A 62,556-nucleotide genomic window follows, 5' to 3' on the forward strand; every position below is an offset into this window, starting at 1 on the left:
GTTTGATTATATTTTTCCTGTAAATTTTACAGTAATGTTAATATTATGTACAAATTTCATAATTTTTCGTCCGTAAACTTCGGCGATAAGTGGGGGAACGGTACTATTTTTTCACATTTTCCTTCATAAATCAATTTTTTTCTAAAAAAAAGTTTTTGAATGTACAATTTGAGCTCATTCAAATGATACCCTATTTGACCTAGTCACTAGACTTTGAAATTTTGCCCCCTCTTTATATTGGGCATTTTCCATAATTAATAAATAAAAAAATATACTTTTAATGTGTCTGGGTTAGCGTTGTTCATAACTATTCCAAATTTCAAATCGACAGCTTCTCGTCATCTCGAGAACCACTTAGGTTCTCGAGATATTTATGTGACACACACGGCGGACAGAGTCGCACCATTGGAAGGAAGGGTTCCTTTTGTACCTTTTTGGTACGGAACCCTAAAAAGTAAAGATAATTTCAATTTGAATATAAACATACATTAAACGATTTCAGACTAAAATTCATTCATTGGTCATTTAAAATTGAAAACCGGGAACGAGTTAATCCGATAAGATAGCAATTGTACCGGAATATTAGGAACTCATTAAGATTAATTAATTGGAACCACTTATTAAATATGTTAAAACGGTATCCCTACTGTAAATTCATTCTATAGAGAGACGTGATGTACGCGTTTGCGTTAAGTCTCATTTTGTATGGAATTTTGAGTTTCCGAAACTTCCCGCTTGGCGCGCTATTTCTAAATCCCATACAAAATGAGACTTAACGCAAACGCGTACGTCATGTCACGCTATCGAATAAATTTACACATTTAATTTCGGGTCACTCTGACTCACGTATTTTAACTCGAAAACGCTTGACATGTTAGGACAGAGAGGAGGAGGGAGGTCATATTTAATGTCTGTGTCTCACGAAAGTTTTGCTAAAATGTACCACGTTTTAATATAAGTCATAAACATACATTCAACCGAAAACTCCGCTATAGATTATTTTAATCAAAGTTGGGCAATATCGTTGAAGTTTTATCGGCGCATAGCAACCCTCAGCTACATATCCATACAAATTGCTGGCCCCGCGCCAACTGGTGGCCAACAATTGCCTTTAGGAATGCTGGCTGAAGGGGGATTACATTTTCAGTTTCGGTGGATAAGTAATCGGTTTCCATTTCCAGTATATTCGTGAGTAAACCACTGAAATCAAATTATGTTCTTAAAATTGATATCAATCCCGACTTTTTTTTTATCAGACAGAAAACGAAGAGATGGATATATTTCGTTTGACGATCTATCTAGCCTACTGGGTAGTGATAGTGACCCTGTCTATGAAGCCGAAGGTCCCAGGTTCAAATCCCGGTAAAGGCATTTAATCGTAAATATTTGTTCCTGAGTCATGGTTGTTTTCTATGTACGAGTAATTAAGTATTTATAAATATTTAAATATTATAATATATATATGGGTGAATCAACTTTTAAATATCCACATGATGAAATTATGGACTTATATTTTTTTTTCTTATATTCCATATTTCATTATTTTATTTAAAAGATAATTTTCTATAATTTATGATTATGTATAGAGCAGAGCACTTTTTTTGCGAATTTAATGAATTTTACTAAAAAAAGTTCACCACCCTAAATCTGCTGTCCCCTGGACAACTATTTAAAATTATTTTTTTAACAAACCAGACATCGATTATTGTGAAAACAGTTATTTTACCTACATTGATTAAATAGTATAGTTTCATGTTTTATCTATAAATATGGCAATATCGCCCTGAATTTCACAATATTTCCCCTTATCATGTCCCCAGGACAACTGTGGCTTCACAGGATCGGAACTTTTCAATTAAAACGCTATATAGTAATAGTAATGTAACAAAATTCCTCCTGCTACTTGGTTTTGTATTGTGCTATTGTATTTTTAAAACAATATGAATTATTCTGGATGTTAAAACGAAAAAAATAACAATAAGTGGTTTTCAATTCAGGGACAACGTAGTTGTCCCAAGGACATATCTGGTTGTCCAAAGGACATTTTAGAGCGCAAAGGAGAGTCCAAAGGATATTTCAGCACACCGAACAACAGAAATATTATCACAATTCTTAATAATCAACAACTTTATACAAAATATAAGATTTGCTTCATAAATCAACTAGTTAACATTTTTTATACTTAGTGCAGTCTTTGACAATCTCTTTCTTATAATTAAAGATCACAATACGAGTCATATTCAGAGACTAATCTTTAAAAATTTTTAGACTAATGGAGACCAACAGTTGTTGTTAAACCCCTAAAATAAAAATCGTTTTATACAGACAGTTTTATTTACATGAAATACGTGTAAGCAAGTTATTTAATTAAGGTAAAGATCCCCGTGATTGAAAAAAAAATGTAATTGTTGATATCTTAAAATTAACCTTATGTCAAAGCGAAAGGTCAAAGACTGGGTATTTACCCTATTTAACATCTTGTCACATGTATTTACCCTATTAAAAATCTTATCACATCGTTTTTGTCTAACGGACAACCAAAATGTCCCAAGGACAACCAAATCAGTTGTCCGAGTGACTAGTTGTCCGAGGGACTTTTCTAAAACTTTGAACCGTACAATAAAAATTAATGATTTGTTGTGTTTTATTTCACCCTTACCGTAACATATACATATAACAGAATCTAGTACGACATAATTTATTCAAATATATTAAGTACTTACGAATTTGTGCCGGTGGTCCGATGGACAGACAATAAAACCACCCCGCACTCACCAACAGTACCCGACCGACTGACGCCGCGAGTGTTGTGTATTCAAAATGGTGGCTAGACCTATCAGATTACCAGGAAATTAAACTTGTTGTCAAGTGCCTTACTGCGCCATCTACATTTAGATTCCGTAACTAATTTATGGTTGTCCGATGGACCTGCATGACGCGGATAATTTCAAGGGACAAAATTAAAACGCAAGAAATTCATAAACGGTTTAGTACAAATATTAGAAATCGGTGTTTTATTGATGATACTTATCCATAAAAATGATTATGTGTATGTATATCAATCCCACAATAGTATTTTTTTTCATGATTCGAAGTTTTATGGTGCACCGTCGCAAAGGGACAATTTGACGTACTATGAAAACCACCTTTTGGTCTTTCGGACAACCATTAAAAACCGGGTAAATTGTAAAAAACAATTCAATGTTTGGTGATGAAATGTTACGTAATATTACTGGGAACAGAATGGAATGCAAATAAAGCTCATTACCTTTATATAAATTTGTAATATCGATCAGGGACTCTGTACGTTTGATGTTGAACATTAAAAGTTGATTCACCCATATATGTCGTTGTCTAAATACCCGCAACACAAGCATTATTGAGTTGACTGTAGTCCGGGGACTTAGGTAGTCAATTTGTGTAATAATGTTCTATATTTTTTTTTTTATAAAGGTAAGTATGTACATATATATGCAGATGCATGTACAGTCAACATCAAAAGTAACGGATCAAACAAGGTGTCATAAGTACTGTAACAGTTGCATAAAGAGTGATGGTTCTATATTTAGAACAATTAAGACTACAAGATATATACCTTTGAACGTGAATATCCATCAAGATTTATCTATATTTGGAAAAGATATCAGGAATATCAGACTCTTTTGCCGCGTTGTTTCGTCCGTTACTATGGATGCTGACTGTACTGACGTCGATATAGTTAATGTACCGTAAAACCACCTAAGTATATTCTAAGAGTAACTGGAGTGTCTTAGTTTAAGAGAGATTATTATTTAAATGAAGCAATCCTAAGGTAAAATATTTTCGCGTCAAACACATTTTAGACAAAGGTCGCTTCTGTGGAAAATGCAATAAAAATTAACGATTCTGGTACATATCCGTATCGAATCTCAATAATAAAATTGAGGTTAAGAGGAGCAAATACAAGTGAATATTAAGAAATGAAAATGCACTTAAAAGCTAGGTAACAACAGGCGGTCTTATCGCTAAGAAGCGATCCCCTCCAAACAGACAACCTTTGGGTAGCAGAAAACTATGAACTTACAACATTGATCGGGTAGTGCCGATTTGTGACATATATATAAACAAATTTTATTCTGAACAATAATTCTACCGATTCGTATCGTAAAATAGCGGGGTATAAAGGCTCCTTTTAAATATGCAGATTTTAAAAAAATAGCGGGGTTTTTATTTTATTTTTAGTTGGATCGATTCCTGGGTGAGCCAAGCGAATTTTAGTAGATCTTTGAATGCAGTTTTGTTTTTTTCGAAAATAAAGGAAAGTAGTTCCCTTCCAGGGCCCATATTTTTTTCCATTCTGTATACCGGCTATGTCAATAATAGCAAAACTAGTCAAAAGAACATTGTTGACATGAATCTACATTACCAAAATTCCGCATTCCGCTCTGAATTAGTAATTCTTTAATTAAATAACCTTATATGAGCACGAGGATCGTTGACAATTCTCAAAGGCCTGTCGCACGTCTGTTCAGAGGTAATGAAATAAAGGCACCGTAACACGTGTCATGTGGTTGCTTCAATTATAATTATAAAGGCTGGTTTTAACTTTCAACCTTGCCTTGGTGGGTATGAAATGCTTAATATAATTATATAAAAACTATCATATATTTGTAATAATGCCATTTGATAGGTATATGCAGATGTTATAATGTCATTTTTATGATACGTTTCTTTTGTTATATTGTGATTTCATTTAAACTATCATTGATACAATGCCTATTGTAATATAATTTTCAAGTAGTATATTTTTTTTTTAATTCCGCTACCTGAAGGTTGTCTGGAAGAGATCGCTTTTTAGCGATAAGACCGCCTATTGTTTACCTCTTCTTTATGTGTTGTATTATTTGTACTGTTTCTGTATTGAGGTGTGCAATAAAGAGTATTTGTATTGTATTGTATTGTATTGTATTGTATAGACATGTTTTATAATTTCTTTTGTTATATTATATTTTTGTATAAGGTAATACTTTATACATATATGTGATGTTCCACGGTAAAATGTACCTTATGACGGTTGATGCCTACGCTATTATAAACGACGCTTCAATACTAAGGCGCAACGTAAGCGCCGACCGCCATAAGGTACCTTTACACGTGGACTAACGACACTTATATATTATCAATGTTAATAGACAGTTAGAACAAATGATTTTAATGAAAAGTTGCTAATATGGAATAACATAACACATTATGGCAAAAAAAAATAGGGAATGCAGAAATAGGGAGAAAAAATATCCATATCTACGCACAAAGTACCTCATCACCGAGCTCATAAATAATATAATAATATGTATACATTTCTTCACCTCAATGAAATAATATATATATAATTATGAACGCGAGGTAAGTACTCACTACTCTATATTCGCATTTCATCAAAATGTTTTTCATAAATGAATCAGACCGTTAAAAAAAACCAACGCGGAAAATTTCAATCGCGCAACCAATATCGACATTATCGTATTACACGGCGCCCTAGAATGTAAAAAATATCGCTCAATTTTATTCTCATATACATTTGGAACCCGTATTACGTCCCAGGGGACATAACAAATTCTTTCTATCGATATATGGCTATTGTCGTGCCGAATTCGACCTTTTACCATCGATTTCGTGAACATTTATCTTTTGTCTGCTATTTATTCCCTGATCACGCTATTGTGAGAATGTTTAGGGAAATTCAACAGGAGTTTTAGGAATAGAAAAGACTGGCAGATACCTAAATTACCTAATCCCCTAATCAATTATTTTTTGTTCGTGACTTACATGTATTTTTACACACTGTTATTTAGTGTCACTGCGTATATCTTTTTCTATATACTCATTCATTGTATACCGAGTATATTGATTTGAACCACTTCCTGGTGTCTGATTTAGTTGAAATTTGGTGTACATATAAGCAAATATCCATATAAATATGCTGAACGAATATTGCAAAACGGAACTCCTCGATGAACAAAACACAAAATCATCGAGTTTAGGTTCATTAGAGAAGTACTCGATAGGCATGCAAATGAGATGAAGTACACTCAGCAATAAAAGAGTGTTAATTTTTTGACAGCAACTTCTTACAACCTTTTATTTGACTTGCCCTGTTAGTATGTTAGTGAGGGTCAATTCTTGGAAGCTAAATTTAATCCACTTCCCGATTTCCGATTTGGCTGAGATAACAATGCAATATTATGATGATATGAAGCTAATCTGATGATGGAGATAGGTGGCCATGGGAACTCTGTCTGAACAACGCAAACTATTTATGTTTGGGGTTTTTAGAATTGTCTAAATGAGTATTAGTTGCCTGTGGAAAGAAAAGTACAGTAAAGCGATAAAAGATTGTACCAAAAATGACTTTTTTGCCAAAAATCTATTTGGTATTCTATATGCGTGACCTGCATGTTTTTTCTTTTATTATTGTGGCATGCTGCTACTGTAGAATACTTAAAGGATTTGTTTTGTCCTTTGTTCCAGGAAATGAGGCATAATATTTATCCGAAGAACATTTTTACATTGTAAGATTTATACGTATACTTGTGTTTGGTTCAGGTATAAGAGCGCAAATACTTATTTATTCTCTAAGAGGTACTTTTCAATGGCAATTGTTTGCAGACGCGATATTTGGCGCAGAATAACAAAATAATAAGACAGTAAATTCGGAGACGGTAACATGACAACAAGCCCTAAAAATCTTACTTTATTTTTCTCTGAATCTGCCCGACTGGCGTTGAGTATTTTAGACACTTTGCACAGTAACTGTAGATATGTGTAACTCCAGCTAGCTTATGAATCTCTTGGCTTTGCGATGTCTGCAGAAGAGATGCGAACGAGTTAAGCATACAATAAAATGTGTACGACCCATATACAAGATGTAACGAAAAAAGTGGGGATCCGTTTAAGGCCATATTCAATATCGTATTCTGATAAAGAAAGAGTTGTTTTTTTTTTTTGACGCAAACAATTTTTGACTATTGTATGGAGAGTTGTCCGACTTGAACGACCTTGTATTGAATATGGATCGTATCGTCAATCGTCGTCGTCGTCGCAAGAAAGTGCTATATGGCCTATATGAAATACAAGCTCACCTGCACCCCCAAACCAATCACAAAAACCTGCGACATACCAGAAAACTGACAGCTAATTACATTTTTTCGTCCAAACTAAATCCGGACAATAACTCACGGCGCAGATTCAATTAGCAGCGGACATGAGCAGGTGCGATTTAATCCATCGCCTCTAATCCGGATCCAATTAACGTTTTTAATAATTATTTACGGGGACCCAAGGCAGAAGCGGTATGGACACGCAATTTTGCCGTTATAAATTGGTAGATTTTCCCATCCTCATAAATTCATACTAACTACTATTCCTACTATATTTAATATTGTAAATACGAAAGTATCTCTGTCTGTCTATTACCTCTTCACGCTTAAACCGCTGAACCGATTTAGATGACATTTTTTTAGAGATATTAGATAACATTTTTTAATACCACGACGGTGATAAACAAATACCTAACACAGACTACAATTCTACATACAGGGACACGTTTCTGTTAATAGGAAACATTAGTGTTCATTTTTTTTCTATTTTAGCCCAAGATGAATATTTTTAGGGTTCCGTATCAAAGAGGTACCAAAGAAATCCTTGTGGCCGACTCTGTGCGTTTTTATACGAGTTCAATATTACTTAACTATTACCTGTGTCTGTACGTTTTCAGGCGTAGTCTAATCCGCTACTTTTGATGCTGACTGTACCTAATATCAGCAGCAGCAGTCGTCAAAAATATAAACACAAGTTAAGAATTAAGCGAATACGAGTATAAACACAATGTTAAATATTTGAACAAATAGATTCTAGCAATAAAGGTAACATTCTTACTACCGGTTACGTTAAACGTCTTACAAATTACACGAATAATGAATAATACAATCAAATATCGACACGGACTGAGCGTCAAAAATATGTATACACGAAGTTATAGACATTACTATAAGCAAGGATATGTGACCGCGGCCGGCAAAACGTTCCACTTTGTTGCTTACCATATGGACGAGATTTGCTTGTATCTTTATACGTATTACCTCTGTCAAGGCGTCCTTATGGCAAGCGAAGTTTTGGCGGCTGCGGTCACACATTAATAGTGTCGATATCTTTGATTTTGACAATACGTATAGTTATGAAAAAATAAAATAGCCAACTTCTAATTTTTCTCACGCAAAAATATGAAAACCTCGCATAATGTCCGATCCAAGGGCTCGACAAACAGCGGAGCACTTTTCTTTGAAGTTGCCATTCAGTGGAAATTCTTTCATCGAGTTTGAGCGGGAATTTCATCACTCGATGGGAGAAAAAGCCGCGAGCGGTTTTCCGAGTATTTTGAGTGGCGGATAGATATTCAGAAAGTTGAGTGAAGCAACAGGCAAGATTCAACTTGCTGTATTATCGTTAACTAAGCTTCCCGCGCGGCTTCACTTTACCATTAAATATAAAAGGACTTAGAAAATAAATGTTTAAATGTTAAAAAGGAACTTTGTACTACAGGTATTTAAAAAGTCAACAACATAGGCATTTTCGCAAAGTCGACAAAATTATTTAAGATGTGATAATTTATCAAATCATATAATTTGTTATTAGGATTACTTAAGTAGTAATTTTAACAATCGAAATAATCACTTGCGACTCAATTCGAATAATGCTTATAAGAAGTCACAGCGGTAAAGTCACGGACTTAAATTGGTGAGCCATTTAGGGTCCAATGTAAAGGACATTTATATTCATATTCATATTTTATTGCGATCATGTTAATTACAGAAGATGGTATAATACATTCTTCAATAGGTACATGATACCCTGTTAAGGCTTTGCAATCATCTTAATACTAATATTACTAGTGTTAACTATTTAAAAATAATAAACTACTAAATTATAAATTGACAAATACATTATAATAATATGCAAAAATCTTAAATTTTTTTTTATGGTTGAGGAGGCACACGAGCAGACGGATCACCTGATGGTAAGCGATTACCACCGCCCATGGACACTTGCAACACCAGAGGGGTTGTAAGTGCGTTGCCGGGCTTTAAGATGGGAGTACGCTCTTTTCTTGAAGGTTTGAAGGTTGTATCGGTCCGGAAATACCGCAGGCGACAGTTAATTAAATATATTATATTATTTATTTGTAATTGCATTACATATTCATAATTGTATGTTTAATTCATCATGATAAACGCTCACCAATAATAAAATGAAATGAAAATAATTAATTATTCGGACTAGTATTTATTTACTCACTATCTGATAAAAATTCCTCGATTGTATAATATGCTCGATTGTATAGTATTTCGTATTAAAATTGATTTGAGTTTGTTAATAAATTATTGTGTTTTTGTTCACTTGTTACGTCTTGGTAAGTGGTTGTAAATTATCACAGATCTATAATGAATGTTTATTGAAATAGCCCTATTTCGAAACATTTGTAGATTTGGTTTTGCTGGCAACAATAGTTTCTCTTGTCTTCGGGCACTTTTAACATTTAATACCGTTAGTATTGACAAACGAATTAGCTTGAACCCTAAATGGATCATCAATTAAAGTCCGCAACAGATCGGTATCGTACTTCCTATACTTAAGCATTGTTCAAATCGGGCCGTTATACAGAGTAGTTATTTCAATCGTTCAAATCTTAAGGAATGATTAATTTATCGTTATTAATTAATCTTGATTCAAGCAGAACTGCTTTCATTTGATGAAATTGTAGCATAAAGTTGGAAATAAGTAGAAGTTTCAGCGATAGTTAATAAATTGAACTAATCAATTACTTCATCTTAATTGAGTGCAGTACTCCATCCATCTTTGCTTATAATGTATTTATTGCATTAGAGCTTGGCTTTCTTTGTTCATGTTCAGTATAAAATAAAACACAGCCGATTGCATGCCAAATCACGCACAATGGGGTAGTTTCCGTGTGTACTGTCAAACAATAGTATATACATACGTATGGACATAAAAGCAAATACAAAAGCGCACCTATTGTTATAGAATATTTGCGTTGAGCTAATCCACCCGTTTCTGTTTTCATTTTATTACAATATAATTTAAAATATAACGCTTTATGAAGTCAAATAAAGATAAATAAAGTGAAATAAAGATAGATTGTCAAAGAAAACTTTGTAGCTGCAATAATTTTACTGTCATCTTTCGATTTCGACACGCTTTTTGATATTTTATTTAACAAATTTGACACATATCAGAGAAAGGATAAAGATCAAAGTCAAATGGCTTTCTGAAAGTTTTAATCATGTGTCGAAAGATGGCAGTAAATTTACTGTAGCTACAAAATTTTCTTTAACCACCTCTATTTCAAATTCTCTTTGATGAAGTGTACATTTATTTAATGTAAATTATATGTATCTCGGCAACAACGGTACGAGTAAATGCATACATTTGACCGTGAATCCCAAATCGAGTCGCAAAGGAAACAAAAGCGATTCAGCCAGAATCTAGTTAAGTCAGCACTCGTGTCCATTAGTGGACATCCGTGCACGGATGACGTCCAGATTGACAATCATAGATTCATTTCCGCACGCCGAGGGAAATGTGCCTTGAGACTGAACGGCAAAAGGAAACCTTTATCAGTTCATGTTAGTTTGAATATTACTTGATATTAGCTGGAATTATAAGAGATACTAGCTTCTGTCTGCGACTTCGGACGCATAGAATTAAGTAGTATTTCCATATTGGTATATAGAAGTGGTCTTCCATAGCAAATTCCATACCCTTAAGATATGATTTCCGGGATAAAAACTCTCCTATGTCCTTCCTCGGACCTATCTCCATACCAAATATCATCTAAATCGGTTCAGCTGATTAAGTATGGAAGCAGACAGAGGTTACTTTCTCATTTATTATATTAGTAGTTACTCTTTTACAATGATATATTTCTACACCTTATCCATAATTATAATTTAAAGTGGGCATTATAGTGTGCCCAAAGTGTCTACAATCAGTACAGTCACCGGTGAAAGAAAACATGAAGGTACCCAACACTAGACTAATCCCAATATGGACTAATAGTTTTTTCATTGAGTAGGTCACATGGCAGTCGCTTTCATAAAATAACAGTGCCTACGTCAATTCTTTTAAATTCAGTTAGGACAAAGCGGACTCTTGCCTCCTTTCCTCCTCCGTTCCTCCTTTCCTCTCCTCCTAAAGGACCCCGCTTGGTAATATTGGAAGTGCGTGTCTTCATCTGAACGAGTCTTTTGTTACCTGTATTGCATAAAAACCTCTCCCACTCTCGATGTCCCTATTTTATTAAATATGCTGTCTAACCACCTTTACTTTTCACTTTTACACATCATTATTTTAAACACAATCTTAAGGCCTTTTACAGCAACAGCTCACATAGTCCATAAGACTCCGACGTTCAACATTACGGCAATAAAGTATGCACCGGGTGGCCCGTATTACAGCCATCTCAATAAAAAACCGCCGACGTCTAGGAGGCCAATTCTGCTTCTGAGATCTTTTTTAGCTTTCGTTTCAATTTATATACAATGATGTCAATGATACGAGTATAAGGGGTAACAAAATAAATACAAGCGCCGAATTTTTGAAACGTAACAAATATAAGAGCCTCGGTAGAGAGTACCATTTTGTACCATTTGGCGTTGAAACTCTAGGTCCATGGGGTCCCAGCCCGCACTAGTTTTTTGCAGAAATAGCGACGCGTCTGGGTAACTGATGACCGAGGAGCTGGCGGCTTCCTCACACAACGTATCAGTATTGCGATATAACGATGAAATGCTGCCAGTATCCTTAGTGCAATGTCTCAAGGGCCTATTTTAGATTTAAGCTAGCTATAGTAATTCTGTGTATATATCCATGTAAATAAGTTCCCAGAAAAATACAAATTAAAACTAAACCTAAACTATAGGTACGGTACCTATCTGAAACTATAAGGTCTAAATTATATTTAAATTTTTCTCATGTGCAGCTTCCCCTTATTGGTAATGTACCCATGAGACTAGCAGCGTTACCTCGCTGAATGGCAATACCAATGCGCTGAGCAAGGACCGAGCCAGCCCTGCGGTCACCAGTGGAGTGGATGAGCAGATATTTTAACATTTTAAACTTTTGAAAAAGCTTTACGGCCCGATTTGAACTTATGGATGCATCAAATTTAAGAACAGTATGGTTCGACCTTCTAACTGAATCAACTCAAGTGATTCCGTGATTCCGGAACATATGTACTGCTGCATCAATCAATCTAATTCGCTGACGCTGATTGTTCTCCACGAAATGCAATCAAGAGTCGTCTCATAATGCATCTCCCTCGCACTTATTGGTGCGTGTGGAATGCTTGATGACGTAAGTCAAGGTCGTATCAACATAAGATCAAAACCTTATCAAATTTTTAAAGCGGTATCAGCCTCTAGGCGTTGTTTAAAGCGCCGGGCACGTACGGCCTCAGTGTGCCACGCCGCGTAGAACATCATGTAACCATTAATTCTTGAACTTACAGTTATGACTTGAAGTAGATGGCAGGTAAAATAATATAATACCTAGGCCGTTTACCTGCAAATTTTAAATAGTAAATGGAAATTTTGGGAGATTAAGATATAGTACATAAACATGCGTAGGTAAATATGATGTTGTAGCCTATTTCAGTGTCATGTTAAACAGTTGAACATCTTCAATGATATCTTCAAGAAATATCTTGACAGACCGAACGGACTTGACAGATTTTTTAACGCTCATACTTTATGAATACTTCTAAATAGTCAAAGCAAAATAAAAAATAAAATAGGCAAAAGATTTTGTTAGGGACCTGGGTAAATGCTTGCGGGATACGGGTTGCGATCCTAGATCTGGTTTGTACCTGGTCCAACGTACCTATATCGTTGGCTATTCAACGAGGGAACGCCGCTGGTATTTTGGGGACGATTTAGGATATGGGTTTATTTTTTATTATGTTTTTATTATTATTTTGTAATCACTTATTTGCTTTAAATTTTGACGATGACATATGTCTAAATGCACGTTTTGTTTTGACGAAACCTAAGGTGGATGAGCTTTCTGTAAGATGACAAAGCCTGCGATGTGGATCTGAAAGTATGTTTTTTTTATTCAATATATACATATATATATACAGTTTACTAGGTTAGTAGAACTCCCGTTTCTCAGTAAATTTTATATATAACAATACATTTCATCAATACTTATCATAGCGTCAATACTTTCCCTATTACATATGTTTATTATAAAAAATACTTCTTAAAATTATTATTTTTAAAATGTCCAATAGCATTTTTTAATTCCTGATGCCCCAATTATTTTGGACAAAAGTAAAGGCCGTGAATATAATATTCGGGGATTCGAGAGGTAGAGCCTTGACCCAGCTCAAGCAACAGGTCAGGGTTAGCTGTGGGATATCTGTTTACTTAAACTACCTCGTATCAGGCCCATATTCAACAATAGAATTGGAACTTTATATTAAAAACAATAAAGTGGTTCATACACTGACACTGCCATAATGAGATTCGTCGCTAGTGAAGGGAGAAGCCGCATTATGATAAACCTATGACAGCATCTTTGGTTCCTTAGGAACCATCGTATCAAACTGATCTGTTTCTACCGAATGTAAACCCTATTACGAACATGACATGGTTATTTTTTCAACGTTGCTATGCATTAGAATTTTGGCGAAGGGAGAAGTAACTAGGTAGAGTACCTAGAAACCTTTAAGAGTGTGTTTGGGTTTGGCGTAATTAGACTAATTAAAGAGCTGTAGTACAAGGATTAATCAACAAGGATTGCTGTTGATATGGGTACGCTAAATGACAAAATACTTACAGATATATATTTTCAACAGTAACAGATAATATACTTGTTGTGTTAATATGTAAGATGCTGTTTTGGTTTGGTTTAAATTGTGTGTGTCTTAAATGGGAATTGAATTTTAAATGAAGTGACAATATGATTTAAACCAGTAGTTCAGAAAAAGTATAGAAATAAATATTTTTTCATATTCATTATTTTTTTTCAGATTTTTTTATCTGCCTCACAAAGGACCACGGGCAACTTTGTATGGAGCCTGGTTCAAAAACCAACAGAAATGAGAGCTCGGTCATTAGATAGGTACCTGTCCTAATTTTACGTATTTTATTTAGTTCTATGGGCACCAAGCGGAATCGCATTGCAGAACTGAGTCGTTGGTATTTTAGTCAAAATCTCGTCACCCTTATTACCTAGCCAGTAGAGGCCAAGTATGTAAATGAATTGCTGCAGGGTATATGTTAGCGCACCGCTGGGCGAGCGCGGCAAATGGTTTGCCGCGCTCGCCAGCTCGCTTGCAGTGGTGGACTTTATTGCCTAGGTAATAAGTGTGATGACATTTTGACTAAAATATCAATATTTCAGTTCTGCAATGAAATTCCGCTTGGTGCCCATATGAAATACATAGAAATACCTATCAAATGACCTAATTTTCAACTTTGTTGGTTTTTGGACCATTTTGACGCGTAGTCATTTAGACTGGTACTAATGGTTCACTGGGAGAGAATGCCTTCTGGCATTAAGTTTGCCTTTTGAACAATTTAGTTTAAATAAAATACATGCATACCTATAATTGACGACCGGTCTGGCCTAGTGAGTAGTGACCCTGCCTATGAAGACGATGGTGCCAGGTTCAAATCCTGGTAAGGGCATTTATGTGTGTGATGAGCACGGATATTTGTTCCTGAGTCATGTGTGTTTTCTATTTATTTATTTATTATATATGTATATCGTTCATATCGTTGTCTAAATACCCTCAACACAAGCCTTATTGAGCTTACTGTGGTACTTAGTCGATTTGTGTAATAATGTCCTATAATTATTATTTATTTAGACAATTAAGTTTTAATAAATAAATAATTAATTTTTAAGCACCGCGGCTATCAGAATTTAATTAATAAAATCTGATTCCAACAAAGGTTGGAAGGTTTGGAAGGGAAGAGTTGTGTGTGTGGTTATTGTCGTTCGTATAGGTATAACAACAGTGATCGAAAAATATCGGAAATACTAATTTTTAAACCAAAAATAAACAAAATTGTGGCTTTCCATGTGAGTGACTTAGTACAAACCACTGAGATTCTCATTTTTATACAACTTGGACCATTGTTGCAAAACTCATTTCCGAAGCACTACATTTAATATCTCTAACGCCTGAGCCCGTTCAAGTGAGCGACGACAATCTTAGCCGTTCCGTACATAAAGGACGTAAGAGCACTTTTGTATTTTTCAATACGATATCTAAGTATATAATGTTACCTACTATCAAAGAGTAATTGATTTTAATAGAGATGTTTACCTCTACACTTAAGTGTAAGAAAACATGTAACCCTACTTTGACAGGCAACACAGATGGCGCTGTATTGCGCCATTTGTTTTGTGGTCACTTTACTTAATTGTCAAATGTCTATTTTTTATTTTTTTATTTTATTTTATTTATTAAGGTCTACCAACAGTTATTACATCCAATACGTTTACATAACTCAAAAAAAGAAACATTCAGTGATGTATAACTAATTATAGGTAAACACAGCATGCAAAAGAAAAAACAATTTCTTACTTAACATAAAGTGAAAGTTACAGGTTAAATAACAAAAATAAATTAAACTTGTTTATACTATAGATCATGTCAACTAACGCTTCTGAAAATCAAATTTACTGCATACTGGTATTTCGTGTAGCTGCCTACTTTAGGTTAGACTTTCCACATTTTACACAATCAATGAATATTTCCTACTACCGTTTCAAGTAAAAACGGGGTTTACCTAATTAGAACTTATTTCCCCAAATGCCTTGCTTTTAAGGTACCTAACTACCAAATTAGTCTATCTATGCTCTTATGCAATATAGACATATTAATTGCTCTGACTACGAAAATACGTTTTAAGTAAAAGCGAATTTTAGGATAACATACTTGTAGCCCTAAGACGAGTAGGGTTATGAAGGATACGACAGCTCATAAAAGCCACTAAATACATTAAGTTTGACCTTATGTAGTAAAACTAAAAACCTCACTTAGTAAGGGGTCACATTACAATATATGATGGAGACTTAGATTTATAGGTAAATAGTGTTTATGGAAGTCAAATTCTTGCAGATATCAGAAACGAATTATGTATATAATGATTGTAGCCATCTGACGAAACAAATACCCGAGTTGTTTCCAATATGTTATACAAAAACGCTGGCATATTCACTTTACAGTTTTTAATAATAAATAAAAACAATACTTACCTTTTTCCTTTCAAAATATACCATTCGCTCACTGAATATACCGCATCGATTTTTGCCGCAAAAGCTGGCTTTCAAATCAATTCGCATCAACAGGTGAGTAGAGATCACAGGCGTAGCGACGTGACTGCAAGGGCAGTATTCGAATTTATTTATAGACTACTTGTCACATTGAGTTTTTTTTTTTTCATTTTGTTTCTTAGGAAAACTTACAGCTAAAGTAACAAAATAGGTTGCGGAATATAGACACTAAGCCAATGACAAGTTTCCACAGGTAGAGGATTTTGCCGACTTTCTTTGAAAGCTTTCTTTCAAATCAGCCCGCGTAGCCAACGTGCCTATTTTTCACGCTCCGTGGCGAACGAAACGCAACTGTCGCAGTCGCACTAATGAGGAAGAGTGATAAAGAGAGATGAATACGCTACGCTACGATTGTAACGTTGGCTACGCGGCCAGTTTGCATTAACAGGTGAGACAGGTGAGTAGCGAGCGATCACGAGGGTAGCAGTGACGATGTGAAAGGGCAGTATTCGACTTTATTTATAGACTTCTCGTCACACTGAGACTTTGCCGTAAAAGCCTTCTTTCAAACTTTTGGTGACTATGCATCTCTAAATTAAAATAATGGATGATTATTATTCGACCCTTTCAACTTTTTACTATAATTATGGCAAAATATCCGCACATATACATTTCACATTATATATATAGGAGTAAATTTAGTTAATGTTTTATTGAGCGATAGCCAATAATTGTCGATATGAATAAAAAATTTTTTCGGATCGTCAAGGTAATCTTATTGTTACATAAACATATACACAACCCCCTTAAATTCAATCGGTTCTAATAAACCTCAACTCATCTACCTCCCACATTTCTCCATTTCGGAGTTTGTCAATGAAGTTTCACATAATCTAGTTTAAAATTTAAATTAAGCTTCGCATCTCTGTCGCTGGTGTAAACCACCACTCTATGTGATTTTACTCTGTGGATTGCTTCAGATCTAACAACAGCGACTCCAACCTAGAGACCGAATTAGAACTAACAAATTGATGTATTAACATTATTTTGACATCATTTACTCTTGCGCTGAACATTAATATGAGTGAGATGGCCTTCAAGGAACCCATCTTCTTTTTTAGTGAAGTTGCAAATAATTAAGCCTATATTTAACAGTCGTTACCATATGTTTCACTTGTTATGTAATGTAATGATATTAAAGGAATTATAATAATATAATACAATTCGCAGGGTAGCTTGTGAAGAGCTGTTGGGGAGTAACGACCCCACGGACCCGAGTACTCCCGAGAGTCTCCGTCTCCAGCGTGTCTTCGTCGGTCGGAGTGGACCCCGGGTCCCCAGGACTCTCAGCTCTGGCTTGCCTTCATTGACGCTCCAAAGAGGAGTCGTTAGAGCTAAATGCTCCAGGGGTGGAAGTGAAAAATTGCTTAAGACGCGAGTTGGCACAGTGGCTGTTACCAGCCACTGGGTAGAAAGCGGCATACACCTCTCGACACCCCTGAGCTGCTCACACCGGTGTTGCTCCTGGTCGACTTCACGACGGCATTTTCAGGGGCCCATCTAGTGGGCGGCGAGTCACCGCCTGCCTCGATAACTAGTGAAAACATTGTTATGGCATGCTGTGTCCGGACATCTTTGCAATAACCCAGTCTCATTGTCCACCCAAACTTCAATCCATAGACCGTTATACTGTTCTTTTTTTCTACAACAGTCCCAATGCCGGTTCATGGGTGTCTATTGTTGCGCCTGTGAACGGGTTCCAGCAAGCGTTCTACATGACATTAAAGCTCTCCACGGGGCCTCTACGTATTGGATCTATATCCCCACGCAAGCCTATCAAACGACTGGGATTCATCGGCCCGTGAAATCCGAGAAGAGAACATAATAATAATAAAAAATAAATATTATAGCACATTATTACACAAATTGACTAAGTCCCACAGTAAGCTAAATAAGGCTTGTGTTGCCCTCAACACACCTTGTACTTAGACAACGATATATATAATATAGAAATATTTATAAATACTTAAATACATAGAAAACACCCATGACTCAGGAACAAATATCCATGCTCATCACACGAACAAATGCCCTTACCAGGATTTGAACCAGGGACCATCAGCTTCGTAGGCAGGGTCACTACCCACTAGGCCAAACCGGTCGTCAAATGTATGACTAAGCCTTAGGCGTCTTAGGTTATTGATAAATACGATGATCTTTATCGTAAAAAAATAATAATTTTTAACGTTTAATTATGCCGCTCTTAATGAGGATATCGAAGTTGAACCTGTCCACTTCAGCTCATCTGTAGAGCGCGTTTCGAGAATACAAAGAGATAGAGCTAAAGACAGACGATCTTCATATTTAGATGATGGCGGTGGAATATCTGGATAATTATCATCGCGTACAATGCTGACTTTTGGTAAAAGATTGTCGTGTGTTAGTAAAAGGAAAGTCCGTACATAAGGAGTAAGTAACCTTCCCTCATCGGGTAGCAAGCGGCATATAGGTATAGGCACCTTAACTCAGGCGGTTGCCTACTGTTACTAAATATATTCGGTGGGGTTTCTTGTAGACTCCTCGTAGTTTATTAAACCGCTTAACTAGTGCAGACTACGTGAAATATTTTAAGATAACTTCAATTAAAGTTGAATTGAATGTAAAAATAAGTGATCGTAAATACTGCAAAATTGAGGTTGTCCTAATACTGACAATCTTCAATCATTATTACTTTACGCACGCTCTCTATCATGCCCCATTTCACAGACAAACTTACACCACTCGGTTTGCGAGTTCAAAAGTAACACGAGAGACAGTTTTCATAATGTACAAAGTTAAATTAACCTCTATGATGTCCAATTAGAGCGAGTGCTTCAACACTGCCAATCTTGTAAATTGGCAATCTCACTCAACAGCCCGGATTTTAGAACTATTAACCAGACTGAGACTTAATTCCTTTTTCAAAAGATCTTGAGCAAAATTATGCCCAGCGTTGGACCGCTGGGGTTCGAATTCTAATGACGGGCCGGCCCTTAGGTCCATTAAGAGCGGTTTATACTTGGATTATTCACTATTCAGTGAATAATTATAGGCTAGATAAACTTGGTATTGGTAAATGTATTTGGGGACTTTGTTCCCAATTCGTGTGAAATGTATATAACTTACCTATTTAGATTAATAACCGACTTGGTTTATTTATTTTGATGTAAATACCTGAATACAATCATTAATATAATTATTGCTGCTGCTGATTTACATGCTGCTGTATCTACATTACATACTTGCAATGAAGATTATATATGTGCAACAACTAAGCTGCGAGTCCCGAGCAAGGGAATGATTCTAATTCAGAATCTTACCCATACGGCCCGATTCGAAGAACAAGATACGATAACGATACGTTCTCGTTGAGATAAGTTCTCATTTAGATATCGTTTGTATGTCATATAATTGACAGAAGCAGCTCGATTCGGGGAACCAATGTCACTTTGACGTTAGAAATATCGTAGATAGATCTAACTGGGATCACAGCGGAATGGAAATAAACGTCAATTTTGACATGTCGTTTAGTTATCGATCTTTTAAAGAGCTTTCTAAGATCTTAAACGTGTCTTAATCATTCTTCGCATCGGGCCGATAGTGAATGACACAAAGTGCCCGAGGTGATATAAATTACGTATAAGATGAGTTTCACTAATTTAAATCCAACTGTAATCATTCCACGGTTACATAGTTTATAATTTACCTAGCACAAGTCACGTATGTCGACGTCTATTAACCTGACGAGGGAGCGACACATGTAACCTTTCCATTTACAAAGCGACGTAACCGCCGTGATATTTACCGTAACATGCACCCTTATGTGTACTTAGGACCTTGTGACATCCCTTGAGAATGATAAGTTTCCGGAAAAACTTACCCGATTTGCCCCGGGACCAAAATTACTTGCTAAAGGTCTGAGTAATTCTGCAAATTGGTTGGACTTTGATAATGTCTCATATTGCTGATTGCATAAAGAAAAGATCTACTTGAGCGGAAGGAAAAAAAAGAGAAATGAACAACTTACAAAATAATTAACCACACAAAAAATAGCAAGCATGGGCTAGCCAGAGCTACTTTGTTCTATCACGTTGATGTTCGATTTTCTTTGACATCAACTTCATTTTATATGCATATTTTAGATTTTAAATAATAAATTTAGCGCTAAAACAATAAATCTACGAATCAAACCTCAGTTAGAAAATTTAAAACTGTTTCAAGAACTCTGAGTGCAAGTTTGGTTTAATATTCCGTACGTTTTTTCGTCCAAGAACCTGCAGGCGTACCTATTTCCCGATAAATTCTTCTTCGTGACGTAATTTAAACTCCTTTTGTAGAAACTTTTGTCGCTTGATAGCCTATTGTTTGGCCACTTTCAGTCCATTTTTTCTTCAGAAATTCGATGCTTTTGATATAAAGAAAGGTAAACGAAAAGCAACTTGTCTATTTAGGTATATTTATGAAGGTGTACTTACACAAAATAAGCTGCCAGTTAATCATCTTTTTCCCAAAAGACAAAGAAAAGCTGTTTGCTTTTCTCCCAAAACTACCCGCTGAGAGCCTAAATTTGCAATTGCAAAATATAATACCAATAAGGAATGCCTTTCTCCCGCGATTTCGCTATGTATAAACGGCAATAAGACCAACAAACCAAATAAATTCTTCGTCGGTTGCTCGAAGTCATGCTGGTTAGTAGTTCAATTGATATAAATAAATCCTTCTCTGTAAATTCATTACCTCAGGAGACATTGACCAATGTCCTTATAACTATTTTATATGAGAAACACCCTAGGAAACTTTTGAGTATACTGGAGATTTTCAGGTCGAGCTATGGAACATCATCTGACTAAAAACTGTCTTTCGAGCATTGTCAGAAGATTATTTTTTAAGTGCTTAATCGACACTGGTGGAATTTTCATCCCTCTGATCATCATCACATCCAATCTAACCATGATAACTTGACAAGCTTCTGAAATTACATGAAACCGGGCTGAGGCAAAACATGATGGAGAATTGACGTAAGCTACCAGCAGCAGCAACGAATACCAATTTCTGTTTAATCTCAATAAATCAGTTAACGTGTTCCTGAACAGAGTCCCTGATCAAAAAGCACACCCGATCAAATGAAACCTGACGCAGCCTTTGTTCCGTGTTCTATAGAAACCAGGGCTAGTATTCTTACTACCTACGGAACACTCGCTGAATATCGACCAGTATAAGTTTGAGCTTTTACTAGGTACGACCTCCTGCGTCGTTAAAGGACGCACGCAACTCCTGAGGCCCTACCGCGAAAATCGAAATTTCGTGATCTGCCTCTATATCACTCTTGCATATTTAACCGATGGAGAAGCAAATTGACAAACGAACGAAGTAGTTGGCTTCTGTTATCGACGGTTATAGTACCTAATTATAGTTGTACGATTAGGTACCTACTCACCGTGTTTACAGCTTAAAGGTTAAGGCATTGCCTTGCAGCAGGTAAAACTTTGGAGGATTTGATAACTTTTATACACCATCAGGAACACATGACCTACAGAGTGGATACCTAGTAGTGTTATTATAACTGCGGAAGATTGAGTTGCTTCGGACAAATGAACATAGGTACATATATACAATTACTCCTATAAATAATTTAGTTCCATAAAAAAATAATGCGCAAATGAAGATCTTTCTGATGTACACTTCTATATATTCGGAATAACAACCCAGGCCCCGCCTTATTAGGATTCCCTTTTATAATTCAAAATACCGTTAAGAGTTTCCTTATTTAAGAGGAAGGGATTATATGGCATTCCAATTATAAAATAGTTAAGACTTTTTGAAATTAACAACAATGACAGAACTTTTTAGGTAACGGAAATTAATCGTCCGGGAAATTTACGGACTGTCGTTATTAATTAGATTATATTAATTAGGTTGTCAGGAAAAATCAGAGCGTTTTAATTTGTGAGTTGAGATAATTAGTTTTCAAGTCTTAGAATTGTCACTAACTTCTTTAGTAAGTAATTAGTTTCGCGCATTTTTTTTCCTTTTATCTTTATAGCTCTCAATAGTAATAAGGAACATGTTTATAAAATTTACAATATTAACCATTTAAATATATTGACGGCCGGTCTGGCCTAGTGGGTAAAGACTGCGTATGAAGCCGATGGTCCCGGGTTCGAATCCCGATAAGGGCATGTATGTGATGAACACAGATATTTCGGGCTGGCAGTTCCTTTGCCCAGCTTCTGTCCAATGGGAGGGGATGCGGGTTCCGGTGGTGCGCGTCCCGCACGAAGGCGTAGGCACCTACTGGCAAGTCCTGTGACGCGTACCTACTGTACGTGCTGCGAGTGCGCCCTCCGCCCGGGCCATCCAACTAATAAATAATCTGTTGATGCAAGTCCCGGATGCCGACATCTTTGCTAAACAGTTAGGCAATTTCCCTAAAGCTGTCATACCTGTTCTTAATTCTGTGTAAATATACTGTTATTAATTACTTATTTTTTATTGACTTATTTTCTTAATAATTTTTCTAATGACTTATTGATAATCACATTCATCTGTGTAATTTGTGTAATTTGTATATGTTATTTATTAACTTAACAATATTAATATTTTGTGGTTAAAGACATTTATTTACTCAAAAGAAATTTACATTTCACTTAATGAGTAGGTTGTTTACAATATTAGACACAATAAATAGTTATGACGATTCGTGAGCGTACATAGCGTAGGTATATAGTTGCAGCAGGAAAAGCAATAAAATAAAACAAAGTTAACTAAGAACTTAAATTAAAAGTACCTATTGAGTGATAGTTAGTTAAGTATTTTGTTGACATTTTTCTCTTTTCAATTCTATATTAAATTAGTCTGTGTTATGCATTTTATGTACAACTGATTGTTTTTAAGTTTTTTATTGTATACCATGTAAGCGTGTTGGTGAAATACTGTAAGCTTATATGTGGGAAATAAATGAAATGAAATTTGTTCCTGAGCTATGGGTGTTTTCTATGTATATAAGTACTCATGTATTTATCTATATACGTATGTATATTATCGTCGCCTAGTATCCATAGTACAAGCTTTGCTTATAAACTGAAATAAATGTCATATACTAAGAAAAAAAGAAGCTCGGTATCACCTGAGTTGATCCAGTTAGAAGGTCCGAACCATACTGTTCTACCTTAGAGATGGCTAGGGGGCGCCGTAAGCCTTCAGTAAGAGATGTATATACTTGGGAAAATTCGATTTTTCAGTTTATAATTTATACAGTAGTGTCTTTACTTGAAATAAAAAACAAATTAAAATATTTTCTCAAAATAATTTAATTTGTTCTAATACTTCTAATAGTAGTGATCAGTGTATGTTCGAATTGGCCTGTTCGATGGTCTGGCGGCGGCTAGGTTCGTGTGACTTAACTGGTAATAGAGGGCGTAACGCCATCTATCAATAAACCCGGGAACTAGATTACGTTAGGCTGGCTCATACACAATGGTTACGTGCGAAGTGCATGGTGGCAATAATTGGCACTAACAAAGGTTAGCGTCTTCACAATTTCGTACAAATTATATACACGAAAGGAATTTTTAATTTACGATAACTCCTAAGATATTCACTTAAATTGTATGGTGTAAGGTACCATTGTAATCTGTATGAAATGCTTAATATAATTACAGTATTTAACTTGATAACGCAAATACCACTTTTTCTTCTTCTTTTTCATCTTTTTCTAGATATTAAGAATGGGTATAGTAAGTTTTTCATAAAATATAGACGACCGGTTTGGCCTAGTGGGTAGTGACCCTGCCTACGAAGCTGATGGTCCCGGGTTCAAATCCCGGTAAGGGCATTTTATTCGTGTGATGAGCATGGATATTTGTTCCTGAGTCATGGGTGTGTTCTGTATTTAAGTATTTATAAATATTTATATATTATATATATCGTTGCCTAAGTACCCTCAACACAAGCCTTATTGAGCTTACTGTGGGACTTAATCAATTTGTGTAATAATATTATGTCCTATTATGTCCTATAATATTTATTTATTATAGACATACACCATCGCAGACTTTTTTGTAGACCAATGACAGAGAGTCAACCATACCATACATTGTGTTGTTATAGCTCAAACGGATTAGACAGCGTTTTCGATTAAAGCTCCTAGACAGCGAGATTTTTTCCGGCGTCGTTAGCAAACATCGTCTTATTTCATCCAATTTTACGAAAAAACTTTAACAAATTATGCATTTAAACCTTTCTCAAGAATCGTTCTATCGATAGATGAAAACCGTATGAAAATCTATTCAGTAGTTTTTGAGTTTGGGGGACGTTTTATAAGATGTAGTTATTTGACGGTTTCCGCTATATTTGAGGATGCTAGGTGGCACGACAGTCGTGCATGTAGCGAATTATGGTAGCTCGAACTGGTTGAAGACTTGATTGCATGAAGCTGATTTCTATTACCTACGACAAGTAAAAATGTAATATACATATAAACGTGTTTTACTTCCAAAACTCAGCCACCTTTAACTAGAAAATCACTGCGCAACTTATTTACTAACCGATGTAAGTGTCAGAGTAAATTTATTCGATTTAGAAGTTAAAAATAAATTAAATCTCATTTATTATGGGATTTATTATTTAGACACAGTGCGCCAAGCGGAACGTATTAGAAACTCAAAATCCCATGCAAAATGAGACTTAACGGAAACGCATACGTCACGTTACGCCATCGAATAAGTGTACACTAGGGGTACAGAGCCCCTAGTGTAAATTTATTCGATAGTGTGACGTGACGTACGCGTTTGCGTTAAGTCTCATTTTATATGGGATTTCGAAACAGCGCGCCAAGCGGAACGTATTGGAAACTCAAAATCCCACACAAAATGAGACTTATACATATTGCCGATTGGTATCCAACAAGTTTTGTGCCGAATCCGACACACTATTTTTTTAATAGATAAATAAATTACTACGATTTCATTTTATGGTTTACTGTCACGTCTATCACTTTCAATACTTATTCCAGGTGCACATAGTACTTAATATCATCGAAAAATGTATCTATAATTCATAGGAGAAGCGTAGGCTACATTATTTTCAATAATACAGTAAGGTTAATCGAATCGTAAGACTAAATCAATCAAATGAACACGAAAACTCATTTGTTTCAAGTCTTAACAGAAAAAGTGCTCGGAGCTTCCTTAGTTTCGAATTCAATTACGTTAGAATCGGAGAAATATACTTAAATGACTGTAAATCTCCTTACAAAGTCATGTACTTCAATAATATATCTGACCCGAGGGCCACAGAACGCACGCTCCGAGTTTGCACGCTCGACACTGTCGCCAACTACAATACATTTGTACCATACCTAGCAAAGCTGTTCTCTACCCTGAGTTGGCGGTGGGTAAGCGGAAGCACGGTGGTCAGCACCTGCGCTACAAGGACGTGCTTAAACGGCATCTGAGCGCTTGCGCCATCGACCCTAAGCGTTGGTAGGAGCTTGCTGGAAGGAGGTCTTCTTGGCGTTCTGCCATCTATACCGGTGTCGAAATATTTGAAGATAACCGCCTCACGCCTAGACATAAAACGCCAGTTACAGAAAGAGAGATCAAGCCCTTCCTCCGTGTACACGTTCAACGCAGCTGGCCAACTTTATTGTCATGCGTGCAATAGAGTATTTAAGAGCAAGTTCGACCTGGCCAGCCACATTAAGGCTCAAGCTAGGCAACGTCCATAATGTTAGGGTCGCCGTCATCGAAAACGATGAGGATGACTATACTATACCTATGTATGGCCGTCGGCGTCAACATCGAACGTGCACGCTCGAACGTACGGGTCGTGAGAGAGTGAATACAGGGGGCCTAGCCAAGATGAAAATCGTACATTGACAAACGCCAAACTTAAAGAAAAAATGTATCTGGATGACAGATATTAATAAAATAACGGATCACTCACGTATATTAAGCTGAAAAACAATACATCACACAATAATGCTGTAAAGTGAGGTAGTTTCTCGCCTCCCCTGCCGCCACCGGCGCCCGCGCCCAATCATCGGCTGCGGATCGCAGTCTTCGCGGGTCCGTCAATGCAAGGTCCTGATGACACTCCTCGGTACGGAGTGAAACACATGGAGCGTTTTTCGACTTAAAATACGTAATATATTTAATATGGATGACAGATGGTACGAAAAGTTATGTGGCCTTTTCTGTCACCGATTGTCATCTTTGCCCTAAGATGCCTCTATTAGTTTCATTACCTACAGTAATTATTAAAAACGTATCATTGAATAAAAGTTAACAGTCTTTATGACATTACTCGTCTCTGATTAGGAGCTAGAAAAACAACCTTTCTTCTTTATCGAATTCTTGTTTACTTCAAAGAGACAAAGCGTCCTTTTACTAACTTCTATTTTGTGGTAACATGTAATTAGGTGTGTGTTTGTAGGTATTGTCGAGGAAGAATAGAGTGTAGGGACATTTTTATCTTGGTTACTTCGCCCATTAGTTGGGACAAATCTTGCAAATGAAAATTTATATAGGTTGTCATTCTTCACCACACCGACTATTAGTCTCTTGATAATTCAAAAACTGACGAGAAAGTTGCTTTTTATCCACAAGCGTGGCAAAGTAATTATATGCAAATTTTAGTTGTATCCTCATTTTGGCCGGTGAAATTGACTTTTTAGTGATGATTTTGATCGATAAATATTTAATCGTGTTCAATCGGATTTAATTAGTAATGTTTACAACTTTACAGTTAATATACCTCGTGTTGGTGTGGTGAAAAATTTTGTGTTTCACTAGGTCAGTTTGTTTAAGTGCCTTGAAGTCCTCGCGGCGGTCAAGATTCCATTTTCGAATAACATATCTCGGAATCTGTCGTATGCTCGGGTTGATCAATATTAGCACGAGTTAAACAACACCTCTCCCCGCTGTAAAACAAATACGAGTAATTATTATCAGTTTATTTATTTATTTAAACCATATTGCACAAATATGTACAATTATGTACAAATGGCGGACTTACCTAATGCCAAAAGGCATTCTTTAACAGTCAACCATAGGGCCAAAGAGAAACACTAAAAGTTTGTCACTTTGAGCAGTTTATGTTGTGAAATCGTTATATGTTTTACAAGGGGACAAAGTTGTTGTTTAACCGCTCGTGCTAATATTGATACTCGAGCAAGCGAAAGATTCCAAAATTGAACCACGAGCGTAGCGAGGGGTTCGAGAAGTGGAATCTTGAGCGATGCGAGGGTTTCAAGGCACGATCGAGGGTTAATCAAACTTTGCCTCCAAGTGAAACACAACATTTTTCACCACACCAACGCAAAGAAAATACTAACTAGGAGATATCAAAACAATCAAACCAAATCAAATCCAAATGAACGTAATATAAAATATATCATTCAAAATCATCATTTAAAAATCAATTCCACCAGCTAACATAAGGAAACAACTAAAAATTTGCATCTGATTACTTTGCTCCACATGTGGATAAAATGCAACTTTCTCATTAGTTTTTGAACAATCAAGAGGGCCTTTACCAGTTGGTGTGCTGAAAACTACTTTGTGAATTTATGTAGATAAAAATGATGTATCAGTCAATTAATTTTTATGGCTTGGATGAAATAAGCAGAAAGAAAGAGGCCCTATACAAACCCAATTAGTTATCAAAATATTTTACCATGTGTAAATCTTAAAATTATATAACGCAGCCGCGTTATAAATAAGTAAAACTATGTATAGAAAACATACAGCCAAAACCATTGAAAGTATAACTTTAAAATAAGAAATATAGGTTTCATTTAGTCTTGAACCAAGATAAGATAAGATTATACTCGTTAGCGAAACGTGACGTACGCGTTTGCGTTAAGTCTCATTTTGTATGGGATTTAGAAACAGCGCGCCAAGCGGGACGTTTTGGAAACTCAAAATCCCATACAAAATGACACTTAACGCAAACGCGTACGTCACGTTTCGCTATCGAATAAATTTACACTAGGGGCTCAGATGTATACATTGTGGCGTTATCAACTACGATACATAAATAAAGAGATCATTCACCTTAAAACAATTGACTCAATTTGGCAAACGTATCGCGTTGATTTAAATTGGTTCTTAAATAGAAGTTCTAGAAGTTTCTACGAGTAAACTTTTAGTAACAGCATGGCTACCGTGAGGTGATGTTTGTCATTTACGTTAGCGTCTGTGAACTCGATCGCATTCGCTCTCTATCACACCAATCCATCAGTGCGAACGAGATGGTTTGGATGCGTAGACAAGATGCCAATCGTTCACGCTCCGTAGCGTAGCGTAGTCTATTGCTATTCCATATTAGTATTAGTACCTGGGCGACCGAGCTTTGCTCGGTTATAACTATTTATTGTAATATGGTGGTCTATAGGTGATAATCTTAACTACATTTTTTTACTAAATTAAACTTGTCTAAAACAATAAAAATTAAAAAATTATATATAAACTTGAACATATAAAAAAAACAAAAGTTAGTCACCGGGCGAGATTCGAACCCGTAACACTCGTTTAGCAGTCCGCGTGTTAACCCGCTGGACCAGACGGACAGTGGCCAGCTATACGAAATTAGCAACCATATTCTGCGTCGAAAGAAAAACGCATGAAAACTCGAAAACACGCGTTTTCCCAAACATAAGACTAATCTAGATAGATTGTATACCCCCAAAAACCCCCATATACCAAATTTCAGCGAAATCGTTAGAGCCGTTTCCGAGATCACAGAAATATATATACATATATATATATATATATGTATATATACAAGAATTGCTCGTTTAAAGGTATAAGATTAGTGCGTCAGAGTTAATTGCGTTTCGTTGGCTACGGATTGGCATCTTGTCTGCGCACCCTGGCCGCGTAGCGAACATGCAAATCGCTTACGCTCCGTAGCGATCGAAACGCAACTGTCACTGTCGCACTAATATGGAACAGTGATAGAGAGACATAAAGCGTTTCGTTGTCGTAGCGATAGCGATTGTCACCTTGGCTAGGCCGGCTGAGATCGAGTTAGACCAAGTCGCTTTTTTTTATACTACGCCCGTGGCAAACAAACATACGGCCTGATGGTAAGCAGTCTCCGTAGCCTATATACGCCTGCAACTCCAGAGGAGATACATGCGCGTTGCTGACCCTAAATCCGCCGCCCCCTCGTTGAGCTCTGGCAACCTTACTCACTAGCAGGAACACAACACTATGAGTAGGGTCTAGTGTTATTTGGCTGCTGTTTTCTGTAAGGTGGAGGTACTTCCCCAGTTGGGCTCTGCTCTAGATCTAGAATGACAGCCACTGGCTGTGCCCTACCACACAAAGCGAGATGACATTCACAATGCCCATACCTCTCTTTTGGACGTAGTTTAAGGACGTACCCGGGTCCAAAACGTAACGCAATCGTCAATTATGAACTCGTGGTACGACTACATATTCAAAAGTAGCGTTTGATTAAATAAATAATGAGTGAGAATTGTTAACGTTTAAACAAATGAATTGTTTTATATGTTTCTGCACAAATTTATTCATAAGCCAAGCATAGTTCATTGTACCTACATGTAAATTCTGATAACATTAAACCAATGAAAAAAGTCCACGTGTTTTGATTTGCGCGTAAGTTATCGTATAAATATGAATTTCCAAGTAACCTTATCATCCACTGCATTGATCACATGATGCCATTCTGATCTTTTTAACCTTTCCTGTTTATAGCAGTGGCAAATCGTTTAAGTATATATCGACAACTATGTACGGTCGAGGAAATTGATTTTTTATCAATTTGCGGTTCAAGTAAATTTGGTTGTACAGTCAGCATCAAAAGTCGCGGATCAAATAACGTTTCATAAGTATCTACCATTCTGTAACAGCTTAACAAAAAGTGATGTCTTTAATATAGAACAATTAAGACTGTAAAATATATACTTTTGAGCGCGAATTTTAGAAATGTATCTATATTTGTAAAAGTTATTCGGAGTATCAGATACTTTTGGCGCGTTATTTCATCCGCTACTTTTGATGCTGACTGTACATACTTATGACACAAACAAATGTTAGACTCTAAATAACTATAGTTCTGTTCTAATGTTTAATCCTTTGAATTTTATTATATTTAGAACTTTCCTTATATTATAGAACTTAATTAATTTTTACTACCTATTACATAAGTAGGTATGTTGTCTGTAACTGTTTTTTATTGTTTTAGACAATCCAGTATATAGGATGAATTCAAATTGTTAATACATAATTCTTGATTTTCATTTCATTTTATTTGATTTATTTATTTTCCATTCAATCAGCACTTAACAGCCAATGATTTTTTTTATGATTTTGGCTCAGTTAATGTGTGTTAATTGGGGAATATAATTAGTTATTTTATTTAAAAAAATAACTATAATTAAAGAAGGCTAGTTTTAACAAATGAGTCAAGGTACCTTATATCCACATATGTGCCCGCGGCCCACTTTGTCGCTTGCGATAAGGACGAGATTTGCTTGTATCTTTATACGAATAACCTTACAAGGCGTCCTTATGCCAAGCGACAATGTGGGACGTTATGCAGGGCGCGGTCACATATGACCTAATTAGTAGCATCTTAGTAGAATGTGGAGAAGTTGTTGTTAATCAAAACTGTCAATAAGTAAATGTCAAATTTCCCATATTTTAGGATTCCGTACTCAACTAGGAACGTCCGTGTGTCTGTCCGTCCGTGGCCTTGCTTCGTTATCGTTAGTGCTAGAACGCTGTAATTTGGTATGGATACATCAATCATGCATGGCAACCATGCAGAACGGTCAAATAAATATATACTACAAAAAAATTTTTTAGGGTACCGCCTCTACAAAATGTATTTTTTACCTTTTTTTGCTTTAAAACAAGGTCAAGGTCTTTCAAAACAAATACGGATTTTCAACAACCATTTTTTAGGGTTCCGTAGCCAAATGGCAAAAAACGGAACCCTTATAGATTCGTCATGTCCGTCTGTCTGTCCGATTATGTCACCGCCACTTTTTTTAAATTGTAAGTGAAGGTTTTCGGAAATATCTGCCCTATAACTTTTGAACCATGGGTCCAAAAAATACGAAATAAAACGCAAAGCTAAAGCTTAATAATACTTTCAATGAAAAGTATAGCGAACATGAACAATCCAGCAAGTTTTATCATTTTTCAAACTAAAAGACTTAGCTTCACATATTAAGTTTTTCGCAATATCGAGTCTTTGCTTTGCATTAAACGCTAAAAAGCCGTCAACGGGGCTTGTTTTGCAGCCCGAAAAATCTGTGAATTCCCGCCCCATGGATTACAGGAATTTACATACATATATGCATAAACATTAACAGAGACAGAATAACAGGCCCTTGTAAAATAGTACCCCTAAAATATGAACGAATTGTCGTCGATTCGTGTAAAAAAACTTTTACAGTACATATGGGGCTACTTTATAGCACTAGTGCGAGAAGTAGCATATTATGTTACTGTGTCGAACATTTAAAGGGCCATATGTACTGTAAAACGTTGTACGATACATGTGCGAATAGGTAATTCGCAACTCGTGTCGATTTAAAACACTCCCTTCGGTCGTGTTTTAATTTATCGCCACTCGTTTCGAATTTCCTATTTTTCGCACTTGTATCGTAATGTACTATTATGTAGCAGTTGGCGATGACAAGCTGAAGATATGTAGCTTGCCATCAGAGAAGGGTCCTTATGCTTCATGTGCGTAAGGACCTTTTCATCAGAAAAGACGGAAAGGCACATATGTTGACCGGTCTGGCCTAGTTGGTACTGACCCTGCCTATGAAGCCGATGGTCCCGGGTTCAAATCTTGGTAAGGGCATTTATTTGTGTGATGAACGCAAATATTTGTTCCTGGGTCATGGGTGTTTTCTATGTATTTAAGTACTTATAAATATTTATATATTATATATCGTTGTCTAAGTACCAACAACACAAACCTTAATGAGCTTACTTAGTCATTTTGTGTAATAATGTCCTATAAGTAATATAAAAAAAAATTGTGCGTGTAGTCCCTCCGCGCGGAAGAAGTAAAACTTAGTAATGTGGAGATGAAAATAATGCTGTAAAATACATATGGTTTATATTAAGAGGTATTTAAGTGATACGAAGTTCACCGGGTCATCTAGTAATGAATATTATAAATTAAAATAGAACAACAACTTGAACAATAGATTTAATAATACATATATTTAAATGTATATATATTCTAAAATTCCTAAATAATAGAAAATATAAAAAGAAAAAATACAAAAAGTCAGGTTCCACCGAGATTTGAACTTGAACTCGGATCGCTGGATTCAAAGTCCGGAGTGCTAACCATGGAACCGGCTGAGCTAATCGACGAATTTACTCATCACAAACTCTTACTACTTTATGTTACCGGTTATAGCGTTAAACGTTTAACGCAACCTTGTGGGAAGTCGCATAAAAGTTCCACTTCAAAATATTATTTAAAAAAAATATGATAACATAGGTCGACACCAACCTCTTTGTTATACATAGGTCATACTGAATTTTGCATTGTTTTTTAATCTCGTAATTACTTTTCTTAACTCTTTATGACAGTGTGCACAAATTTACTTTACAGTACATATCGTAAATAACTATTATGATAACATTGCCCATTTTTCCTCAGGCTCTTGTTGTATAAAAATGTGGGCTCTCAGTGATTTTGTATGGCGTTTATGGGGTACCTATATAGATTCATGTTTTCTGACGTATACGTGGTAATTTTAAATATAACTATAAGGAAACCAAATATATATAAACTTACATACATTCGAACAGGTTAAATTGAATGAAATGTTAAAAATGAATATTTATAAGATGTTTGAGTTACAGAGCGAGACAGAAGACCTGCACACGAAAACATATCCTCTTGTGCTCATTTCTCGATTCTAACAAAGATGCTTATTCTGATTGTAACAACAGATTATGAATTTTATCTGAATTTGTTCTAAATATGATCTGCCAATGTGAAAACAAAAAGAGACGGTTCCGTTGTCACTTTTGACACTGACAGCTGATATCCATAACAAATTTATAACCTGTTATTTCAATCAGAATAAGCCTCAACGTTTCTAACTAATTGCAAATCTTATCTTGCATCGCGGCCAGCGTGTTGAGAACCCACAGGGTAAGAAAGAGATCGCCGGAACTGAGATAAGCACGAACCCGTGTGATCGGTTTTCTAAGGAATATCACTTAGCAGAGTACAACACACATGTAAGAACAAGCACATAGAGCTACCTATACACTTTTTTTTCATAAGTGGCTTTTACTCCTCGCTAATTTAGCAAGCTGGATTATGCGAATGTCTAGGTAAAAGACTTTTGACTTATGAGAGAAATGAGAATGTCCGCTTAAATTTTGATATTAGGGGAAGGATAGGCTATACACATTTTATTTTAATAGGGTTGTTTCCATCTACAAATCTTAGGGCAGAATTGTATCCCAATAAATTCTTTTAGATTATAAGAACATGTTAAACTACTTTTAGGTCCCCTGTAATGACCATATTTTTGTAAATATTGAATTTAAAATATCTTTTGGCACGCGTCACGTGACCAATCTCGAAACGTCTTTGAAGATTCTGATGACGTCATAAATCTCGGATTGACACTGTTGACAGTTAGGCGATAAACAACAAATGACAAATGTCAGTTGACAGCTCGTATCTTCTACGTGTGTATGTAGTTATGTGTCAAACCGTAAACTGTGACGTCACACAATTTTCAAAGAGCGTTTTGGGCGCGAAAGCATCCGTCAAATTATATTTTGTTTATTTAACATATTTAAAGCCGTTTTTAGTATAAAAGTCGAATTTTAGGGCAACTTTTAGTTAATATATAACGTAATACAAGCGTTTCAAAAAATTGGAAACAACCCTATTGTAATGCGATAGATATACTACACATTGACAATTAGAAAACCAACTAGTTCATTAGAACTTTTAAAAGTAAATACCTAACTCAAATTCCGATAATTGCCAGTTCAGCATATTGTAAAAAGGGCGATTACCTATGTAACTTTTTGCAAGTTTCTATTTTTTATCTTTTTATCCAATACATTAGTATTTTTTGGAAATTGGTATATTTTTAATGAGTACCTAATGTAAGGTTTTCGTTACCTACAATACAACAATAATAATAGTAATACACCGGTGTTGCTCCTGGTCGTGTTTACGACGGCATTTTCAGGGGCCCATCTAGTGGGCGGCGAGTCACCGCCTGCCTCGATAACTAGTGAAAACATTGTTATGGCAGGTCCGGACGTCTTTGCAATAGCCCAGTCTCATTGTCCTCCCAAACTTCAATCCATAGACCGTTATACTGTTCACTTTTACTACAATAGTCCCAATGCCTGTTGCGACCGGTTCATGGATGTCTATTGTTGCGCCTGTGAACGGTTTCCAGCAGGCGTTCTACATGACATTAAAGCTTTCCAAGGGGCCTCTACGTGTTGGATCTATATCCCCACGCAAGCCTATCAAAAGACCGGGATTTATAGGCCCGTGAAATCCAAAGAGATACTGGGCCCGATTCGAACAATGATTTAGAGATGCGTTAGTTCTTGGAAAGAGATTGAAAAGATCGATAACTAAACGATATGTCAAAATTGACGTTAACTTTGATTCCGGTCTTATTTCAATAAGACATCAATAAGAGATGGTTTAGAGATCTAAGCAAGATCTAAGTGACTTCTCGAAAGCTCATAAACGTGATTGGTCGTGGAGCATACTTGTCAATTTTGACAGATAATTTGATACGTCAAATTATGAAAACCTGTCTTAAAAATGGCGAAGTCGGGTCAAGAATGTTTGTTTTTGTTATTTTGCTCGATGATAATATTTAAAATGTAATACTGTTAGCTTATACTGCAATAAACTAACGTGGAAGTGTGCAGCTAATGAAGAATTAGTCTTGAAACCATTCTTTAGTCAACAGTCAACACCCGGCACTCCATCCATTGTGGCTATTTGTTAATAAAAACCAGCGATCACTTTACTAAAAGCAACTACGGGACAACTTTATCCCCTATGAGAACGGTTCCTGGCGAAATCGTCATTAACTAGGTAAATGGAAAACATAAATATATATATCGTGCCCTCACGAAACAAAGGTTCTCCGAAGCAGATTCATCCCCTGTTCAAGCTAAAAGATGATTCGTTCGTGCTAAGTATGGACTAGCAGACTTAGAATCCTAGAGGAAGGCAGCCTGGGGTCGCAAGTGTCACGACAAACTTTTGAAGTGTTGACGACGTGGTTGTTCGCGCCGCCTGGTTCCAGCTAGTTACTCATTTAGGTACACGTGGACTGTCAAGATAATAATTTTATTTGTGGTGATTTAAGATAAAGTGATAGTGCCTCTTTTGTTTGTGTTACCTCAATTACAGGTTTGCTATATGTAAGATTATCTAAAATTATTTTAATTCAGAAAATCCGTACACTGTCTTGTGGTGACCCATTTAAATATAGGCCCTTACCCATCAGTTAGTAACAAACTAAAAACAATGTTGCCTTGTATGACACAAAATTGCTTCTTTCCACTATCTGATTAGTTGTTGGTACATACATAATATTGTACACTAACTTGTCTGCTTATGAGTTACAAATTGTTTCATAATAACTCATTACCCTTATAGTATATACGAAAGTGATCACTATAGTAAGTTATAATGTTTAAATATTAGGCAAAATAATATTTTACTGAATAAACTCCAAATCAGATGAGCGGCCCAAACGGGTCAATATTCTAAGTTATAGATAGACTAGCTAAAGAATGGGTTTTCTCATCTTTCTTCTAATAATGATCTGTAGTACCATTAACTTACTTTGGTGGGTCCTAGTGGGAATGATTATTCTCAGTTGTTACCAGTAAAATATTTTAATGTTCAATATTCATAAAAATACATAACACATAAATATAGAGTGAGTTATTTTTTCCTTTCAAAGCCGTTTCAGTAAACGGCTCCAGAACTAAAAAAACATTTTAAAACAAAAAGGTATGAAATTAATAGTTCTTCAAAAAACATTCTAACAATACAGCTACTTCATAATTAAGTTTCTAGTATGTTAATACTGATAATTAAACATTTCAAATTTGTTTCTGTAGTTACCTCCTTCTCCTACTCCTCTGGAGTTTCAGGCGTACATAGGCTATGGAGACTGCTTATCATCAGGCGGGCCGTATGCTTGTTTGCCACCGACTTAGTATAAAAACCTGTAGTAAAATAAGAACAAACCAGCGGTGCCACTATGGTTCTATTTTTATCACTTGTCACTATGCCCATCACTTTCGCACTTACATACATACTTGTTAGAATGTGACAGGCGTGGTGACAAATGATAAAGAGTTGACCTTAGCCCTACAGAGAAAGTTAAACTACAATTATTAGTCTTATCAGCGGTGGCATCATGGTTCCATTTTTATCACTTGTCACTATGCCTGTCACTTTCGCGCTTACATATTTGTTAGAACGTGACAGACATGGTGACAAATGATAAAGAGTCGACCATCTTAGACCTACAGGTCTTATCCATTAAATAAGTGCGAGAAAATTTACTTATCTTAGATGAGTTTTCTGTTTATTTTTTTTCTTTGATGACTCATTCTTTGATAATTTATTTTGACATTTATTAGTGATCTCATGTGTAATATAAGAATTGCTTCATTGTTAATAATAATATAATATGTTATGAGTTATGATTATGAATAATAAGATATTATAAGCTGTGCCCTTGCAGGGTCCATGTGAGACATTGTATATCATGTATAACATCTATACTGTACCATGGTTGCAATAAAGAATGATTATGATTTAGTATATTATGTGTAGTCCATACTAATATTTACTGTTGAAAACAACACATTTGTTATTATTTATGATTGGATTTTATATTATTTATTTACTGGGTTAGATGTGTTTGACTGCTTTTTATCTGAACCAAAAACCCAATAATTGGTATAAAATAATAACTTGTTATGTTTATTTAAGCAAGGCCTGTACTTTCAAGGTAGTAAATAAAAAATTAAAAAAGAAATATTTTTTATTTCTATACTTCATAAATAATGCTCCTTTTGTGACCGATCAGAAAGACACTTTACCCCCAATTTTAAATTCTACATTGTAGTGTAGAGATTGTTAGCAGAAGTTGCTAACTTGCTACCTAGGTTTATGGTTGAAACATTCAAAATATTTTAGAGGATAGTGGACGACCACTTCCCCCATTTTCCTCCCTCAATATTGACATTATGAATAATATTTTTAAACAATTTCATGTATATTAACCATAGCTATGCCCCTTTGTTTTCCTCTTTTCGATTTATTATTATTAGGTATAAGATAGGAGCAAAATGAGAAGGTACTTAGCATCGCACGTTTACCCAGTATCACAGCAGTCTTGAAACAGAGACGCTTACGGTGGTTGGGGCACGTGCACAGGATGGAGCCCTCTCGTTTGCCACGTAAGACTATCCTAAGCGAAGTAGCGCACGCGAAACGACCGGTTGGGCGACCAATGCTTCGTTTAAAGGATAGCGCAAAGCGAGATATGTTGTCCTTCCGGATCGATCCCACCAACTGGGAAAGGGAGGCTGAAGACCGCGAGCACTGGAGGAAGACCCTGGGAGATGGAGTAGTTGCACACGATGAAGCATGGCTTAAACTCCTTCACACTAGGCGAGAACTGAGACACCAGCGCGCTGTTTTCCCACCTTCGTCACCGGGCATGACATTCTCCTGCCCGCCATGCGGTCGCGGCTGCCGCTCTCGAATTGGACTTACTAGTCATTTACGTAAGTGCCTTAATGTTATGGGCGCTGTTTAAACCATCATTTAATTGATGTTAAAGGCCAAATGATGAGGAGCAAAATACAAATTCCATACAATTATCAAAAACACTTATAATATTTGAAAAATCTTAAAAAATCAAACAAAGGGGCATAGGTATTATTTATATACATAAAAGGGTGTAGCAGGATAGCCTAGGAAAAATTGCCCCCAGCGATTTTGGGCCGAAACTGTAATCAAACGATGCCTTTTGGGGAGGTTATACTCTGCACAAAGTTTCATCCCTCTGTTACCCCCTGGGGGTGAAAAACACCCGATTAACCCCAAAACTGTTTTAATTATTTTTTCCTAAACTATGAAAGTGACGATTTTCAAATTTCGTACAAATATTAATAAGACTAAAAGCTATGTGCTAAAAAAATATTAACCCCCTAACCATTTAAACTCTTGTAAAAAAAAACAAAAATGAAAAAAGAATCATCCTGTATCTCAAGTTTGGCTCACGGTACACACACCATTTTTTTTTCAAAAATGTACCAATTTATATTCTATATTATATAAAAGTTTAATGGACCTACTCCAGAAGGAACATTGCGAAATTAAAATAAACGTACTATTTCATAGCTACTAATCATTATACTCGTATCATGCTTAATACGCAACGTCTCGGACCCGAAACCAAAATAATTTTAAAAAACCGGCCAAGAGCATGTCGGGCCACGCTCAGTGTAGGGTTCCGTAGTTACTCTTCCGTCACAATAAGCTAAACTGGAGCTTTAAGTATAGTAAATTGTTAACCAAGGGATGAAACGGTACCTTTCACGCGAGTTAAACAAATAGGCAAATTTGCATAATCAGAGTAATTAAAGTATGTCTTTTTACTATGAAGGGGAAACTTTTTGCGATAACTCAAAAACAGCTAAACTGATCATGTCCGCTATAGTTTTCATTTAATGTCTTTCTTAAGCTCTACTTCCACGATTTTTTTCATTTTTTTTGGACCTATGGTTCAAAAGTTAGAGGGGGGGGGACACATTTTTTTTTTCTTTCGGAGCGATTATCTCCGAATATATTCACTTTATCAAAAAATGTTTGTTGAAGACCCCTATTAGTTTTGAAATACCTTTCCAACGATACTCCACACTGTAGGATTGAAGCAAAAAACAAAAATTCACCCCCACTTTACGTGTAGGGGAGGTACCCTCAAAAAAATTAAATTTTTAGATTTTATTGTACGACTTTGTTGGCTTTATTGATTTATATATCCATGCCAAATTTCAGCTTTCTAGCACTAACGACCACGGAGCAAAGCCTCGGACAGACAGACAGGCAGACGGACATGGCGAAACTATAAGGGTTCCTAGTTGACTACGGAACCCTAAAAATGTTTTTATAAATACAAATGAGTTTGATTCATACTTCTTTATCCCCACCTTTTCAAATCGGGCACGAGCAGCGGTCCGATCGCAAGCCATTGTTTATTAATAATAATGCAAGGCTCTTAGTGGGAGTTCAATGAATAGTACGCACCAAAGAGCCAATACATATTAATTTCGCAATGTTCCTTCTGGAGTAGGTCCATGAAACTTTTGTATCATGTAGAATATAAACTGGTTCATTTTTGAAAAAAAAAATGGTGTGTGTACCATGAGCCAAACTTGATATACAGGGTGATTCTTTTTTTATTTTTGTTTTTTTTTTACAAGAGTTTAAATGGTTAGGGGGTTAATATTTTTTTAGCACATAGATTTTAGTCTTATTAATATTTGTACAAAATTTGAAATTCGTCACTTTTATAGTTTAGGAAAAAATAATTAAAACAGTTTTGGGGTTAGTCGGGTGTTTTTCACCCCCAGGGGGTAACAGAGGGATGAAACTTTGTGCAGAGTATAACCTCCCCAAAAGGAATCGTTTGATTACAGTTTCGGCCCAAAATCGCTGGGGGCAATTTTTCCTAGGCTATCCTGCTACAATTGGAAAATCAATAGGTATATTTAAATTTTTCATTGCAATAATTTTCATATAATGTCAATTGTGCTGCGTCACGCTCTCCCCAAATAATCTTATTACATACTATATTACTTGTAATATTATTATTTCTAATTAAATTTAAATTACAAACTAATTCTAACGGATGATGGTCCGACCAGTACACGTCATAATGTATTTTTATACTCCGTATTAGTTTCCGTGCCGCTTCAGATACTACACAGTGATCCAGCCAGCTTTTAGTACCATTAATATCACTAACATAGGTGTATGTATCCGAGGCCACTCCTAGAATGTCTATGTCCGCACATTGCCATCTAACATCCGCACAAAAGTCTAACAACTCCTTACCGAATCGTCTGCCCGGGTGAGCGTTGAAATCCCCTAATATGAAGACGCAGTCTACCTGGCACTCCTCCACTATTGCCGCCATTTCCCCTAGGCATTCCGTAAATTCGGTAAGAGTCTCCGCAGAATCGACGGGCATGTACACAGAGAACACCAAGAGCGATCGATCCGATAACACTATCTTTACAGTAGCGAGTCGCGCACTTTTACAATGCACAATCGAAACCGATGTAAATAAACATTTCCGCCACAATAACGCCACACCGCCGTACGGCCTACCGCGTAAAATCCCAGCTCCAGTATCGACCGCCGATGCTACACCCTTTCGTAAAAATATTGTCACCGAAATTTAAATGCGACTTTCCTCACTCCAGTGAGTGAGACAAGCTTTCGTCATAATGATGATGCCTTTCATTCATGAATGTAAATAAATGTGGTTAACTTTACTTGATGTTTAATTTTATTAACCTTTAATAATGAACTCACTACTGAGGTGAAAAGTTGCGTGTCACACGAGAGCAGTTATTTTACATCTCGTGTTTTTAACTCCCTCGCTACGCTCAAGATTCTAACTTAGAATCACTCGCTTCGTGATGCAATTATAGAATCTTTCGCTTACTCAGGACTCAAAATCAACACTCGCAAGAAAAACCAACTTTCCTGTCTTGTTCAGTGCCGGATTAACCATTAAGCAAAATAAGCACTTGCTTAGGGCACCACGTCTAGGGGGGCAACAAAATCATAGGAAAAAAAACGCGCAGGCTGCATCAGCATCGCAGTCGTAGTGTAGTACTTATGTACACGAAACTTTTTGATACGTGTGCAAGTACCCATCTAATAACGAAGTCGTAAGAGAGTGAGGACACGTGAGCACATCCCCAACCTTACGCGGAGGCCATCAAAGCCGAACAGCCTCCTTCAGACGGTGGCAGAGCGCCTAGACGGCCCTTTCCAGCTTCATTGGGATAAGCTGCACAGGGCGTCTAACTGATTTATTAGTTTTTATCAATTGTATGTTGTTCATTTTAATTTTTAATCTACTAAATCTACGTCGAGAAAATCGGTTGGCCACAAGCCCGACGGTAAGATTTTTTGGCCAAGAGCTTTGATGGCCTCCGCGTAAGGTTGGAGATGTGCTTACGTGTACTCACTCTCTTACGACTTCGTTATTAGATGGGTACTTGCACACGTATCAAAAAGTTTCGTGTACATAAGTACTACACTACGACTGCGATGCTGATGCAGCCTGCGCGTTTTTTTTCCTACGATTTTGGTGCCCCCCTACACGTGGTGCCCTAAGCAAAGTGCTTATTTTGCTTAATGGTTAATCCGGCACTGACTTTGCCTTTAAAAACACCTTCACGATTTAGGCTAATCAAATTAGATCCAAAAATAGCGTTTTGAGGAATTAATTCGCAGCAAGCTGGAAATTGTTTTAAATAAATAAATATAAATAATAATAATAAATAAATATTATAGGACATTATTACACAAATTGACTAAGTCCCACAGTAAGCTCAATAAGGCTTGTGTTGAGGGTACTTAGACAACGATATATATAATATATAAATATTTATAAATACTTAAATACATAGAAAACACCCATGACTCAGCAGGAACAAATATCCATGCTCATCACACGAATAAATGCCCTTACCAGGATTTGAACCCGGGACCATCGGCTTCGTAGGCAGGGACACTACCCACTAGGCCAAACTGGTCGTGTTTTACATTTATTTGGTCCTAAATGCGTGTAATCCCAGTTTGCTCTATCCCAGGAGGTGTGCATACATTTTGGGATCCTTAGGAGATAATTTTTTCCTTTGGATTGCCAAACCACTCGATGTAGAAGGAACCCACTATCAATTACAATAGCACTTGGTGGATCAGACACTGGTAAGAAAGCGTTTTTGGATTATTAACATGATTTTACCAAAAATAAGAAAATGGCGACCTAATTTACAATTTAGGTACAACGAATACATGTTAAGGGGTACCTTAACAAATGTGTTAATGTGTTTAAGGTAGTAAATCAATCAATCAATCAATATATTTTATTGCAAGAACGTAGTTAAATTACATTTCGGATCCTTAGATATCAATTTTAATAATACTTGTAATTAGGTAGAACAAATTTTCCGTCGGCCGTACCATTTTCGATTTACAAGCAAAAAAACTGAAAACGGGGAAACATTTATGTACACGTCCTGGAATGGAGCAAACTCGGATTACACGTATTTTTAGGTCGAAAAAATCTAATTGTATTGGCCTAATTGTGACACATTATTATTTAAGAAAACGGGACTTATTCGCGCGTTTGATTAAGTTCTAAAATTACTTCCAACGTCAAAATGTCGACTTTACACAGTCTTCTCCGAGACCATGGGGACAACGCCGTCCTTGAAACGTCGGGTCAGAGGTAATTTTAAAACTTACCCTATTAAGTCCCGTTTTCGTAAATAATAGTTTGCTATTTAAAACATTTGTGGCCATTGGTACTTGTTCTGACAAAAACCAATGGCCAATGGCTAAGCCCCTACTGAAGCTTGGCCTTTGCCCTCACATGAATAAGCTTCGCAGGAAAGCTCTAGAGGTTCCAAAATCCTGTGCGGAATACTGCCTATGTCTTACGTCTTCGCTTACACTTGGACCATGGTTGGCTTGGCCTCCGGACTTATGCGAAGCACGGTCTTCGAATTTGCTTACACTTGACCTTACCTACTCTTGGAACATTAATACTGCAGTTCTGTCAATTTCCGTGATAAAATGATGTGACGGATTGAAAATTCTATTCTCAGAAGTAATGCGGCAATAAACGTCACTCAATTTACCAAGAAAATTCAATGTAATCTTGATGAGGGGGCACCATGGTCTAGAAATGCTTAGGGCACCAAAATGTCTTAATCCGGCACTGGTCTTGTTGCACAAATAACTATGTACAGTACATATGGTGCTACTTTACCGCACTAGTGCGAAAATTAGCGTATTACGTTACTGTGTCGAACATTTAAAGGCCCATATGTACTGTAAAACGTTGTACGATACATGTGCAAATAGGTAATTCGCAACTCGTGCCGATTTAAAACACTCCCTTCGGTCGTGTTTTAATTTATCGCCACTCGTTTCGAATTTCCTATTTTCGCACTAGTATCGTAATGTACTATTACAGTACATACGGTGCTACTATAGTGTTACGCACTAGTGTGTAAATTAGCACATTATGTAACTAAGTATGTCGAAAATTTAAAGGGTCATATGTACTGTAAAACGTACGACACATGTGCGAATAGGTAATTCGCAACTCTCGTCGATTTAAAAGACTCCCTTCGGTCGTGTTTCAATTTATCGCTCGCCACTAATGTATCGTAAATAACTATTATACAATCGTGAAATAATAAATAAATATTATAGGACATTATTACACAAATTGACTAAGTCCCACAGTAAGCTCAATAAGGCTTGTGTTGAGGGTAATTGGTTAGTCTTATTTGCAGGCAATAACGGACCAGCGTTGAACCAAAAATGTTACGTCATGGAAAGGGCCACTAGGGAAACGGGGTATAGGAAAACCTGTTACTAGATGGGAAGACGAAATAAAAAATTTAGCTGGTCAAAACTGGATGCGAATAGCTCAAGATAGAGATGAGTGGAAAACTCTGGAGGAGGCCTTCACCTGTGAAGACGGGGTTCTTGCTACATATTAAAATTCATTTTGAAATAGTTTTAGAGCTGCCATTGGGAAGCTATAAGTAATTAAGTTTGATTATAGTTTTTACAGTACATATGGGGCTACTTTATAGCACTAGTGCGAGAAGTAGCATATTACGTTACTGTGTCGAACATTTAAAGGGCCATATGTACTGTAAAATGTTGTACGATACATGTGCGAATAGGTAATTCGCAACTCGTGTCGATTTAAAACACTCCCTTCGGTCGTGTTTTAATTTATCGCCACTCGTTTCGAATTTCCTATTTTTCGCACTTGTATCGTAATGTACTATTTGATGTTGGTTCTAAAATTATTTTAACTTAACTCTAAACAACAATGTTAAAATGTTAAAATTTCGCAAGAAATAAAAGGCTATTTTATTTTATTTATTTATTATTTATTTGCAGGTTCATACATTTGCCATTTAATGCAAGTAGCTAATGTATGAACTCGCAATAAACACTAATCAATGTATAAACAGACCCCAATGTCAGCCTCACATACCTGAATGGGCTGTGTGCCACACTTTCCCATGCTGACCTTACATGAAGTTGAATTGAACATAGGTACAGTCAGCTGCAAAAAGTATGTATCGAAAGAATTGTACTTGGTACTACACTCTTATTACGCTGCGGGCTTAGCATGGTCTTAGTTATCACGCGATATGGTGACAATCTTGTTGTTAAAATGACAGTTTTCTTCGATTTTATCGTTCACACTGTTGCAGACGATAATAGGAGTTATCCACATTTGACAGCGATAGATGACAATCGACAATTTGCATAACATGGTCGTCGGATAACTTGACACATTATCCCATTTTGGCAGTTCAATATAGTTAATTTTATCTACGTGCTTCTTAGGTCACGACAAGCGTTGTCGTGGATGCAAAGCTCATGAAAAAACCTATGTTAAGGTATAAATTATCAGTAAGTATCCGTTTTTCTATGATTTTATTGAGTGTTAGTTAGTTAGTTAGTAGTGTAACTCCTCTGGAGTTGCAGGTGTACATAGGCTACGGAGACTGCTTACCATCAGGCGGGCCGTATGCTTGTTTGCCACCGACGTAGCAAAAAAAAAAAAAGTTCCGCTGCATATAATATTGTCAATATTTTCTTTGCAGGGATGTCGAGATTTTATTTTCTTCCAGCTCGCAGCTGCTGCAGAGGAAAAAGAAAGAAGAAGGATTCAGCGACGATCTTTGAGGGACGCTGCAAACCCCTTTGATATGCCGGACGAAGAGTTCCGTCATATATACAGAGTACGAAAGGAGTTAGTGTTATATATTTGTGAAGAACTCAACGCCGACCTCCAGCCTCACAAGGGTGATGGATTGCCATCTCACCTTAAGGTAAAGCTATAATATTGCAGTGTTGCTCATATAGTACCAAAAGTTTGTATGTTAAGATACCGCACAATCACACAAAATTAGCTGATACAAATATTTGGGTGAAATTGTTGTTTATAACATAACAGAGGTGCTACATTTTACCTTAAAATTTAAATATTTCTTAAGCGAAAAAATTTACTTAAATAATTAAGCTGTGTACAACTACTTAAATAAGTATTTGTTTTAGGTTCTAACAGCATTACATCTGCTGGCTGATGGCAATTATCAACACGGGACTGGTCAGGATCATGGTTTATCTATTGGTCAGACGACTGTAAGCCAGTATCTCGAACAATTTGTAGATGCTGTGAACAGAAGGTATGTTCATTGGACCACTGAACTACTAGGCATCAAAAACTGTGAGAGTATACTAGGGCTATCTTAGTAGTTTTTACTTTTTTGAATAAGCATCAGTGTTGATGTATTGTGTAATGAGATAGGTATTGTTTGATAGTTATGTTCAGGTAGTTAGTTACATTGGATACATAATCTGGAATTGCAATACTAGCTAGGTTTGACTAAGGTTAAGTTCTAAAATGTGCCATCTAAAATATGCTCCTTTTTACAGACTTAAAGACCAATGGATAGTTTTTCCTGGAACTGATCGGTCCCGACGATCAGTTGCCTCAGGATTTGAGGATGCATATGGTCTGCCAAATATCTTGGGTGCAGTAGACTGCACTCAAGTGAAAATATTTCCCACCTGTGCCACACGGAGTGCAATATCTGAATCGGAAAGGCGTTCACGCTCTTAATGTACAGCTAGTAAGTTTCAATTTTAGTTACAAATAATGATTTTTTTATATTAATCATAAAATCCTCATCACTGACCACAATGTATGTATATTATAATTAAATAAAGAAATATAAATACTATGGGACAATCTAACACAAATCGACTAAGATAATGATGTACCTAATCTAGATTGATTATAATAATTCATTAAAATAATAACTTATATGTTACTACTTGGTTGTCACCAATTCTCAATTAAGAATATAAATAACCTCATATCTTCAGATTGCAGATGTCAACTGTAAGATCTTGGCAGTAAACACGAGGTTTCCTGGCCGTGTGCACGACTCTTTCATATTTAACAATTCGTCCATTAAGGATGAATTAAGAAGATTGTACAATGGCCACATTGGGGAGTATTTCCTTCTGGGTAAGCAGAAAATTGTGTATCTGTACCTAGTGTAAATTTATTCGATGGGGAGACGTGACGTACGCGTTTGCGTTAACTGTCATTTTGTATGGAATTTTGAGTTTCCAAAACATCCCGCTTGGCGCGCTGTTTCTAAATGCCTTAGCACCACTTGCACCATTTCACTAACTCGGGGTTAACTGGTTAACCCTGGAGTTACCATGTTACCAGTACAATTTCACATTGGGTTAACGGTTTAACCGGTTAACCCCGGGTTATTGGGATGGGGCAAGTGCATGTTAGTAAATGTACTTAGATCACGACCACAGAATAAATAGTTCATGACTAAGTTAATATACCTATCATAATGTAAATAACCGGCCAAGAGCATGTCGGGCCACGCTCAGTGTAGGGTTCCGTAGTTACTCTTCCGTCACTATAAGCTAAACTGGAGCTTAAAGTGTAGTAAATGGTACCTTTCACCCGAGTTAAACAAATAGGCAAATTTGCATAATCAGTACCTAATTAAAGTAAGTCTTTTTACTATGAAGGGAAAACTTTTTGCGATAACTCAAAAACAGCTAAACTGATCATGTCCGCTATAGTTTTCATTTAATGTCTTTCTTAAGCTCTACTTCCACGATTTTTTTCATATTTTTTGGACCTATGGTTCAAAAGTTAGAGGGGGGGGACACATTTTTTTTTTCTTTCGGAGCGATTATCTCCGAATATATTCACTTTATCAAAAAATGTTTCTTGAAAACACCTATTAGTTTTGAAAGACCTTTCCAACGATATCCCACACTCTAGGGTTGAAGCGAAAAAAAAATTCACCCCCACTTTACGTGTAGGGGAGGTACCCTAAAAAAAAAAATTTTAGATTTTATTGTACGACTTTGTCGGCTTTATTGATTTATATATCCATGCCAAATTTCAGCTTTCTAGCACTAACGACCACGGAGCAAAGCCTCGGACAGACAGACAGACAGACAGACAGACAGACGGACATGGCGAAACTATAAGGGTTCCGTTTTATGCCATTTGGCTACGGAACCCTAAAAAGGCATAAGCAAGGGGGAAGTTTCGTTAGTTGTTCAGATGATTAAGTATTATGTAACCAAAAAATAATAATTTCAGGTGACTCGGGGTATGCTCTTGAGCCATGGCTCATGACGCCAGTGCTGAATCCTGCCCCGGGAAGCCCAGAAGCAAGGTAGGTACACGGTCTGGCACTGTCGCGTGCGCAACACGATCAAGCGTACCAATGGGTACCTCAAAAACGTATTCCGGTGCCTGGGCCACGACCGCGTCTTACACTACAGCCCGACGAAGGCATCGTCAATAATAAATGCATGTTGCGTAGTATACAACATAATGCAACATTATAGGTAAGTGAGCTTAACATTGCAGATTCTCTTCGGTGATAGAGAGGTTAGATAAGTAACGAAATTTTCTTGTTTCGCGGTAGACCCTCAGGGCCTCCGCTAGCTGACGCGGGCGCCCGCCGCGTGCGCACGCTCGCGGGTCCTGCTCCCAGGCCAAATCCGTCGCACGCGCCCGCGCCAGTTAGCGCTATTCATACAATTTGTTATTAGACGGGGCGTCCGTTCGGATAATCCGCGTCAGCTAGCGGAGGCCCTCAGATTGTGATGGATTGTGGTAGTTGTGACCCCTACGCAGAGTTTCGCGTAATATTCCCTATTAAATGAAGTTAAGGGCAAATGGAATAAATTTCATTGTTCAGTGATTGATGAAGAAAGTTTCACATTTTTACTCTTTATAGTGATGATTAGGATCTTCAGATTTCTTCTTTAAATTCTAATATTCTTACCGATGTTCTCCTTTTTCTTGCAGAAATGTTCCCGAGGAAATCGTAGGAGATATTGATGAAGACGCTCCTCAAGAACTTCCTCATCGTCATGCGCAAAACGGACTTCTATTAAGAGTGGCGCAGGAAAAGCGTGCGCTTCTAATAAATACATATTTTGCTTATTACTATGTTTTATTCTGATACAAATACCTACCTAATATACAGAACGTAGAAAAATGCGCAATGCTTTAGATTCCCTTAACTTTGTTATGGCTACAGGAAAAATGGGAAAGAGTTAACCATATTATAAAATGTGTATGAACCAAATCCCTTTTTCCCGCTCTATGTAGTAATATACTAAATAAATATGTATTTTCTTTCAAGAAATGTAATCAGAACATTATTTTACTAATAAAACACAGTTTTTAAAATCAGTAAGCTTTAATTCCTTTTGCTCGGAAAACAAATAGGTAAAAACTCAAAATCGCCCCGAAAACCCCCATATAGCAAATTTAATTGAAATCATTTGAGCCATTTTCGAGATCACCGTAATCATTGACATATATCTAAGGACGGGCCTTATGGGCAATAAGAAAAACCAGTCAAGTGCGAGTTCGTTTACCTCGCGCACCGAGGGTTCCGTACAAACTTTAAATTTTCTCATGAAAGACTTGACCAATATAAAAAAAAACAATTTTTATTCTTAAACTTCGGAGATAAGAGTGGGGGGAATGGTATTATTTTTCACATATTCCTTCATAAGTCAAATTTTTTTTACTATGAAAATAAAAAATTGTTTTGTAATTTTCAATTCGAGCTCTTTCAAATGATACCCCACTTGACCCATTTAACTAGACTTTGAAATTTTGCCCCCTCTTCATATTGGGAATTTTCCATTATTAATACAAATAAAATAAAATAAATACACATCCAATATGTTTGGGTCAGCGTTATTCATTACTATTCCAAATTTCACATCTATAGCTTAAGTACTTCTCGAGATATTTAGCAATAGCACCATAAGGGTTCCTTTTGTACCTTTTTGGTACGGAACCCTAATAAACATACAGTGTGTATTTTGATATGGCCGCAAACGTAAACTAGACGGAGGGTGCGAGGACAGCGCTTAGCTCAGACGTCTTCCTCTTCCATTATAACTGTGTCTTCCAAGTTCTCAATAATCTCGGCGTCCTCCAATGTGTTAATACTGGAAAAATACCAAAATATAATTATAATAATAATTAAGAAGTGGGTCCTTTATTCAAGGTACGATTCGAGATATTAACTGTGATTACTTTTGAAGCCACATCCATATATGTGTGTAAGTAGTCTTTCGAGCAACTCGCAGATGGCGCTGCAATCGTTTAAAAACATATCACTAGGTACAACAAACCCAAAGGAACAAAACCGACATTAGACGATTCGATGGTAATCCCAGCCAGTGTAGACGTGCCTCGGCCGAGGCGGCGCACTAGGGCGAGGAAAACGCGCGCCCCGCCTCGGCCGAGGCACGTCTACACTGGCCGTTTTGTGCGTGAGGAAGTTGCCTGGTGCGTATGTTCGCTCTGTGTGGACCCGGCTATTTGTTACTTTTGTTTGGTGACTAACTAATCAAAGATGAAATAAGATTTACCACAATTATGAATGAGGAGTGGAAATTCATGATAAAAAAGCTATGCATTTGACATTTCGAAAGACCTCCGTCTACACTAGCGCCCCTAGTGGTGAAATTAAACGCGGTAGCACTCATTCGGGCGTTAATAATATTGTATTCCAAAGGCTCACATACACGAAAATAAGATCTTGCTCCTTGGAAAGGTCAGAGGATGAACCCAGCGGCGTAGAGTATATGTTTGCCGCCCGGGGCCGATCAGAAATTTGCCGCCCCAATTTACGACCAACATCACTTAGACAAGTCGTAAGTTCAGTCACAAAGATTTTTACTGATAAAAAAGTTATAGGTACAGTTTTTACAGTTTATTCTATTTAATTTTCGAAGGAAATGGTTTAAATTTATTATTTTACTTTATTAGGTACACTAAACAGATATCGTACAATATCATGAAAAACATACAATTGCATATGATGGCTTAAAAATTAGCACGAGATTCATAACAAGTGTACACAGCATGCTTTACAAGTAAGCGCAAATGTATAAAAAATCATGAAAAAAATACGCGGCCTCTTTAAGGTGATTTTGATCCCTATTTATAAATTTTTCTGTTTTACATGGTTGAATCGTACATAAAACAAATGTTGGGTCTTTAATCTTTCCTTAGATACTTAAATCATGTGTACTGGACTGGCAAAATTGCAACTATACATGTTTTACCAAACCTACTCGTTGAATGGTAGTCAAAAATAAGCATGTTACTGAAAAGTACCCTAAGTATGAAGGTATTAGCTGAAGTATAAACTTGTCGAAGAACTAAATGCTGGTGATAAAATAGCGTTATAATAAAGTAGGTTCATATAAATAAACAATTGTACCTATTTTATTTATGTGACACTGATTTTTAGTCCCTTTTGTGAAGTATATTTTTTCACAATCCAGCCGCGTATTCGCGTCTAACGACAATCCCAAAGTAAACAAGTAGTAAATAAAGTCGCGATCTAAATTTTAAAACAATTATAATACGTTTTGATCATATAAAACAAGCTTTCAAATCATGGCTAACTTTTATTATCAAAAACTTTGTATTACATATTATCAGTCAAAACCTTTGTGACATAACATATGACCTGACTAGACAAAGTTGGGTAAAAGTGGTAAAATACAAAAATATGTTCAAAAACCAAAACTCGACTACTGAAAATCTGGCTCATAAAAGCATGAAAAAAGAAAAAAATCTCATCTGAAGTAATCACGGAGAAAATATTGCATATTTACATCTTTTAAATAAAGAAATACAATTTAACATAATTTACTAATTTTTGAATACACTGTGGGAACGAGTAACCCGACAGACTTTAACCACGTATTGCTGACGTCATACGTTTTGATCAAATTCGACAAAAATGTGTGTGTATTTGCACACGACACGTTATTTATTTTTACATCTTGGTAAAAAAAAAACATTACAGCGAATGTAATTGTTATTTGCTTTACGTTGTTGTTAACCACTCGTACTAATATTGATAAACGGGCAAGCGAAAGATTCAAAAATTGAAGTTCGAGCGGTGGAATCGTGACCGTTGCGAGGGTTTCAGGGTTAAACAGACTTTGCCTCCGAGTAAACACAACAGTTTTCACCACACCAAAGCGAGGAAAATACTAACTATGAAATTAAATACCAATAAAATCAAACCAAATCAAATTCAAATGAACGTAATAATACATTTATCATTGGAAATGATAATTTAAAAGTAAACAACACTAGGTAACAACTTACAATTTGCATCTGATTAGTTGCCTCACATGCATGTGGATAAAATTCAACTTTCTCCTTCGTTTTTGAACAATCAATCAAGAGAGGTGAAAAGTTTTTTTTATTATTTACTGATAAATTTTAAGGTAAATTATTATTTCAGATGAGAATGTTTTCTTGTTTCATACGTTTTAGAGCGCAATTTTCAGTAGTCTGCGTTTATATTTGAAAGTTTTTTATTTAATTAATTTTGGGGTTATAATTTCATAATCGATTATTTAAAATCATTTTACATTATTTTTGTGCCATGGTCCCTTCAGCACAGCAGCGCACGCAAAGCGCCCAATGCTTTTACATGAGAGCGCAAAAGGCGCCCGTTATTCCATCGCCCGCAGCGTGACAACATACGTCAGGCTAAGCCCGACTCTTTTAATATGAGGGCACCGAAGCCACCGGCATTTAATCGCGCGTATCGCACCACGTTCATTGGGCTACGCCCGACTATTTTTGCGAATGATGGCGCCGAAGGCGCCCAGATTGCGCGCAGAGGGCACCGTGTTCAATTTGGTGTGATGTCATATAGGGTTATCGGTTATACAGGGGGCCTACCGCAAAAACCGAAATTCGCAAATTGCGGGTATCATTCTCTTTTACTCTCACTAAGACGTAATTAGAGTACAGAGAAAAATGCCCGCAATTGACGAACTTCGATTTTCGCGGTTGTAGCCCAGCGAACAATCGTGTATGCTCGGCGGTGTAAGCACTCCGGCAGCGATTGACCGCCGTGCGCTCCCGCGGTGCATTGGTTCGTTTCGTGGCACGATTTGAAAATATGGATTTCTTAATTTTATGTTTTTTATATACCGTATTTTGCCGCCCCCTCTCATGTGCCGCCCGGGGCTATGGCCCCCCTAGCCCCCCCCTCGCTACGCCTCTGGATGAACCTATAATTAGTCAGGTAGTTCAACCTCAGGGTAGGAGTGCTTGTTCATTCGTTCGCGTGTTACTACTAGTACATACTACTTAAACAATAAATATTACGTTTATTTGTTAGTTGATATGAGCAAAGAGAATTTGAAATAGAGGTGGATTGTGAAAGAAAATTTTGTAGCTACAACAGATTTACTGCCATCTTTAGGCACACAATTAAAACTTTTAGAACGCCATTTGACTTTGATCCTTTTACTGATGTGTCAAATTTGTTAAATATCATAAAGGAGCGCCATATTACTGGGCATAACCCGGGCCTTTGATCTATTAGATGGCGCCACTTTTTGATATTTAACAAATTATACACATATCAGTGAAAGGATAAGGATCAAAGTCAAATGACGTTCTAAAAGTTTTAATCATGTGTCGAAAAATTGCAGTAAATTTACTGTGGCTACAAAGGTTTCTTTGAGAATCCACCTGTTTCAAATTCTCTTTGACATCAGTATTAAAAGTCTTACCGATTCGCCAACAAGTCGTTCCGCTCCTTCAAAACACTCAATATTTGTTTCTGCGCCTCATTAAAAATTTTCAGTTCGTTCAGGATATCCTGTCAACATAAAATATGTTATAGCAAGTTGAAACTAAGTGGTATCACAGAGCAAATAATAAATAGCGCCATCTACCACAATGGAGATTATCTGTTCTACATAACTACATTTACTTGTCCCAGCTCATACTAAAGTTGCACAAGAAAGCCTTCATATACCACTGATTTCTTACGGGCTCCCCGTATACTTATTGTGGGAATACAGAATTTGAGTCAAACATATCCATACACAATTTACGGTATTAACAGCTTTATATCTTATTTCTGTTATGATAACTGACTCACACAAAATATGAACATTTGACTATTAACAACAACCAACTGAACCAACAACAGATTTTACTATTATGTTATGATACTACCAAACGCTGATATATACCGCACACGAATGAGAAGCTAATAGGTTACTTAGGATTGAATAAGTCTAGTGTTATGAAATACATTAGTAATAATAAAATTGCCGTGAACCGTCCAGTCAAATATATGACCATGGTCAAGATTTCGAGACAAATAAAATTGCATGTTAATTATAAGTTTCATAATAACCCTCTTATCGGTAGTTGGTGGTGTTATTTTATTTAAACGGCACTGTACGATACGAGAAATACCGAAATGTAGATTTTGCGATTGCTCGCGTATATATATATATTTATTATTTGTATGTTTTATCAATACAAATACGGTCAGATGGGGTAAGCGAAATATGGAGGCAAGAGAAACACTTGTAGGGAATGGTACGTCAAGTATGGAGCTTACAGGCTTTATGTATGCATTCTTACTGCCAAGTTTGTGCAAAGTTAGCGTGGTGGTCAGAGTCTAATGTTTTTCTTGTCCCAAGTTAAATAAACAATGTTTCTCGTACTCCACCTGATCTTAAAACATACAATTATTAGTTCATAAATAAATTAGTTACTCTTAAAATATTATCATGCTCATGCTGCAGATGATTAAATTGTGCTGTCGAAGGTGCCGGTTCCGTTGTGCGGTTGCGGGGTTGTGGTCGCAGTAGCGTGGGGTATGGATGTACGCGTGCAGGGCGCGGATCCACGTACACAGAGCTGTGTACTTGACGTGCAGGCAGGACAAGACGTGCGGGTTGGGCGGTTATTGCGGAACGAGCGAGAAGGGCGGGACGGGCATAGCGGGCGGAAAGGGCGGCAAGAGAGGGACGTTCGGGTAGTCCAGGACTTGTGGGCAGTACTGAATGCGTGGAGCGTATAGGGCTGGCAGAAGGAGAGGGAGACGAGGACAAATGAGAGGTGGAGAAGTGTGGTTGTTCGCTGAGCACGGCCGCAGAAACGGTGGCGGTGGTTGGAACAACAACGAGATTTTCAGCAGTGGCAGAAAACGTGCTGCCAGCCACACTGTTCCCAGCACCCGAAAACTCAACGTAGTCGTCAATCAGAGGCAATGAGCACATGCAAGTTTAAAATATTTGTTATAAGAATGAAAACAAGCAAAAGATTGTAAAAACTTTTACCCGACTATGATTTTTTTCTTAACTAAAGCACCTCTTCCTTGTCCAAAGTCAGTTAAATATTATTATGTAGTCTATGTCACCCCATAAAAATGAGCCTATAAACACATTCACCAAAATTGATTAGTAATTTATACACAACAAAAACATACCGGCATCTATACGGCATCCATACGTAGACTGCTAAAATCATAACCCTTCCCATTCTCATAGTCGGGTAAAAATAATTCCGGTTAAACCAAACCAAAAACTTAAAAAGTAAATATATCTGAAAATGCTAGCTTCTGCAAGGGTGTCGCCAGCGGGGAGCAGGTGCCCGCCTAGAGAATAAAATCTGTTGGCATTTATACATGATTAGCCGGGTCCACACAGAGCGAGCATACGCGTGAGGCAATATTCTCACGCACAAACTGGCCAGTGTAGACGTGCGCTCGGGCAAGGAAAACGCACGCGCCTCCTCGGTCGCTCTGTGTGGACTCGGCTATATAAATTCAACAATATTTATACCCATAGTCATAACTGCATGCGATTATGGCAAAATTAATATACTAACTATACTTATTAATAGTATTAAAACAGTTTTTACAGTACATATGGTGCTACTTTACCGCACTAGTGCGAAAATTAGCATATTACGTTACTGTTTCCAACATTTAAAGGGTACCTTATGTACTGTAAAACGTTGTACGATACATGTGCGAATAGGTAATTCGCAACTCGTGTCAATTTAAAACACTCCCTTCAGTCGTGTTTTAATTTATCGCCACTCGTTTCAAATTTTCTGACTTATTATTATATGCCGACGATACTAAAATATACACCATTATTAAATCAAGTGATGATTGTATGAAACTTCAAGCTGATCTTGATAGACTGAGTTTATATTGTTCTATGAATGAACTGTACTTGAATGTCGAAAAATGCTGTGCCATTACATTTACAAGAAAACGCAATAAGATAGAGTATAAATTATTCATTAAACAACAAAAATTTAAGGTTTGTGTCTGAAGTGAAGGACCTGGGGTTAAATCTTGATAGCGAACTACAATTTATTTCACATATTGACAAAATTTCAGCAAAAGCATACAGAATGTTGGGATTCATTTTCTGACAAAGCAGGGATTTTACAAACCCTAAGACTCTGCAACTTCTCTTTAACGCATTTGTTAGGTCCAATTTAGATTACGCTACTACAGTCTGGAATCCTCATTTCAATGTTCACATTAACACAATTGAAAAAAATCAGAACAAAGTTATCAGAACAATGAAATATAAATTTAAATCTTTTTGCCCTGACAATTTCTCTCTTCAAACCCGTAGAGAAATTCGAGATCAGATATTTTTGTTCAAAATCATACATGGCCTTATTGATTCTCCCAATCTTTTGTCTAAAATTTCAATTCGATGTCCTGATCGGCGAACTCGCTCCACAAACCTATTTGCAATTAACTTTGGTCGTACTACATATGCAAGAAATAAGTTCTTAGCTAGAGTGTGTAGAACTTATAATGAAAAATTTTCTGATATTGATATATTCCATTTATCATTACAACAGTTTGTTTCTGCAATAAAATGTACAGCTAATAATAATATTGATTAGTTACTATATTTCAGCATACTTGCCAATTTGTTAATATTGTTTTCAACAGTTAGAGTTATTTGAGTTTTGCATGTTTTGATATTGATGTTAATTTCTGAGCAACATAATTGTTATTACTCATTAGTGGAAACTGTTTGGCTTGTGGATGTGTAATCTGATTAACTATGTGTGTTGTTTTTGCATGTTTGTTTCCCAAAGGTTTAATTAAATAATTAATTAAATAAATAAATTTCCTATTTTATAGAAATAGAAATCTTTATTGCGAAACCATGGTACATAATAGTTGTTATATTAGAGTGTGAAAACACATGGCACCCTGTTAGGGCATTGCAAATAAACTTACATCTAATTTTTCGCACTTGTATCGTACTATTACAATACATATTGTGCTACTTTACCGCCCTAGTGCAGTAACTAGCACTATACATGCATATATTGAAAAGGGCCATATGTACTGTAAGACTTTGTATGTACAATGTACGTGCAAAAAGGTAATTTCCTACTTTTTGCACTTGTATCGCAAAGTACTTTTAGAAACTTTACTTAGCCTGACATTAGCTCAACAAAATAACAAGACACAATAAACTCTTCATGATCTTAGTTTAAGCAAAGAGAAATAAGAAAGCTTAGATAGAAGCACTTCATAAATATTATTAAGAAATTAAAATCAAATCAAATGTTCGACGACCGGTTTAGCCTAGTGGGTCACTACAGCAAAACTATACATATTAAATACCTTTTTTAGAAAACATTATAATAAGCAACTGACTCTATGACCTGCATTATCATGACCTCAGTAATCATTAAGATGGTAATTTTATTAGTTATTATACTTCATTTTATTACTATGCACAGATTGCACTGTAATTTCATTCAATATTATATATAAAAAAGTGTCTTGTTTAGGAAGACTTCTATGCGGACTAAGTGATGGAAATCTTAACTATAGGAAGCATATTTACTTACCACTTTCCATGCCTGACTGACTTATTGGGCCCGTGCTCCCTTAAGGCCTGTGCAAGGGCCTCCCATTGCGCCGTCAAATTCCCGGTTGGCGAACCAATATTCAACGAGCAATCTAATTTGTGCTGCGTTCGAGCGACTGAAAAAAAACAGTCACATAAGTTAACGATCAAAGGAACTGGCAGAAAGCTATATTTTTCTGCAAATAAATTCTTTTTGTTTTGTGCAACTTACATTTTTGGGATTTTTGGGTGGCATCCTTTCAAAAGTGGTAGTGGCGGTTTGGCCAAACACTTCACAGTAATAACACACAAACTGCCGATAAAACTTTACACTACAAACATAAACGGAAAAGGCTTTAATATTTCCTGAGGAGTAGTGGGCAACATATTTTCATCACTGTGATCACTGTCACACATTTTTATTTAGTATTATTCACGGTTTCACTCACAAAACAAAACTTTATGAGTTTTCAAACTTCAACAATGACATGACTTCAACGCAGAGAAATTCTAGTGGGCGTCCGTTGTAAAAAAAAATGTTTGTGTTTGCCTAACAATCACAGACAGAGGGCCTACCGCGAACCACGTTCGACGTGCTGCCTCCCTGTCATACTTACGTACGAATTTATAAGTGCGACAGAGAGGCAACACGTCGAACGTGGTTCGCGGTAGGCCCTGACGCGTCGCAGCAGCGTGCAGCGTGTTTAAGTAGACCGAAGTATGACAGACGCCGCGACGGTATTACATTTCGAAACGGCACCGTTAGCAAATTTGCATTGAATTGAGTCTCCTTAAACAAGAAATATTTTATCGAAGTATGTGAAGTTCTATTTTCAACATTTTTATAGTAGCGATAAAATTCGGTGGTTTTCCGATTAATATTATTTAGGAACGCACCGTAAATTTTATACTGCGTACTCAACTTGAATTTGCGTACTATTTTTAAGAGGTGCACGTAACGGAACGCAAAACCCATCTGGCAACACTGACTAAGATCTTAAAAGATATTCTAACGTCAAAGTGACATTGGTCACCCGAATCGTGCAGCTTCTGTCAATTATACGACATACAAACGATATCTAATTGAGAACTTATCTATATCTAAACCAGAACTAATCGTTCTGTTATCTTTTCCGTATTGCATTCTTCGAATAGGGCCGAGTAATACAATAATAATAATAGAAACCTGAGATATTAAAAAAAACAACGCTGTCTCCATACTTTTGGTCTGTGGTGTATGTGTGCATGAAATGTACGACGCGCAGGAATATTAGATAACGGCTATAGTAATAACAGGGTATATAAAACTTGTTTATCTGACATTGTGACATTATAATCGTAATTACCTACTTGCAAACCTCGCTCAAGCTCATGATCATAAATTGCTAATTATTGTCCGAGAGACCTAAGTATGGAGTGTGGAATTAAAAGAAGGAAAATCTCTTATAGCAGAACTATTGCAAAAGTGACCAGCTTTCAGCTTTAAATAATAGTTCCTAATCTCTCCAGTGGCGCTAGGTAGGCTAATGGATTACTTGAACCATAGAGGTAGAATAATGTAGAGATGAAGTGGAGGAGGGGCAACAAATAACTCGACAAAATTATGTAGGTAGTTTGTGGTATGTTGTCACTTGTCAGGAATATTAAAACGTGTTTTTAATTTTGTCGTATTGCGTATGTTCTGTCCTTCACGAGCGCACGCTTATAGCACATCTAAGTATATAAATACTAGGTCTATGACATTTTATTTTGGTGTATTCTGGCGCCGCCTATTTAATGTTTTTTGATGGACACTTTTTATACATAGAGATTTTCCTCCTTTTATTCCACACTCCATAGATCTAAGTTCACACATTTGACAGGACGGTGTCTATTGAAGTTTGAAGTGATGAGGCTATGATGTGTCGTTTGTCAAATCTAGTGATTATATGATTATAAACGAATAAGTGGAATCGATTTTACAGCCGATTTTTGCATAGAGACCTGGGGATGATGTTTTTTTTTTTTATTTATTTATTAACACAAAAAAAAAAAAAAAAAAAAAAATTATACATTTTCAAGATAATTCCAGCGAACAAAGCCTCCTAGGGCTTAACTGCCGCTGTAATCGCTCTTACACTCTATAATATTATATAAGTAGGTTTATTATTTACATTTAAAAACCATGGAGTGTTTCATATCACGAAGTCGGCAATCTACCAGATCGTATTAGCCAAAATATTCGTGTTGCGTCTCATTCTTTAATATCGCAAATTAAAGTGACACCACCATACATCATAAAGGCAAGTGTGTCGACTATATGATTGCGTGTGCAAATATCTTATAACTGCTTCCCGGCGCCTCGGTGTAAGTGTAAACGTGTTATATGCTATTAGTTTTAATTAAAGGCTTCTGGGGAGACGATAACGCCTCGTGCGACTGCAATTTGCATCACAAACCTCAACATGCCTCGCCACAGAGCAGCTGCAGGCAGTTAGTTGAATCGCATTTACATATGCGACTAGTCGCGGAGCTAATAGCAAACGCGAATATGTGACGCAGGAAAAACAAACATTTCGCTTGGTCATTCGCCTCGCAAATCGCACGCATATGTAGTAACATTTTTGAGACAGCCCGATTTTGATTTAATACAACCTTGACGATCGACTTGAGGATTAGAGCCTTTAGAGATTCTTTATTCTCGGACGGCTATACATAGGAATTGCCGGCTAGATTAATTACTTAATGAAAAAAGTGATCCTTCGGATAAACAGGGTTGATGATATAAGTTATAAGGGATAAGTTCGCCTTTGTACTAATACGATTGTTTTTTTTTCCTATTTTGTTTTAATTTTTCTACTATAAAAAGTTTTGATACGACCTTGACGATCGTCTTGGTGATTGTCGCACATCTCACGCACGACTTTCACTTAATCTCGCATTCACCATTCAGTAGTTAAGAGAGGTATGGGCATTCTACGAGAGGTATGGGCATTGTGAATGTCATGCATCTTGCTTTGTGTGGTAAGGCACAGCGCAGCGGATGTCATTCCAGATCTAGAGAAGAGCCCGACTGGGGAAGTACCTCCACCTTACCGAAAACCGCAGCCAAATAACACTAGACCCTACTCAGTGTTGTGTTCCTGCCGGTGAGTAAGGTTGCCAGAGCTCAACGAGCTTCCCGAGGGTCTACAGTATGGGGTTCTCCAAAAAGGGAGTGTACATGTTTTTAAAGGGTCGGCAACGCGCATGTAACTCCTCTGGAATTGCAGGCGTACATAGGCTACGGAGACTGCTTACCATCAGGCGGGCCGTATTTTTGTTTGCCACCGACGAAGTACAAAAAAAAGTGAGCTCTTTAAGATAGAATCAAATTAAGATCGAAACCATAAGTTGTTAAATTTAATCTGAATCGCTTACAGTTCTCGCAGCATTTTCGCAACGTAGCGGGAAAATAATGATATCGGCTACAACGTAGCGCTACGAGCATTAGCGTAGTTTAGATCAAGTGAAACAGGCAAATAAAATTTTCCTTACGCATTTATTGAATCGTATGGCTTCAAACTGGTCGCTTATATAATATTGGTGGAAGTATAATAATTAATTAATTGCTTATTGAGTAGGTACTATAATTTAAGATCTAGTTTCTTCACCCACCGGGCTGCGTTCACATCAGGGCAGAGCAGGTCCAGGGAAACGCCGGTATTTTTTCTCGTGAGGCAGTCAGAGATGATGTGGTTAACGCATTGAAGACATGGGAAGTCATCATATGCTTTACAAAGAAGAATCAACAATAATCGCGAGCTATCTGCAAATTTTGTATTCTGTGTCAATCTTGCCGCCCCTAGCTAATGGAAATATTGACTTGAGTTCGATTAACTTGCGGAGGTCGCGTTTTAATTATATTTTGATGAAAACCTGGATACATTTTCGGGTTTTGAAAATCCTCAGACTCGATTTGATCAACATTAGCACTTAAAGTATTGGTTCAATTGTGTTATTGTTTGAAACATTATTTTTTGTGGAACTCGATACCTAGATAAGTAATACGATATTTTTTTCCTCGTTATGTGTGCAACAAGAGAGCAAAGTTTAATATTTCTTCGAGAGATTATTTTGTGTCCCACGTGTAACCAAAACATTCTGTGTGTACAGGTGATTCTTAAATAAAGAGGTAAAGATATGCGCTTGTGAACGTCAAATAAAGCTACACCGGCTCTAACTCTACTCCTCTGACCCAAGAAGATTTAAATCCCCCCTCAATTGGAGGAGTATATACCAATATGGACCGGCAAGAAACTCGGCGGCACACATCTTTTCAAAACATTACATCTTATAATCATATCAATTATAATCTTAAGTTACGAACGATTACCACTTTTCCCACTAACGCGGAGCGCTAATTTAAACGACAATTAATTAGCTCCTTATTTAACTTTTTTTTTATTCCTATTTATCAACACTCATGGTCTCTCTACCAGTCAATATTCAGGTAACTTAATTACAATGTACTTAAAGAACGTTGTTTTATGACCGATGACATTTGTCGTTGTCAATATTACTTTTTTTAATGTTTCCAGCCAGCAAAATCGCAAACACAAAGGTTGAATTAAATTATTTGATTAATATAATAATATGAGTACGTGACAGTTCTATGTAACAAGTAAGGTAATAATGAGACTCAATAAATGTAAATTAAAATATTAATTACAACATAATTCGTTGAGAGATTTTAGAATATTCTTACTTACAAGTGTTTATACTAAACAGAGTAATAAACACATATTTCTGAGGGCCTACCGCGAACCACGTTCGACGTATTTGTTGCCTCTCTGTCGCACTTGTAAATTCGTATGTAAGTGTGACAGGGAGCACAACACTATAATATTCGGTATAATACCCTCTGATCACTATGAATATTTGGTATAATAATCGAATAACAATTGAAGTTATTTAGTGTGGTGATTTAACTTTCCTAGCTATTACATATTTTACATATGATAAAGAAAGGTCAAAATTCAATAGTTATTATTT

The 62,556-nt window shown here is 36.5% G+C and overlaps 1 protein-coding gene and 1 long non-coding RNA gene across 5 annotated transcripts; one reads left to right on the top strand and one right to left on the bottom strand.

Moving 5' to 3' along the window:
* The first annotated feature begins 44,545 nt into the window (after positions 1–44,545).
* On the top strand, positions 44,546–48,879 carry LOC133521936 (uncharacterized). Of its 4 annotated transcripts, none has more exons than XR_009799963.1 (4): positions 44,546–45,599; positions 45,826–46,403; positions 46,660–48,171; positions 48,638–48,879. XR_009799963.1 is itself a non-coding variant. In XM_061857070.1 (3 exons), exons 1-3 carry the CDS (start codon positions 45,477–45,479, stop codon positions 46,391–46,393), a joined length of 441 nt encoding a protein of 146 aa, XP_061713054.1. In that variant the 5' UTR covers positions 44,546–45,476; the 3' UTR covers positions 46,394–46,638. The 4 variants fall into 4 exon arrangements, 1 of the variants encoding a protein (XP_061713054.1); XR_009799965.1 differs by having other exon boundaries at positions 46,660–47,996; XR_009799964.1 differs by having other exon boundaries at positions 46,207–46,403.
* Positions 48,880–49,015: 136 nt separating this feature from the next.
* On the bottom strand, positions 49,016–54,016 carry LOC133521937 (uncharacterized). The gene is made up of 2 exons (XR_009799966.1): positions 53,413–54,016; positions 49,016–49,800 (listed from the first exon to the last, which is right to left on the bottom strand). It is a non-coding gene; the product is annotated as an uncharacterized LOC133521937 (long non-coding RNA).
* Positions 54,017–62,556: the final 8,540 nt, after the last annotated feature.

The sequence above is a fragment of the Cydia pomonella genome, chromosome 10 (assembly GCF_033807575.1).
Source record: "Cydia pomonella isolate Wapato2018A chromosome 10, ilCydPomo1, whole genome shotgun sequence".
In the NCBI taxonomy this organism is placed as follows: Eukaryota; Metazoa; Arthropoda; class Insecta; order Lepidoptera; family Tortricidae; genus Cydia; species Cydia pomonella.

Coding starts and splice junctions, on each gene's coding strand:
- LOC133521936 (XM_061857070.1), top strand. CDS start 45,477: ATGCCGGACGAAGAGTTCCGTCATATATACAGAGTACGAAAGGAGTTA. Junction 45,600..45,825: donor GATTGCCATCTCACCTTAAG/GTAAAGCTATAA, acceptor TATTTGTTTTAG/GTTCTAACAGCATTACATCT. Junction 45,957..46,206: donor GTAGATGCTGTGAACAGAAG/GTATGTTCATTG, acceptor TCCTTTTTACAG/ACTTAAAGACCAATGGATAG.